Genomic DNA, 72,089 nt, shown 5'->3' with positions numbered 1-72,089 from the left:
CTACATGTGACATCATGTCTACGTCACACGTAGGCCCGCTAACCTATATAAGTAACACCAGAGGAACTCCACCTCCTGCTTCACGTTGTCACTCTGCTACCATCATCGGGACAAATATGTTTGTATTTGGGGGCTGGGGGGGTCAGTACTACAACACCATCACAGTGTTTGACACAGAGACCAACCAATGGATGAACACACTTTCTGCACAGCCTCTTCCAGATGGACGCCGGAGTCATTCATCCTTTTCCTACAATGGAGAGCTGTACATATTTGGTGGCAGGAACAATAACCAGGACTTCAATGATATGTGGAAATTCAGTCCAGAGAATAAGACCTTCACCTGGAAGAAGGTTGAGTCCAAAAAGAATGCTCCATGTTTATACTCAACATGTAGTCACATGGTATTCTGTTGCATGGTGGGAGATCGTATCATCCTCTTTGGAGGACAAAGATCATACAACACAGTCAATGATGACCTGTATGTCTTAGACTTGAGTCCTAGTCTGAAGACTTTATGCAAGCTGGGAGTTATTCAGTACGGTCTGGAGCAGTCTGAACTCCCACACAACATCAGGTGGGAACTGGCAGCCATGACTACCAACAGCCAATAGGAACTGGCAGCCATGACTACCAACAGCCAATAGAAGAAAATAACAGCCCACAAAAAAAAAGAAAGAAACAAGTTATAAGGAGGGAAAAAAGGAAAAATAAAGCTGGTAGCAACACTGCCCTCCACAGCCAGAGTGCAGTAACTACATTATTAAACATCACAGACAAACAAACGTAGAAGCAACAATGTACCCCCCCCCCCCCCCCCAAGACAAAGGCACAACAGGACAAATAATAAAATTAGACATGAAACAATAAATAAATACATAAAAACACAGGCCACATCATGGGTCACACAGACACAGGGCTCCATTTTAGCCTATTTTTACTATTTTGCTAAACATTTTTGAATACTTAAAATGGTCAGTCTAGCTCAGAACTTGTGTATGTAGACTGGCTAGTTGAACTATTCAAAAATGTTTTTCAAAGTAGTAAAAAAAGACAAAGAAGTTTAGGGATAAGGGGTTTAGCGGTGACGGAAATGGAGCCCATAGTGTTGTACACTTGTGAAAGAAGCATTGTGTGTTTTCTACAATCCACTGTCTACGTATGGGTCACACCCAGCAGTCTGTTTTAACTACATATGGGTCACACCCAGCAGTCTGTTTTAACTACATATGGGTCACACCCAGCAGTCTCTGTTTTAACTACATATGGGTCACACCCAGCAGTCTGTTTTAACTACATATGGGTCACACCCAGCAGTCTGTTTTAACTACATATGGGTCACACCCAGCAGTCTGTTTTAACTACATATGGGTCACACCCAGCAGTCTGTTTTACTACATATGGGTCACACCCAGCAGTCTGTTTTAACTACATATGGGTCACACCCAGCAGTCTGTTTTAACTACATATGGGTCACACCCAGCAGTCTGTTTTAACTACATATGGGTCACACCCAGCAGTCTGTTTTAACTACATATGGGTCACACCCAGCAGTCTGTTTTAACTACATATGGGTCACACCCAGCAGTTTCTGTTTTAACTACATATGGGTCACACCCAGCAGTCTGTTTTAACTACATATGGGTCACACCCAGCAGTTTCTGTTTTAACTACATATGGGTCACACCCAGCAGTCTGTTTTTATTACATATGGGTCACACCCAGCAGTCTGTTTTAACTACATATGGGTCACACCCAGCAGTCTGTTTTAACTACATATGGGTCACACCCAGCAGTCTCTGTTTTAACTACATATGGGTCACACCCAGCAGTCTGTTTTAACTACATATGGGTCACACCCAGCAGTCTGTTTTACTACATATGGGTCACAACCAGCAGTCTGTTTTTACTACATATGGGTCACACCCAGCAGTCTCTGTTTTAACTACATATGGGTCACACCCAGCAGTCTGTTTTACTACATATGGGTCACACCCAGCAGTCTGTTTTACTACATATGGGTCACACCCAGCAGTCTGTTTTAACTACATATGGGTCACACCCAGCAGTCTGTTTTAACTACATATGGGTCACACCCAGCAGTCTGTTTTACTACATATGGGTCACACCCAGCAGTCTGTTTTACTACATATGGGTCACACCCAGCAGTCTGTTTTTACTACATATGGGTCACACCCAGCAGTCTCTGTTTTAACTACATATGGGTCACACCCAGCAGTCTGTTTTAACTACATATGGGTCACACCCAGCAGTCTGTTTTAACTACATATGGGTCACACCCAGCAGTCTCTGTTTTAACTACATATGGGTCACACCCAGCAGTCTGTTTTAACTACATATGGGTCACACCCAGCAGTCTCTGTTTTAACTACATATGGTCACACCCAGCAGTCTGTTTTAACTACATATGGGTCACACCCAGCAGTCTGTGTTTTAACTACATATGGGTCACACCCAGCATTAACTACATATGGGTCACACCCAGCAGTCTGTTTTACTACATATGGGTCACACCCAGCAGTCTGTTTTAACTACATACTTCAGAGGATGCAGGTGAGTTCTGATACAAGTTACACATTCAGGACGGAACTACATATTTTCAGATGACATGATTTTTGGGTGACATGTGAATCAGTGACATCACAACGGTGAGAACATGGCATGTTTTGTACATAGCTGGAATGGTGATTATTGATTAATCATGACTAATTCATGTTTAAGCTGTGATCAATCAGAATAAATAGTGTTATCGTTTGACAACCCCATATATATTAAAGCAATAAGCCACAACAGGTCTCAGGTTGCCGGGTATTTTACAATGGCTGGGAGGCGTAGGCAGACCCGACGCGCAAAAACGGTTACAAACATATAGCAATTTTAAAGGGACACTTCACCCTTTTTGCAAAAAAATATATGTTAATGACGTTTAGAAGCTTTAGAACACTTTCCTGGAGATCTTTATGTGTGTAATATGTGGTTTTAGATATTTTAGATTATAGCAGTGAGCCTGTTGTCTCTGATGTCATGGACACTGGGCTCACTTCCTTCCTGGACTACATGTTGTCTCAGTAAGACAGCTCTCCCCCTATCCACAAGGAGGAGCAGTGCACCAAAGAATTATGGGAATTGTAGTCCAGGAAGGTAGTGAGACCAGTGTCCATGACATCAGAGACAACAGGCTCACTGCTACAATCTAAAATAACTAAAACCACATAATACACACATAAAGACCCCCAGGAAAGTGATCTAAAGCTTCTAAACGTCATTAACATATATTTTTTTGCAAAAAGGGTGAAGTGTCCCTTTAAGTAACCTAATAAAACTATTCAATTCACAAAAGTAGCTACGCTTTGCGCCACCAGAGGGAGCCACATCACTTCCTCATTTTGCTCAGCAAGTAGGCTATGTGACGGGAGAATAGCGCTTGATGTCTTTACGGGGCTGCCTGGAGCCACACATTCACAGTCATATGAGCCGGGCGGTGCTTAGACGACACCGCACGGTATGGGTTTGCAAAGCAATCAAGCGCTCCCCTTCCCCAGTACAGCTGCAGAGATTGCGGAATCAGCTGCGAATGATATAAAGTGATTGAAGGCGTGGGTTATCGGTGACATTTACACCGGTCACGTGCCGGTAACCAGCCAATCAGAATCAAGTATTGGGACTACCCGTTTTAGAAACACACACATATATTATAACCCATTCTGACCGGGCACCCATTTTGGTGTCGGCATCATGTTATGCTTTAGCTATTTAAAAACAGCAGATCTACAAGCTCGTATCGCGCCACCGAGTGGCGCGATACGAGCTTGTAGGTCTGCTATTTTTGAAAAATCGATGAGCGACTGACATTTTTTTAATCTGATCTCAGGTCAGAATGGGTTCATCAGACCAGTGTGTGTCCGGCGGAAACCTCGTATGAATCTGATCTCAGGTCAGAATGGGATAATGATCTCTCTCTCTCTCTCTCTCTCTCTCTCTCCACAGCTGACCTTCACGGAGGCCATGAGGGCCAAGGCGCGTCTCTCCATCACGGGCAGCGTGGGCGAGAACGGCCGCGTGCTGACCCCCGACTGCCCCAAGGCGGTGCACGCCGGGCCCGTCCGCCAGAGCTCCGGCCTGGCCCTGGTCTCCTCCGAGCTCCCCTGAGCCAGCCGGAGCGTCCACAGTGTGCCTTATCGCCCAGACCCCCGTCTCCCTCCCCCTCCTCCTCCTCCTCACCCCCCCGTACCCCCCGGACCCCTCCTCACCCCCCGTTACCCCCCTCACCGCCACACACCTAACCTCGCGTCACCGCGGAAAAAAAGTCTTCGTTTTTCTCATCAGCTTTGCAGAAACTGATCAACGATTCTTTGACTTCCTTAGTTCTGGTCAACGTGGTCGAGACTAGACCTATAACGGCCGATGGGATACTAAGCCTCCCACGGCCAATGGGACGCTAAGACCCCACGGCCAATGGGACGCTATAAGCCCCACGGCCGATTGGGACGCTAATCCCGCTAATCCCGCTCCCCCACCGCGACCAATGACTAGAGAGACTGACCCACCGCGACCAATGACTAGAGAGACTGACCCACCGCGACCAATGACTAGAGAGACTGACCCACCACGACCAATGACTAGAGAGACTGACCCACCGCGACCAATGACTAGAGAGACTGACCCACCGCGACCAATGACTAGAGAGACTGACCCACCGCGACCAATGACTAGAGAGACACCACGACCAATGACTAGAGAGACTGACCCACCGCGACCAATGACTAGAGAGACTGACCCACCGCGACCAATGACTAGAGAGACTGACCCACCACGACCAATGACTAGAGAGACTGACCCACCGCGACCAATGACTAGAGAGACTGACCCACCGCAACCAATGACTAGAGAGACTGACCCACCGCGACCAATGACTAGAGAGACTGACCCACCGCGACCAATGACTAGAGAGACACCACGACCAATGACTAGAGAGACTGACCCACCACGACCAATGACTAGAGAGACTGACCCACCGCGACCAATGACTAGAGAGACTGACCCACCGCGACCAATGACTAGAGAGACACCACGACCAATGACTAGAGAGACTGACCCACCACGACCAATGACTAGAGAGACTGACCCACCACGACCAATGACTAGAGAGACTGACCCACCGCGACCAATGACTAGAGAGACTGACCCACCGCGACCAATGACTAGAGAGACACCACGACCAATGACTAGAGAGACTGACCCACCACGACCAATGACTAGAGAGACTGACCCACCACGACCAATGACTAGAGAGACTGACCCACCGCGACCAATGACTAGAGAGACTGACCCACCGCGACCAATGACTAGAGAGACACCACGACCAATGACTAGAGAGACTGACCCACCGCGACCAATGACTAGAGAGACTGACCCACCGCGACCAATGACTAGAGAGACTGACCCACCGCGACCAATGACTAGAGAGACTGACCCACCGCGACCAATGACTAGAGAGACTGACCCACCACGACCAATGACTAGAGAGACTGACCCACCACGACCAATGACTAGAGAGACTGACCCACCGCGACCAATGACTAGAGAGACTGACCCACCACGACCAATGACTAGAGAGACTGACCCACCGCGACCAATGACTAGAGAGACTGACCCACCGCGACCAATGACTAGAGAGACTGACCCACCGCGACCAATGACTAGAGAGACTGACCCACCGCGACCAATGACTAGAGAGACTGACCCACCGCGACCAATGACTAGAGAGACTGACCCACCGCGACCAATGACTAGAGAGACTGACCCACCGTGACCAATGACTAGAGATACTGACCCACCGCGACCAATGACTAGAGATACTGACCCACCGTGACTAGAGAGACTGACCCACCGCGACCAATGACTAGAGAGACTGACCCACCGCGACCAATGACTAGAGATACTGACCCACCGCGACCAATGACTAGAGATACTGACCCACCGTGACTAGAGAGACTGACCCACCGCGACCAATGACTAGAGAGACTGCAAAACGTCACTACAGAAAGACCCACTAAGATACAATATGCTTTATTCTACACAAAGACCACTAAGATACAATATGCTTTATTCTACACAAAGACCACTAAGATACAATATGCTTTATTCTACACAAAGACCACTAAGATACAATATGCTTTATTCTACACAAAGACCACTAAGATACAATATGCTTTATTCTACACAAAGACCACTAAGATACAATATGCTTTATTCTACACAAAGACCACTAAGATACAATATGCTTTATTCTACACAAAGACCACTAAGATACAATATGCTTTATTCTACACAAAGACCACTAAGATACAATATGCTTTATTCTACACAAAGACCACTAAGATACAAAACAATATGCAAGAGAATGGAATGCAAGCTGATATATATATATATATAATGACTTGAGTCATTTCTTGTTATCTTTTGTTTTTTGTTTTGCGTTTTGTTACAAACGGTGTTTGTGTGTCACCTGCCTAATATACCGATATTTCTATAAATCGGAATCCGGTTAAATCTATCCGGTTAAATCTATCTGGTTGGCGGCGGCGCCACTTTCATTATTTGTTTGTTTTATACGCTCCACATGGATGACGAATTGAGCGCTCGGTTTGGTATTCCAAGAAGAACTCGAAGAAGAAAACCTCAACAGATTACGATGTTTGACGACCGAGCAGGAAGGGGGGGGGGGGGAGTCATTCTGGAGGAGGAAGCAACAGGTTGATCTCGTTTCTTTTTCCTTTTTCTTTCCGCCTGGTGACGCAAAGTTATGTCTCCATCAGCTCGAGACCCAATCAGGAAAAAATGAATTGATCGCAGTCGACACACACACACACACACACACACACACACACACACACACACACACGCTCTTAATCCAGACACACACACACACACACACACACAGAAAGACTACGGGATAACGTACGTAAGAGGACGCCGCTAGCGGACGGACGGACGGACGGACGAACGGACAGACTTAAACACACACAGCGCTGACAGCCGCTAACGGGTGCTAACCGATGCTAACGGAGCTAAAGACGTAAAGGCTGTCCGCGGCTCAGCGAAACGGCTCCGGCCGAAGGACGTTGTCGACGTAACTCTAGACTCCACGACGACAGGAAGAGCCGACAAACGTCCGAGGATGGAAAAAAGCGATCGTCGCTGCGAACGCATCATAGACGCACGCCGCCAGCCGGTCATCCCTGCGGGAACGGTTTTTTTCTGACACGCCAGCTTTTTCTTCTGACCCGGGGAGGGGAGGGATTCTTCAACCGCTTATCCGTAGTCTGGTCGCGGGGGCAACAGCTCCACCAAGAGAAGCTCCATATTTATTATATTTTTTTTTATTCAAGTGTAATTAATATTATGTACTTTTTGGAGGGCGGGGAATTGCGGCGGCGAAAGTCCACCGGAGATGCTGTGCTAACGAACCACCACTGCAAACTGGTTGTTCCCCCGACCGAGGGTGTTACGATCAAACTGTTCCCCCGACCGAGGGTGTTACGATCAAACTATTCCCCCGACCGAGGGTGTTACGATCAAACTATTCCCCCGACCGAGGGGGCGACGATCAAACTGTTCGCCCCGACCGAGGGGGCGACGATCAAACTGTTCCCCCCGACCGAGGGTGTTACGATCAAACTGTTCCCCCCGACCGAGGGTGTTACGATCAAACTGTTGTTATGAACAACCTTTCCCCCCGACGGAGGGGGACGGACAAAGCTACGAGAATTATTATATCATAGATATAATATGATAAAAAAACAGAAGACCAGAAAACTGTCTCTCTACTTGAAACTGAAACTGTGTATTTTTCTTCTTGATTTTTATTCTTCTTCTTCGTCTTTTTCTTCTTCGTTTGATCGCTGTGAATTATTGGGCAACTTGAATTAGAATAGATTTGTTCTTTCTCCTCAGCTGGACAGTATGTTTGGTAACCATGGTTACCAGTGTGTTTGGTAACCACGGTTACCAGTGTGTTTGGCATTAACCAGACGTGAGCAGCTTTCAAAGAGACACTTTTAAAAGGACACTTAATCTCATGTAATATCAACCACGTGACACTGGGGGGAGCTGTTCTCTCTCTCTCCCAGTGCCATGAAGAGGAGAACGGTGAACGACATTTGTACTATATAACAATAACAATTAAGGGAGAAAAGAAAAGAAAAAAAAAAGCTAAATAAATATATGACAAAGCGTACATGAAACTGTGAAGATAACGTAAATATGTACAGTATATTACATGAAAACAGAGCTGTACATACCTTAGACTGTACAACATGAAAACAGCTGTACTGTACATACCTTAGACTGTACAACATGCTTGCTTTGTGAACACACTGTACAGAAAAACCGTAGCAGATACTGTAGTGGATTAGACTCCTCCTCGTTTTTCTATAATCATCGTTTAAAATGATCGACTCATCGCAATAACGACGAAAGAAGAAGCGCCGCTCGACGACGGAGACGAACGCCGGGTGTGACTGTGAACGCCTCGTCTGCCAACCCCATCTCTCAGAAATTCTGTGAACATGTAGCGGAATTCACTGCGTGAAAAGAGGAGTTAAAGGGCAATTATGGGCACTAGATTTGCCCGTAAACGTCAAGTTTAGCAGCGTATACAGTTAATATACGGTAATATACATTTAATATGCGGTAATATACAGGTGTGATGGTACATTACGGGAGTTTACCGGAGTTTGCTGGAGAGTTTAACGGGAGTTTCCTGTAATATACACAGCCGTATTCCATGCTTTTTGCGCAGTGATTGCAATTCCGTACACACGCCTAGAAAACCTCATAAATCCGGAGGAAGGAGCGCCATCTCCACCGAGCGTTGCAAAGTTCGGTGTTACGTATTTCTGCGAGATCGGGCTGCCTCAGCACAGGCAGAGGGGCAAGCGAACGATTCCCGACGGCGACATCATCGCACGGAAAACTGTCCTGATATGGAGCGTCGTCGGCCGTTTCGTCGCGGCGTATAGCCTGAACCAATCGAATGCCGATAAAAATAGTAGCGTGTTGATCTCGACCAATGAAAGTGTCTGGGGGCGTGGCGAAACCTCGAAGCGAATATATGAGGGTTGGACGACGTCGCTGCACGGAGCGTTGTCGCTCGCGGTACCTTAAAAAAACGTGTATTGTAACGAGATTTTCATCGTTCGCTCGCTCGCATCGCTGGCAGTGCGGACGAGGTGTTGGATACACGCCGCACGATGTACGGACGACGAGAAGGGTATCGGATCGACCGCCCAGGATGTCGTGATGCCATCATGTCGTCTAGGAAGTCCATCCGTTCAACGACCAACGTCAATGTAGCGACCACACCCCCTCACTGTGGAGACCACACCCCCTCACTGTGCAGCTGGAAGCTGATCGGAACGGATCGAGAGCTTTAGAGAGAAAGAAAAGTGTTTTATTTTTCATCGTTTGAACTATTTTTTTGTACTGAGCAATTTACGGAGAAAGAAAAGGAAAAAAAAGCGCTGGTTTGAAGCGTTGCTGTTTAGATCCTCTTATCGCGTTAGAACTTTTAGAATAATTTCATTATTATTGTGTGAAAATGAGTCTGAATCAAACGAGAAATACGTTTTCTTTTTCAAGCATTAGCTGCTGTAAACAGAGTTAGCGTTAGCTCCTGTAAACGGAGTTAGCGTTAGCTCCTGTAAACGGAGTTAGCGCTAGCTCCTGTAGAAGGAGTTAGCGTTAGCTCCTGTAAAATGAGTTAGCGTTAGCTCCTGTAAACAGAGTTAGCGTTAGCTCCTGTAGAAGGAGTTAGCGTTAGCTCCTGTAAAAGGAGTTAGTGCTAGCTTCTGTAAAAGTTAAATGACGCACATCCAGAAAACGCGGCAGGCTGTCGCCCGCCGTTAAAACGTGCCCTCGTTGACCGTAACGTCCTCGTGTGTTTAGAGACGGCAGGACAATCTTTAGGCCTTTAATAGAAGATCCATTTAGCCTTCAGTAGCACAGCAGCCCCCAGCAATGAGCGCCGTTCTGTCTTTAGGCCTTCAGTAGCACAGCAGCCCCGAGCAATTCAGTATTTTAGCCGTGACGTGAGCGCCCCCTCCTGAGATACTTCCGGGTCCTACTTTTGTGTCGCTTTTGTGTCCCCATAGAGTTATACTGTGACGCTCCGTCGGACTAAATATGAGACGAAAACAACCACGAAAGTCTAACTTTACCGCTTTCCTTTCCTCGCAACAACAAAGCTGCTGCTCTCCCAAATCTGGGAATTGTGTCAACTAAATCCTCATTAATGCAAACTAGATTCAACATACTCAAGCCTGCACACATTCTAAATATGCCCCTGAAATATTTTACCGAGTAAATGGACTGTTACCACCTTCAATAATAATGATAATAATAGTCTTTATTGTCTCCACATCATATATTTTTGTTGTCACAATCTAAATCTACTCGAGTTGGAAGCATTAAGACCCATTTTAACCCTCAATGGCTTCCTTTCTGAAAAATGACGTCATTGTAAAAAGATTCACGCGTTTAGATATTCTATTTACAATGAGATGCGGACGGGAGCTGGTGCCACTTGGACCCGGACGTAACTAGGACTACAAAATGACGTCGGACTTGGCGCTATAGTGTAGCAGAGTGGCTCAGAGCCTCAGCCTGATGGTGGCGCTATAGTGTAGCAGAGTGGCTCAGAGCCTGATGATGGCGCTATAGTGTAGCAGAGTGGCTCACAGCCTGATGGTGGCGCTATAGTGTATCAGAGTGGCTCACAGCCTGATGGTGGCGCTATAGTGTAGCAGAGTGGCTCACAGCCTGATGGTGGCGCTATAGTGTAGCAGAGTGGCTCAGAGCCTGATGGTGGCGCTATAGTGTAGCAGAGTGGCTCACAGCCTGATGGTGGCGCTATAGTGTAGCAGAGTGGCTCACAGCCTGATGGTGGCGCTATAGTGTAGCAGAGTGGCTCAGGCACAACCTCAACCCGACGACCTAATAGTCTAAATATGTCCACCGCTCTGTAGGATGTAATCCCCGTTAGTCTAAGCGCTTAGTTAAAGGATCTACACCATGCATTTAGAAAGCGTTTTTCATAGGCCTAAATATTTAACCCATTGATTTTACAATATAAATCTGGGGTCTCAGAGATATAAATGCCATTAAATGGGGGGTCCGTAGACTAATGCATGTCAAACTGGGGGTCCTTGAAATTAAACGGGTTGAGAATCACTGCTAGAGCCGTAACAACTTTTCTTGTGGGGGTCCCATCTCTTCAAATAATAAATAATAATAATAATAATAATAATAATAATAATAAAACGTTATTTGTATAGCACCTTTCATACAAAAATGGAAAAAGAACCACCGCTCATCCGCTGAAAAAACTTAAAGGTATATTCAGTGATTTCACTTAATTCAAATATCACTTATTTTTTTGTTTTGTTGTGATAATCTTCTCTACTATATAGTGTGCTGACCATATAAGGAGTTCCTCCCTGTCCCCAGTTAACCCCTGGGTGTCAATAAACCTTAGGTTTCGTTTTTGGCTCTCTATCCTGATTGGACGAAAGGCTTAGGTCCCACAGCCAAAAACGAAACCTAAGGTTTTTTGAGTGAAATCACTGAATATACCATTAAGAGAGGTGCTGGAGCCACAAAGGGAACATGAGAAAAAAATAAAGGGAAGCTCCGCACACTCAGATCTGTTGCACAATCAATGTATTTATTTAGCAAGCTTTCGGTCTACTGACCTTCTTCAGGCATAATCAAAAAGTGACATAGGACAGAATATAATGTTCATCACTTGATTGGATGATTGATCACACCTATGTCAAACATTTCAATTTGAATGATAACTCATGGGAGTTGTAGTTCTCAGTGAACTACAACTCTACTACTTTTTGATTATCTGATCTGAGTGTGCGGAGCGTCCCTTTATTCTTTTATAGTACCTTTCATGACATGAAATGCAGCTCAAAGTGGCGGTCTGCGGAGATAATTAGTGTCAATTTGGGGGTCCTTGAAATGAAAAGGTTTGGAAGCCACCGCAGTAATGTAGATAAAAAAGCCTGATTGTTCAGAATTGGGTAAAATGGGAGCAGTTGAAATTCATGGCGTAGGTCCTTAAGTCTTTGGGTGCCAAGTACGAGATTTCAAAGAGTTAAGATGTTGGATGTTTCCACGCTATAGGGCGTTTTAACACTTGTTATACCTCCACCCAGCCACCAGGGGGTTCCCCCTGGCTGGCGGCAGACCGCTAAGAATCTCTGGCGTTTCATTGGTTCAGCTCATTGTGTCAAACTCTAATGGAATAATGCTGTCTTTTTGTTTTGTTTTGTTGTTGTTTAAATTGTACATCTTGTTTTTGATTATAATTTCTTTTTTTAGTAAAAAAACAAAAAAACAATGATAAAGAAAAAAAAAAATATCTGTGGTTTGTGTCTGTGTCGTTATTGTGGTTCAATATGAATACAGTAGTTACGACTGTTGCAATACTGTCTGTCCACCACTGGAGGGTGCCAACTCAACGGTAAATGGTAATTGCCACATATAGCGCTTTTATCCAAATCACTTTACATAGATTGTACATTACATTCACCCATTCACACACATTCACACACCTTTACATAAATTGTGCATTACATTCACACATTCACACACCTTTACATAAATTGTACATTACATTCACCCATTCACACACCTTTACATAAATTGTACATTACATTCACCCATTCACACACACATTCACACACCTGTACATAGATTGTACATTACATTCACCCATTCACACACCTTTACATAAATTGTACATTACATTCACCCATTCACACACCTTTACATAAATTGTACATTACATTCACCCATTCACACACCTTTACATAAATTGTACATTACATTCACCCATTCACACACCTTTACATAAATTGTACATTACATTCACCCATTCACACACACATTCACACACCTGTACATAGATTGTACATTACATTCACCCATTCACACACCTTTACATAAATTGTACATTACATTCACCCATTCACACACCTTTACATAAATTGTACATTACATTCACCCATTCACACACCTTTACATAAATTGTACATTACATTCACCCATTCACACACCTTTACATAGACTGTGCATTACATTCACCCTGTCACACACACATTCACACACCTGTACATAGATTGTACATTACATTCACACATTCACACACCTTTACATAAATTGTACATTACATTCACCCATTCACACACCTTTACATAGACTGTACATTACATTCACCCATTCACACACACATTCACACACCTTTACATAGATTGTGCATTACATTCACCCATTCACACACCTTTACATAGACTGTACATTACATTCACCCATTCACACACACATTCACACACCTTTACATAGATTGTGCATTACATTCACCCATTCACACACACATTCACACACCTTTACATAAATTGTGCATTACATTCACCCATTCACACACACATTCACACACCTTTACATAAATTGTGCATTACATTCACCCATTCACACACACATTCACACACCTTTACATAAATTGTGCATTACATTCACCCATTCACACACACATTCACACACCTTTACATAAATTGTGCATTACATTCACCCATTCACACACACATTCACACACCTGTACATAGATTGTGCATTACAGGTGGGCCGTGGAGCATGGGTGGGTGGGCCGTGGACCCCCAATGACTCTGGGGGTCCACGGTAATAAAAATGTTTTAGTACAAAAGTACAAAATGATCGTCTCGTTTCATTAAATAACTTTCGAAAACAGGAGATCTACAAGCTCACAATGTGTCCCATTGCAATGCATTGTGAGCTATTGTATTATTTGGACGGGGCGTTTAAAAGGAACTGGGCGACTATTTGGAAATATACGGTAAGTAAAAGTATCAATACTGCAATGTATAATAGTTATAATTGAATACTCTGTAAAGTCTGGAAGTCAAAGTAGTCGAATAAAAGTTAAAAAGTATTGGTATAAAAATAATATCCCATTTCAAATGATTTTTAATGTATCTGAATCTTTTTGAAAATAGCAGATCTACAAGCTCACAATGCTCACGTCACAGTGGACTAAAACAATGTATTTATTGAGTGACAGTTGCAACTTGCAGCCCTCCTCCACCAGAGGGCGGTACACATCAGCAACAAGCCTCTGTCTGGATTCTTCACTGCCTGAGTTGCCATGTCTGCTTATAAGAGACTTTTGGGCTTCTTTTGTGTAAAGTAAATATTGGTAGTTGTGGTTTATTTGGTCTTGTTTGTAAAGTGTTGTTGTTTATTTGGTCTTGTTTCTAAAGTGTAGTTTTTTTGGTCTTGTTTCTAAAGTGTAGTTGTTTATTTGGTCTTGTTTCTAAAGTGTAGTTTATTTGGTCTTGTTTCTAAAGTGTATTTGTTTATTTGGTCTTGTTTCTAAAGTGTTGTTGTTTATTTGGTCTTGTTTCTAAAGTGTAGTTGTTTATTTGGTCTTGTTTCTAAAGTGTAGTTGTTTATTTGGTCTTGTTTCTAAAGTGTAGTGTTTATTTGGTCTTGTTTCTAAAGTGTAGTTGTTTATTTGGTCTTGTTTCTAAAGTGTAGTTGTTTATTTGGTCTTGTTTCTAAAGTGTAGTGTTTATTTGGTCTTGTTTCTAAAGTGTAGTTGTTTATTTGGTCTTGTTTCTAAAGTGTAGTTGTTTATTTGGTCTTGTTTCTAAAGTGTAGTTGTTTATTTGGTCTTGTTTCTAAACTAGGCACAGACCTGGTTGCTTACTTCTCTCTCTCACAGATTCTGGCAACCATGCTGGCAACACTGTTGCATGTTCACAGCACATGCGTGGTAAAACACGTAACCCGGAACTAGTACATGCCTGCCTGCCGTGCGTGCGAGTTTTGTTTATTTATTTGGTTGTAACTAACGGAATAACGGCGGAGTGTGAACTGTGAAGAGCAGCGTTGGTTTTCAACGGCTTTCACATCAAGGTCCATTTATATTTCTGCAGCGTCTGAGCCACGGGCCGCCGTTTGATGACATTTATTTAGCCTCCATATGTCGATATGCTTGGATCTGATTGTGTCCACGACTCCATCCACATATTGATGATGTTGGTACCACATTTAGTTTGATCAAAATGACAATTATTCTACATTCTCTACTTGTCTAGACTTCTGGTGAATTAATTAATTAAGTAGGCTAATGCAGATGTTTAATAATAAGTTAACTCTTGATCCATTTGGTTAATTCATTTCACACTGTCCAGAGTTAAAGATCTAATAAGGGTCAATTAGGTTATACCAACTCCATTTAGCTGCATGAGGACCCCCTCACGGACCACTGGTTGAAAGAACATGGCGTAAGACATCAATAATTTAACTCTGGGTCCATTTTGGTTTAATTTTTTTTATACTAATTAAAGGGGTCCATTTGCTTACCAACTCCATCATTTAGCTGGGGACCACCGGTGTAGAACTAGAACATCCATCCGTCTACGACCGCTTATCCGTAGCCGGGTCTCGGGGGGGAGAGAACATCATGTCTCCTACGCAGAAGCAGAAGAAGAAGCGCCCTCCGAAGACGACGGCGACGGTGTGCGACGTCATGGAGTCTGTCTTCCTGTCCGTCAACGAGCACCTGACGTCGGTAGGGGAGGAGCTAGTGGAGGCGCTGTGCGTGGCGTCGTCACAGCCGGAGCAGCGGAGGCACCGCGTCAGGCTGTTTGTGCTCCAGCGCCTCCGTGTGGCGGCGCAGTGGATGTGCAGCCTCTTCCACGGGCAGCTGGAGTCACTGCTGCTGCTGGAGGAGGAGGAGGCTGACGCCAGCAAACTACACACCAAACTACACCCTGCAGGTTTGTGCTTATACGTTCATACTAAGCTCTGGTTGATTATATACTACTAGTCCTTACCCATTGTGAGATATTTGCCCCCTTAGTGGCCGCGGGGGGCACTGCGTCCTGGGTGCGTTTTCGCATTTTTTATTCACTAATAAATTCATAATTAATTTACGATTTGTTAAACTGGAAAAAAGGGCTTCGTTAAGACCTCCATATTATTATGGTCAATGCCTGTGTGAAAAGTGGGAGCGATTGTTGCAGGCAATGAGGAGCTACGGCAGTCACAGTGACAGACAGACACACAGACATTGACTGAATTATAGTATGATGATGATATGATATAGTGCTATGGCGACATAAAATGCTGTCATAAGTTGAGCCTTTGCGTTCGCCTGTAAGGTAAAGGCTAGACTAAGTGTGAACATTGTCATGAGCAGTCTCCGTGGTTCACTCCATAAGAACATTTTCTGAAGGCATTTGAAATTTCAATATGGTGCCCATTTTTCAAGATGGCCGACACCTTATTGTAGCAGGAGTTGTGGTTTATTTGGTGATACAAGCATGAGCCGTCTCTGTGGGCACCCTGGGCAAGACCTAAGCTGAAAAGACTATCAGCGGAAGTTGCAGGATTTTAGCGGAAGTGAAATCGTTGATGATTTACAAAACAGTTTACATTCTCCGCGAATGAAACAAGTGTTGTGATTGGTCGGGAAAATATCATATCCGGGGGAAATACATTTGACGGCTGTTCCGGAGGATACAACCGCCGATAGCTTCTCTGCCTTAGGGCCGATTCATACTCCTATTTTAACGCTGTTAAGGCGCTGTAGTGCCGAAATGATTTCGGCTCGTCAGAAATTTTCAGTAGCACCGAAGAGCCGACTTTAGGACGTTACCCGCCCCCCCGAACCTCAAATGACGTCAAATTGTAGGCTCTACAGTGCCGACCGACTTTTATTCGGCTCTAAAATATGTATGTATATGTATGAATCGGCCCTTAGGTTGTGACCAGGCTTTTCTTTTCGCAGATAAGTAAGCCTGGGACCGAGGCTACTCTGTGGGTCACTTGACAATAAGTAACCTCGCGTCACCAGGCTTTCCACCTCGGAGGAAAGCCTGGTCTGTGGTACAAAAATTGTCAGCGGATTCGTCCGTTATCGCTCTATTAAATATACGAAATCAACCGTTATCAGGATGTTGGAATATGGCCATACTGGCATACTATTGTACATTGTGGTGTTTTGGCTGTGTTCACCCGGTCTGCACGCGTGCAGGGTGGTGGAGCAGACACAGCCTGGGCAAGGACTCCCCCTGCTGAACGTGTCATTTCCAACTCTATCGTCGGGTCTGGTGGCCGTCGCAACGCTCGGCACAGCGTCTCGCTCGGCAGTGTCTCGCCTCCGTCATTGACATAAAACGCAAACGCTCCCATAGTTTCAGTTCTGGATTTCCCAGTATGTTGATTATCACATACTGGGGGTATTTCTAAGGTGCTGATTACGAACATTCTCTTGATTATCGGGTGATGATAACATCCGAAACGGGTGAAATTGTGGTGTGAACCGGTCTGGAGCGGATGATAATGATATTGCTACGTCATGTTCAGAGTAATCTAGTAAGAGAGGGTGGCGACACTAGCGTCAACTCCCATTATAACAATGGAATGCGGAAGTGCTCATTCTATCTCAATGGGATAGTTCCAGCCATATGAGCAATGTGTGGAACTATAGCCCATAGCACCCCACTTTGTCTCAATGGGATAGTTCCAATGTTTGGAACTATAGCCCATAGGCACCCCGCTTTGTCTCAATGGGATAGTTACAATGTGTGTAACTATAGCCCATAGCACCCCGCTTTGTCTCAATGGGATAGTTCCAATGTGTGGAACTATAGCCCATAGGCACCCCGCTTTGTCTCAAAGGGATAGTTCCAATGTGTGGAACTATAGCCCATAGCACCCCACTTTGTCTCAATGGGATCGTTCCAATGTGTGGAACTATAGCCCATAGCACCCCACTTTGTCTCAATGGGATAGTTCCAATGTGTGGAACTATAGCCCATAGGCACCCCGCTTTGTCTCAATGGGATAGTTCCAATGTGTGGAACTATAGCCCATAGCACCCCGCTTTGTCTCAATGGGATAGTTCCAATGTGTGGAACTATAGCCCACAGCACCCCACTTTGTCTCAATGGGATAGTTCCAATGTGTGGAACTATAGCCCATAGGCACCCCGCTTTGTCTCAATGGGATAGTTACAATGTGTGTAACTATAGCCCATAGCACCCCGCTTTGTCTCAATGGGATAGTTCCAATGTGTGGAACTATAGCCCATAGGCACCCCGCTTTGTCTCAAAGGGATAGTTCCAATGTGTGGAACTATAGCCCATAGCACCCCACTTTGTCTCAATGGGATCGTTCCAATGTGTGGAACTATAGCCCATAGCACCCCACTTTGTCTCAATGGGATAGTTCCAATGTGTGGAACTATAGCCCATAGGCACCCCGCTTTGTCTCAATGGGATAGTTCCAATGTGTGGAACTATAGCCCATAGCACCCCGCTTTGTCTCAATGGGATAGTTCCAATGTGTGGAACTATAGCCCACAGCACCCCACTTTGTCTCAATGGGATAGTTCCAATGTGTGGAACTATAGCCCATAGCACCCCGCTTTGTCTCAATGGGATAGTTCCAATGTTTGGAACTATAGCCCATAGCACCCCGCTTTGTCTCAATGGGATAGTTCCAATGTGTGGAACTATAGCCCATAGGCACCCCGCTTTGTCTCAATGGGATAGTTCCAATGTGTGGAACTATAGCCCATAGCACCCCGCTTTGTCTCAATGGGATAGTTCCAATGTGTGGAACTATAGCCCATAGCACCCGCTTTGTCTCAATGGGATAGTTCCAATGTGAGGAACTATAGCCCATAGCACTCCACTTTGTCTCAATGGGATAGTTCCAATGTGTGGAACTATAGCCCATAGGCACCCCGCTTTGTCTCAAAGGGATAGTTCCAATGTGTGGAACTATAGCCCATAGCACCCCACTTTGTCTCAATGGGATCGTTCCAATGTGTGGAACTATAGCCCATAGCACCCCACTTTGTCTCAATGGGATAGTTCCAATGTGTGGAACTATAGCCCATAGGCACCCCGCTTTGTCTCAATGGGATAGTTCCAATGTGTGGAACTATAGCCCATAGCACCCCGCTTTGTCTCAATGGGATAGTTCCAATGTGTGGAACTATAGCCCACAGCACCCCACTTTGTCTCAATGGGATAGTTCCAATGTGTGGAACTATAGCCCATAGGCACCCCGCTTTGTCTCAATGGGATAGTTACAATGTGTGTAACTATAGCCCATAGCACCCCGCTTTGTCTCAATGGGATAGTTCCAATGTGTGGAACTATAGCCCATAGCACCCCACTTTGTCTCAATGGGATCGTTCCAATGTGTGGAACTATAGCCCATAGCACCCCACTTTGTCTCAATGGGATAGTTCCAATGTGTGGAACTATAGCCCATAGGCACCCCGCTTTGTCTCAATGGGATAGTTCCAATGTGTGGAACTATAGCCCATAGCACCCCGCTTTGTCTCAATGGGATAGTTCCAATGTGTGGAACTATAGCCCACAGCACCCCACTTTGTCTCAATGGGATAGTTCCAATGTGTGGAACTATAGCCCATAGCACCCCGCTTTGTCTCAATGGGATAGTTCCAATGTTTGGAACTATAGCCCATAGCACCCCGCTTTGTCTCAATGGGATAGTTCCAATGTGTGGAACTATAGCCCATAGGCACCCCGCTTTGTCTCAATGGGATAGTTCCAATGTGTGGAACTATAGCCCATAGCACCCCGCTTTGTCTCAATGGGATAGTTCCAATGTGTGGAACTATAGCCCATAGCACCCGCTTTGTCTCAATGGGATAGTTCCAATGTGAGGAACTATAGCCCATAGCACTCCACTTTGTCTCAATGGGATAGTTCCAATGTGTGGAACTATAGCCCATAGGCACCCCGCTTTGTCTCAATGGGATAGTTCCAATGTGTGGAACTATAGCCCATAGCACCCCGCTTTGTCTCAATGGGATAGTTCCAATTTGTGGAACTATAGCCCATAGCACCCCGCTTTGTCTCAATGGGATAGTTCCAATGTGTGGAACTATAGCCCATAGCACCCCATTTTGTCTCAATGGGATGGTTCCAATGTGTGGAACTATAGCCCATAGCACCCCGCTTTGTCTCAATGGGATAGTTCCAATGTGTGGAACTATAGCCCATAGGGACCCGCTTCGATCAAAGCTACTCTCCTACTCTACACTCTGTGTCAGACACCTTCCCCTAACCCCAACCTCACTGGAAGCCATGGATTAGTTTCAACCTGCAGCATGGATTAGTTTTAACCTGCAGCACAGATTTGTTTTAACCTGCAGCACAGGCTAGTTTTAACCTGCAGCACAGGTTAGTCTTAACCTGCAGCACAGGTTAGTCTTAACCTGCAGCACAGGTTAGTCTTAACCTGCAGCACAGGTTAGTCTTAACCTGCAGCACAGGTTAGTCTTAACCTGCAGCACAGGCTAGTCTTAACCTGCTGCACAGGTTAGTCTTAACCTGCAGCACAGGTTAGTCTTAACCTGCAGCACAGGTTAGTTTTAACCTGCAGCACAGGTTAGTCTTAACCTGCAGCACAGATTTGTTTTAACCTGCAGCACAGGTTAGTCTTAACCTGCAGCACAGGCTAGTCTTAACCTGCTGCACAGGTTAGTCTTAACCTGCAGCACAGGTTAGTCTTAACCTGCAGCACAGGTTAGTCTTAACCTGCAGCACAGGTTAGTTTTAACCTGCAGCACAGATTAGTCTTAACCTGCAGCACAGATTTGTTTTAACCTGCAGCAGCACAGATTAGTTTCAACCTGCCGCACAGATTAGTTTTAACCCGCCACACAGGTTTGTCTGACTGTAAGACTATATGTCTAACCAACGGATGCACCGACAGCCGTTTCTCATGTCATTAGAGATTGCCGTAATGGGTTAACCGTTTAAGTGCCAACCATTAGGAAATTGGTGGTAACTGGTGGTTAATAGCAAGCTGTAGATAAGATAAGAAGTCTTGTCTAGCTAGTTATCCAATTTAGCGCTGTCCATGGCAGCTGTGGTAACTGTATTCTGTAACTACTACCGAAAACCAATTCCTAACATGTTTACATGTATGGCAAATAAAGGCTTCTGACTCTGAGGTAGGTCCATTGGAGAATTGTCCATGTGAAATATTTAATGGTTTTCTCTCGTTGTTCTTTTTTGACTAGACTACCTCCACCTTACTGTGTATGAAGAGGAGGAGTTGTCCCTCCAGGAGGAACCACAACCTCCACACGTTAAAGATGAACAGCAGGAGAGGAGCACCAGGCTGGTCCAGGACGAACCACAACCACCTCCACACATTAAAGAGGAACAGGAAGAGGTGGCTGATGTTTCAACAGTGGCGATAGTACGCATGAGGTGCAACACTGACTCGGGTAAAAATCAATTTACAGCCTCTGTTTATAGCATTATGTTATACTTTAGCTATTGGAAAATAAAATAGCTCATAGCGCGGCACTCAGAGCTTGTAGATCTGTCTCCTTGACATGAAATTGTTTGAGAACCACTAACGTAGGGTTTATTTTTCAGATAATCTAAACAGAGTTTAGAAGTCATTTGTAGAATCGTCCTCAGGTCTAAATGAGTCTTGAAGGTTTTCTCTCCTTCCATCTCGTCTAGACTTCCTGCTCCCTCCGGTGTGTAAACGTGAGAAACCGGAGTCTCCACGGAGTCAGGAGAGGACCTTCGGTCTGGTCCAGGAGGAACCACAGCATCAGGAGAGGACCTTCGGTCTGGTCCAGGAGGAACCACAGCATCAGGAGAGGACCTTCGGTCTGGTCCAGGAGGAACCACAGCATCAGGAGAGGACCTTCGGTCTGGTCCAGGAGGAACCACGACCTCGCCGACGTCCGGAGAGCAGATCCAGCCTGGTGCTGCAGGAGGAGGAGGAGGAGGAACCACAAGCTCCACAACATGTGTTTCCGGAGGAACCGGAGTGCCTGCGACACGAGGAGAGGACCTTCGGTCTGGTCAAGCAGGAGCGGTGGTCTCCGCTAGGGGTGAGAGATACGATGTCTCCGCTAGGGGTGAGAGATACGATGTCTCCGCTAGGGGTGAGAGATACGATGTCTCCGCTAGGGGTGAGAGATACGATGTCTCCGCTAGGGGTGAGAGATACGATGTCTCTGCTAGGGGTGAGAGATACGATGTCTCCGCTAGGGGTGAGAGATACGATGTCTCCGCTAGGGGTGAGAGATACGATGTCTCCGCTAGGGGTGAGAGATACGATGTCTCCGCTAGGGGTGAGAGATACGATGTCTCCGCTAGGGGTGAGAGATACGATGTCTCCGCTAGGGGTGAGAGATACGATGTCTCTGCTAGGGGTGAGAGATACGATGTCTCTGCTAGGGGTGAGAGATACGATGTCTCTGCTAGGGGTGAGAGATACGATGTCTCCGCTAGGGGTGAGAGATACGATGTCTCCGCTAGGGGTGAGAGATACGATGTCTCCGCTAGGGGTGAGAGATACGATGTCTCCGCTAGGGGTGAGAGATACGATGTCTCCGCTAGGGGTGAGAGATACGATGTCTCCGCTAGGGGTGAGAGATACGATGTCTCCGCTAGGGGTGAGAGATACGATGTCTCCGCTAGGGGTGAGAGATACGATGTCTCCGCTAGGGGTGAGAGATACGATGTCTCTGCTAGGGGTGAGAGATACGATGTCTCTGCTAGGGGTGAGAGATACAGACCATACCATGTCTTTACTAGGAGTGAGAGATACAGACCATACCATGTCTTTACTAGGAGTGAGAGATACAGACCATACCATGTCTTTACTAGGAGTGAGAGATACAGACCATACGATGTCTTTACTAGAGGAGTGAGAGATACAGACCATACGATGTCTTTACTAGAGGAGTGAGAGATACAGACCATACCATGTCTTTACTAGAGGAGTGAGAGATACAGACCATACCATGTCTTTACTAGAGGAGTGAGAGATACAGACCATACCATGTCTTTACTAGAGGAGTGAGAGATACAGACCATACCATGTCTTTACTAGAGGAGTGAGAGATACAGACCATACCATGTCTTTACTAGAGGAGTGAGAGATACAGACCATACCATGTCTTTACTAGAGGAGTGAGAGATACAGACCATACGATGTCTTTACTAGGAGTGAGAGATACAGACCATACGATGTCTTTACTAGGAGTGAGAGATACAGACCATACCATGTCTTTACTAGGAGTGAGAGATACAGACCATACGATGTCTTTACTAGAGGAGTGAGAGATACAGACCATACGATGTCTTTACTAGGAGTGAGAGATACAGACCATACCATGTCTTTACTAGAGGAGTGAGAGATACAGACCATACCATGTCTTTACTAGGAGTGAGAGATACAGACCATACCATGTCTTTACTAGAGGAGTGAGAGATACAGACCATACGATGTCTTTACTAGAGGAGTGAGAGATACAGACCATACGATGTCTTTACTAGGAGTGAGAGATACAGACCATACCATGTCTTTACTAGAGGAGTGAGAGATACAGACCATACCATGTCTTTACTAGAGGAGTGAGAGATACAGACCATACCATGTCTTTACTAGAGGAGTGAGAGATACAGACCATACCATGTCTTTACTAGAGGAGTGAGAGATACAGACCATACGATGTCTTTACTAGAGGAGTGAGAGATACAGACCATACCATGTCTTTACTAGAGGAGTGAGAGATACAGACCATACCATGTCTTTACTAGAGGAGTGAGAGATACAGACCATAACATGTCTTTACTAGAGGAGTGAGAGATACAGACCATACGATGTCTTTACTAGGAGTGAGAGATACAGACCATACCATGTCTTTACTAGGAGTGAGAGATACAGACCATACCATGTCTTTACTAGAGGAGTGAGAGATACAGACCATACCATGTCTTTACTAGGAGTGAGAGATACAGACCATACCATGTCTTTACTAGAGGAGTGAGAGATACAGACCATACCATGTCTTTACTAGAGGAGTGAGAGATACAGACCATACCATGTCTTTACTAGAGGAGTGAGAGATACAGACCATACCATGTCTTTACTAGAGGAGTGAGAGATACAGACCATACCATGTCTTTACTAGAGGAGTGAGAGATACAGACCATACGATGTCTTTACTAGGAGTGAGAGATACAGACCATACCATGTCTTTACTAGAGGAGTGAGAGATACAGACCATACGATGTCTTTACTAGGAGTGAGAGATACAGACCATACGATGTCTTTACTAGGAGTGAGAGATACAGACCATACCATGTCTTTACTAGGAGTGAGAGATACAGACCATACGATGTCTTTACTAGAGGAGTGAGAGATACAGACCATACGATGTCTTTACTAGGAGTGAGAGATACAGACCATACCATGTCTTTACTAGGAGTGAGAGATACAGACCATACCATGTCTTTACTAGAGGAGTGAGAGATACAGACCATACCATGTCTTTACTAGAGGAGTGAGAGATACAGACCATACGATGTCTTTACTAGGAGTGAGAGATACAGACCATACCATGTCTTTACTAGGAGTGAGAGATACAGACCATACCATGTCTTTACTAGGAGTGAGAGATACAGACCATACCATGTCTTTACTAGAGGAGTGAGAGATACAGACCATACCATGTCTTTACTAGAGGAGTGAGAGATAAAGACCATACCATGTCTTTACTAGAGGAGTGAGAGATACAGACCATACCATGTCTTTACTAGAGGAGTGAGAGATACAGACCATACGATGTCTTTACTAGAGGAGTGAGAGATACAGACCATACGATGTCTTTACTAGGAGTGAGAGATACAGACCATACCATGTCTTTACTAGGAGTGAGAGATACAGACCATACCATGTCTTTACTAGAGGAGTGAGAGATACAGACCATACCATGTCTTTACTAGGAGTGAGAGATACAGACCATACCATGTCTTTACTAGAGGAGTGAGAGATACAGACCATACCATGTCTTTACTAGAGGAGTGAGAGATACAGACCATACCATGTCTTTACTAGAGGAGTGAGAGATACAGACCATACCATGTCTTTACTAGGAGTGAGATACAGACCATACCATGTCTTTACTAGAGGAGTGAGAGATACAGACCATACGATGTCTTTACTAGAGGAGTGAGAGATACAGACCATACCATGTCTTTACTAGGAGTGAGAGATACAGACCATACCATGTCTTTACTAGGAGTGAGAGATACAGACCATACCATGTCTTTACTAGAGGAGTGAGAGATACAGACCATACCATGTCTTTACTAGAGGAGTGAGAGATACAGACCATACCATGTCTTTACTAGGAGTGAGATACAGACCATACCATGTCTTTACTAGAGGAGTGAGAGATACAGACCATACGATGTCTTTACTAGAGGAGTGAGAGATACAGACCATACGATGTCTTTACTAGGAGTGAGATACAGACCATACCATGTCTTTACTAGAGGAGTGAGAGATACAGACCATACCATGTCTTTACTAGAGGAGTGAGAGATACAGACCATACCATGTCTTTACTAGAGGAGTGAGAGATACAGACCATACGATGTCTTTACTAGAGGAGTGAGAGATACAGACCATACCATGTCTTTACTAGGAGTGAGATACAGACCATACGATGTCTTTACTAGGAGTGAGAGATACAGACCATACCATGTCTTTACTAGAGGAGTGAGAGATACAGACCATACCATGTCTTTACTAGGAGTGAGAGATACAGACCATATGATGTCTTTACTAGAGGAGTGAGAGATACAGACCATACGATGTCTTTACTAGAGGAGTGAGAGATACAGACCATACCATGTCTTTACTAGGAGTGAGATACAGACCATACGATGTCTTTACTAGAGGAGTGAGAGATACAGACCATACCATGTCTTTACTAGAGGAGTGAGAGATACAGACCATACCATGTCTTTACTAGAGGAGTGAGAGATACAGACCATACCATGTCTTTACTAGGAGTGAGAGATACAGACCATACGATGTCTTTACTAGAGGAGTGAGAGATACAGACCATACGATGTCTTTACTAGAGGAGTGAGAGATACAGACCATACCATGTCTTTACTAGGAGTGAGAGATACAGACCATACGATGTCTTTACTAGGAGTGAGAGATACAGACCATACCATGTCTTTACTAGGAGTGAGAGATACAGACCATACCATGTCTTTACTAGGAGTGAGAGATACAGACCATACCATGTCTTTACTAGGAGTGAGAGATACAGACCATACCATGTCTTTACTAGGAGTGAGAGATACAGACCATACGATGTCTTTACTAGAGGAGTGAGAGATACAGACCATACGATGTCTTTACTAGAGGAGTGAGAGATACAGACCATACGATGTCTTTACTAGAGGAGTGAGAGATACAGACCATACCATGTCTTTACTAGAGGAGTGAGAGATACAGACCATACCATGTCTTTACTAGAGGAGTGAGAGATACAGACCATACGATGTCTTTACTAGAGGAGTGAGAGATACAGACCATACGATGTCTTTACTAGGAGTGAGAGATACAGACCATACCATGTCTTTACTAGAGGAGTGAGAGATACAGACCATACCATGTCTTTACTAGAGGAGTGAGAGATACAGACCATACCATGTCTTTACTAGAGGAGTGAGAGATACAGACCATACGATGTCTTTACTAGGAGTGAGAGATACAGACCATACGATGTCTTTACTAGGAGTGAGAGATACAGACCATACCATGTCTTTACTAGGAGTGAGAGATACAGACCATACGATGTCTTTACTAGGAGTGAGAGATACAGACCATACCATGTCTTTACTAGGAGTGAGAGATACAGACCATACCATGTCTTTACTAGAGGAGTGAGATATACAGACCATACGATGTCTTTACTAGGAGTGAGAGATACAGACCATACGATGTCTTTACTAGAGGAGTGAGAGATACAGACCATACCATGTCTTTACTAGAGGAGTGAGAGATACAGACCATACCATGTCTTTACTAGGAGTGAGAGATACAGACCATACGATGTCTTTACTAGGAGTGAGAGATACAGACCATACGATGTCTTTACTAGAGGAGTGAGAGATACAGACCATACCATGTCTTTACTAGGAGTGAGAGATACAGACCATACCATGTCTTTACTAGAGGAGTGAGAGATACAGACCATACCATGTCTTTACTAGGAGTGAGAGATACAGACCATACGATGTCTTTACTAGGAGTGAGAGATACAGACCATACCATGTCTTTACTAGGAGTGAGAGATACAGACCATACCATGTCTTTACTAGAGGAGTGAGATATACAGACCATACGATGTCTTTACTAGGAGTGAGAGATACAGACCATACCATGTCTTTACTAGGAGTGAGAGATACAGACCATACCATGTCTTTACTAGAGGAGTGAGAGATACAGACCATACCATGTCTTTACTAGGAGTGAGAGATACAGACCATACCATGTCTTTACTAGGAGTGAGAGATACAGACCATACCATGTCTTTACTAGAGGAGTGAGAGATACAGACCATACCATGTCTTTACTAGGAGTGAGAGATACAGACCATACGATGTCTTTACTAGGAGTGAGAGATACAGACCATACCATGTCTTTACTAGAGGAGTGAGAGATACAGACCATACCATGTCTTTACTAGGAGTGAGAGATACAGACCATACCATGTCTTTACTAGGAGTGAGATACAGACCATACCATGTCTTTACTAGAGGAGTGAGAGATACAGACCATACGATGTCTTTACTAGGAGTGAGAGATACAGACCATACCATGTCTTTACTAGGAGTGAGAGATACAGACCATACCATGTCTTTACTAGGAGTGAGAGATACAGACCATACCATGTCTTTACTAGAGGAGTGAGATATACAGACCATACGATGTCTTTACTAGGAGTGAGAGATACAGACCATACCATGTCTTTACTAGGAGTGAGAGATACAGACCATACCATGTCTTTACTAGAGGAGTGAGAGATACAGACCATACCATGTCTTTACTAGGAGTGAGAGATACAGACCATACGATGTCTTTACTAGGAGTGAGAGATACAGACCATACGATGTCTTTACTAGAGGAGTGAGAGATACAGACCATACCATGTCTTTACTAGGAGTGAGAGATACAGACCATACCATGTCTTTACTAGAGGAGTGAGAGATACAGACCATACCATGTCTTTACTAGAGTGAGAGATACAGACCATACCATGTCTTTACTAGAGGAGTGAGAGATACAGACCATACCATGTCTTTACTAGAGGAGTGAGAGATACAGACCATACCATGTCTTTACTAGAGTGAGAGATACAGACCATACCATGTCTTTACTAGAGGAGTGAGAGATACAGACCATACCATGTCTTTACTAGAGGAGTGAGAGATACAGACCATACCATGTCTTTACTAGGAGTGAGAGATACAGACCATACGATGTCTTTACTAGGAGTGAGAGATACAGACCATACGATGTCTTTACTAGAGGAGTGAGAGATACAGACCATACCATGTCTTTACTAGGAGTGAGAGATACAGACCATACCATGTCTTTACTAGAGGAGTGAGAGATACAGACCATACCATGTCTTTACTAGGAGTGAGAGATACAGACCATACGATGTCTTTACTAGGAGTGAGAGATACAGACCATACCATGTCTTTACTAGAGGAGTGAGAGATACAGACCATACCATGTCTTTACTAGGAGTGAGAGATACAGACCATACCATGTCTTTACTAGAGGAGTGAGAGATACAGACCATACCATGTCTTTACTAGAGTGAGAGATACAGACCATACCATGTCTTTACTAGAGGAGTGAGAGATACAGACCATACCATGTCTTTACTAGAGGAGTGAGAGATACAGACCATACCATGTCTTTACTAGAGGAGTGAGAGATACAGACCATACCATGTCTTTACTAGAGGAGTGAGAGATACAGACCATACGATGTCTTTACTAGGAGTGAGAGATACAGACCATACGATGTCTTTACTAGGAGTGAGAGATACAGACCATACCATGTCTTTACTAGGAGTGAGAGATACAGACCATACCATGTCTTTACTAGGAGTGAGAGATACAGACCATACCATGTCTTTACTAGGAGTGAGAGATACAGACCATACCATGTCTTTACTAGGAGTGAGAGATACAGACCATACCATGTCTTTACTAGGAGTGAGAGATACAGACCATACCATGTCTTTACTAGAGGAGTGAGAGATACAGACCATACCATGTCTTTACTAGGAGTGAGAGATACAGACCATACGATGTCTTTACTAGAGGAGTGAGAGATACAGACCATACCATGTCTTTACTAGAGGAGTGAGAGATACAGACCATACCATGTCTTTACTAGAGGAGTGAGAGATACAGACCATACGATGTCTTTACTAGGAGTGAGAGATACAGACCATACCATGTCTTTACTAGGAGTGAGAGATACAGACCATACCATGTCTTTACTAGGAGTGAGAGATACAGACCATACCATGTCTTTACTAGAGGAGTGAGAGATACAGACCATACGATGTCTTTACTAGAGGAGTGAGAGATACAGACCATACGATGTCTTTACTAGGAGTGAGAGATACAGACCATACCATGTCTTTACTAGAGGAGTGAGAGATACAGACCATACCATGTCTTTACTAGGAGTGAGAGATACAGACCATACCATGTCTTTACTAGAGGAGTGAGAGATACAGACCATACCATGTCTTTACTAGAGGAGTGAGAGATACAGACCATATCATGTCTTTACTAGGAGTGAGAGATACAGACCATACCATGTCTTTACTAGAGGAGTGAGAGATACAGACCATACCATGTCTTTACTAGGAGTGAGAGATACAGACCATACCATGTCTTTACTAGAGGAGTGAGAGATACAGACCATACCATGTCTTTACTAGGAGTGAGAGATACAGACCATACCATGTCTTTACTAGAGGAGTGAGAGATACAGACCATACCATGTCTTTACTAGGAGTGAGATACAGACCATACCATGTCTTTACTAGAGGAGTGAGAGATACAGACCATACGATGTCTTTACTAGAGGAGTGAGAGATACAGACCATACCATGTCTTTACTAGGAGTGAGAGATACAGACCATACGATGTCTTTACTAGAGGAGTGAGAGATACAGACCATACCATGTCTTTACTAGAGGAGTGAGAGATACAGACCATACGATGTCTTTACTAGAGGAGTGAGAGATACAGACCATACGATGTCTTTACTAGAGGAGTGAGAGATACAGACCATACGATGTCTTTACTAGGAGTGAGAGATACAGACCATACGATGTCTTTACTAGAGGAGTGAGAGATACAGACCATACCATGTCTTTACTAGAGGAGTGAGAGATACAGACCATACCATGTCTTTACTAGAGGAGTGAGAGATACAGACCATACCATGTCTTTACTAGGAGTGAGATACAGACCATACGATGTCTTTACTAGGAGTGAGAGATACAGACCATACCATGTCTTTACTAGAGGAGTGAGAGATACAGACCATACCATGTCTTTACTAGGAGTGAGAGATACAGACCATATGATGTCTTTACTAGAGGAGTGAGAGATACAGACCATACGATGTCTTTACTAGAGGAGTGAGAGATACAGACCATACCATGTCTTTACTAGGAGTGAGATACAGACCATACGATGTCTTTACTAGAGGAGTGAGAGATACAGACCATACCATGTCTTTACTAGAGGAGTGAGAGATACAGACCATACCATGTCTTTACTAGAGGAGTGAGAGATACAGACCATACCATGTCTTTACTAGGAGTGAGAGATACAGACCATACGATGTCTTTACTAGAGGAGTGAGAGATACAGACCATACCATGTCTTTACTAGGAGTGAGAGATACAGACCATACGATGTCTTTACTAGGAGTGAGAGATACAGACCATACCATGTCTTTACTAGAGGAGTGAGAGATACAGACCATACCATGTCTTTACTAGAGGAGTGAGAGATACAGACCATACGGTGTCTTTACTAGGAGTGAGAGATACAGACCATAACATGTCTTTACTAGAGGAGTGAGAGATACAGACCATACCATGTCTTTACTAGGAGTGAGAGATACAGACCATACGATGTCTTTACTAGGAGTGAGAGATACAGACCATACCATGTCTTTACTAGAGGAGTGAGAGATACAGACCATACCATGTCTTTACTAGAGGAGTGAGAGATACAGACCATACCATGTCTTTACTAGGAGTGAGAGATACAGACCATACCATGTCTTTACTAGAGGAGTGAGAGATACAGACCATACCATGTCTTTACTAGGAGTGAGAGATACAGACCATACCATGTCTTTACTAGAGGAGTGAGAGATACAGACCATACCATGTCTTTACTAGAGGAGTGAGAGATACAGACCATACCATGTCTTTACTAGGAGTGAGAGATACAGACCATACCATGTCTTTACTAGAGGAGTGAGAGATACAGACCATACCATGTCTTTACTAGGAGTGAGAGATACAGACCATACCATGTCTTTACTAGAGGAGAGAGATACAGACCATACCATGTCTTTACTAGAGGAGTGAGAGATACAGACCATACGATGTCTTTACTAGGAGTGAGAGATACAGACCATACGATGTCTTTACTAGAGGAGTGAGAGATACAGACCATACCATGTCTTTACTAGAGGAGTGAGAGATACAGACCATACGATGTCTTTACTAGGAGTGAGAGATACAGACCATAACATGTCTTTACTAGAGGAGTGAGAGATACAGACCATACCATGTCTTTACTAGGAGTGAGAGATACAGACCATACGATGTCTTTACTAGGAGTGAGAGATACAGACCATACCATGTCTTTACTAGAGGAGTGAGAGATACAGACCATACGATGTCTTTACTAGGAGTGAGAGATACAGACCATACCATGTCTTTACTAGAGGAGTGAGAGATACAGACCATACCATGTCTTTACTAGAGGAGTGAGAGATACAGACCATACCATGTCTTTACTAGAGGAGTGAGAGATACAGACCATACGATGTCTTTACTAGGAGTGAGAGATACAGACCATACCATGTCTTTACTAGGAGTGAGAGATACAGACCATACATGTCTTTACTAGGAGTGAGAGATACAGACCATACCATGTCTTTACTAGAGGAGTGAGAGATACAGACCATACGATGTCTTTACTAGAGGAGTGAGAGATACAGACCATACGATGTCTTTACTAGGAGTGAGAGATACAGACCATACCATGTCTTTACTAGAGGAGTGAGAGATACAGACCATACCATGTCTTTACTAGGAGTGAGAGATACAGACCATACCATGTCTTTACTAGAGGAGTGAGAGATACAGACCATACCATGTCTTTACTAGAGGAGTGAGAGATACAGACCATATCATGTCTTTACTAGGAGTGAGAGATACAGACCATACCATGTCTTTACTAGAGGAGTGAGAGATACAGACCATACCATGTCTTTACTAGGAGTGAGAGATACAGACCATACCATGTCTTTACTAGAGGAGTGAGAGATACAGACCATACCATGTCTTTACTAGGAGTGAGAGATACAGACCATACCATGTCTTTACTAGAGGAGTGAGAGATACAGACCATACCATGTCTTTACTAGGAGTGAGATACAGACCATACCATGTCTTTACTAGAGGAGTGAGAGATACAGACCATACGATGTCTTTACTAGAGGAGTGAGAGATACAGACCATACCATGTCTTTACTAGGAGTGAGAGATACAGACCATACGATGTCTTTACTAGAGGAGTGAGAGATACAGACCATACCATGTCTTTACTAGAGGAGTGAGAGATACAGACCATACGATGTCTTTACTAGAGGAGTGAGAGATACAGACCATACGATGTCTTTACTAGAGGAGTGAGAGATACAGACCATACGATGTCTTTACTAGGAGTGAGAGATACAGACCATACGATGTCTTACTAGAGGAGTGAGAGATACAGACCATACCATGTCTTTACTAGAGGAGTGAGAGATACAGACCATACCATGTCTTTACTAGAGGAGTGAGAGATACAGACCATACCATGTCTTTACTAGGAGTGAGATACAGACCATACGATGTCTTTACTAGGAGTGAGAGATACAGACCATACCATGTCTTTACTAGAGGAGTGAGAGATACAGACCATACCATGTCTTTACTAGGAGTGAGAGATACAGACCATATGATGTCTTTACTAGAGGAGTGAGAGATACAGACCATACGATGTCTTTACTAGAGGAGTGAGAGATACAGACCATACCATGTCTTTACTAGGAGTGAGATACAGACCATACAATGTCTTTACTAGAGGAGTGAGAGATACAGACCATACCATGTCTTTACTAGAGGAGTGAGAGATACAGACCATACCATGTCTTTACTAGAGGAGTGAGAGATACAGACCATACCATGTCTTTACTAGGAGTGAGAGATACAGACCATACGATGTCTTTACTAGAGGAGTGAGAGATACAGACCATACCATGTCTTTACTAGGAGTGAGAGATACAGACCATACGATGTCTTTACTAGGAGTGAGAGATACAGACCATACCATGTCTTTACTAGAGGAGTGAGAGATACAGACCATACCATGTCTTTACTAGAGGAGTGAGAGATACAGACCATACGGTGTCTTTACTAGGAGTGAGAGATACAGACCATAACATGTCTTTACTAGAGGAGTGAGAGATACAGACCATACCATGTCTTTACTAGGAGTGAGAGATACAGACCATACGATGTCTTTACTAGGAGTGAGAGATACAGACCATACCATGTCTTTACTAGAGGAGTGAGAGATACAGACCATACCATGTCTTTACTAGAGGAGTGAGAGATACAGACCATACCATGTCTTTACTAGGAGTGAGAGATACAGACCATACCATGTCTTTACTAGAGGAGTGAGAGATACAGACCATACCATGTCTTTACTAGGAGTGAGAGATACAGACCATACCATGTCTTTACTAGAGGAGTGAGAGATACAGACCATACCATGTCTTTACTAGAGGAGTGAGAGATACAGACCATACCATGTCTTTACTAGGAGTGAGAGATACAGACCATACCATGTCTTTACTAGAGGAGTGAGAGATACAGACCATACCATGTCTTTACTAGGAGTGAGAGATACAGACCATACCATGTCTTTACTAGAGGAGTGAGATACAGACCATACCATGTCTTTACTAGAGGAGTGAGAGATACAGACCATACGATGTCTTTACTAGGAGTGAGAGATACAGACCATACGATGTCTTTACTAGAGGAGTGAGAGATACAGACCATGCCATGTCTTTACTAGAGGAGTGAGAGATACAGACCATACGATGTCTTTACTAGGAGTGAGAGATACAGACCATAACATGTCTTTACTAGAGGAGTGAGAGATACAGACCATACCATGTCTTTACTAGGAGTGAGAGATACAGACCATACGATGTCTTTACTAGGAGTGAGAGATACAGACCATACCATGTCTTTACTAGAGGAGTGAGAGATACAGACCATACGATGTCTTTACTAGGAGTGAGAGATACAGACCATACCATGTCTTTACTAGAGGAGTGAGAGATACAGACCATACCATGTCTTTACTAGAGGAGTGAGAGATACAGACCATACCATGTCTTTACTAGAGGAGTGAGAGATACAGACCATACCATGTCTTTACTAGAGGAGTGAGAGATACAGACCATACCATGTCTTTACTAGAGGAGTGAGAGATACAGACCATACCATGTCTTTACTAGAGGAGTGAGAGATACAGACCATACCATGTCTTTACTAGAGGAGTGAGAGATACAGACCATACCATGTCTTTACTAGAGAGTGAGAGATACAGACCATACGATGTCTTTACTAGAGGAGTGAGAGATACAGACCATACGATGTCTTTACTAGAGGAGTGAGAGATACAGACCATACGATGTCTTTACTAGGAGTGAGAGATACAGACCATAAGATGTCTTTACTAGGAGTGAGAGATACAGACCATACCATGTCTTTACTAGAGGAGTGAGAGATACAGACCATACATGTCTTTACTAGAGGAGTGAGAGATACAGACCATACGATGTCTTTACTAGGAGTGAGAGATACAGACCATACGATGTCTTTACTAGGAGTGAGAGATACAGACCATACCATGTCTTTACTAGAGGAGTGAGAGATACAGACCATACCATGTCTTTACTAGAGGAGTGAGAGATACAGACCATACCATGTCTTTACTAGAGGAGTGAGAGATACAGACCATACCATGTCTTTACTAGAGGAGTGAGAGATACAGACCATACCATGTCTTTACTAGAGGAGTGAGAGATACAGACCATACGATGTCTTTACTAGGAGTGAGAGATACAGACCATACGATGTCTTTACTAGGAGTGAGAGATACAGACCATAACATGTCTTTACTAGAGGAGTGAGAGATACAGACCATACCATGTCTTTACTAGGAGTGAGAGATACAGACCATACCATGTCTTTACTAGAGGAGTGAGAGATACAGACCATACCATGTCTTTACTAGAGGAGTGAGAGATACAGACCATACCATGTCTTTACTAGAGGAGTGAGATACAGACCATACCATGTCTTTACTAGGAGTGAGAGATACAGACCATACCATGTCTTTACTAGAGGAGTGAGAGATACAGACCATACGATGTCTTTACTAGAGGAGTGAGAGATACAGACCATACCATGTCTTTACTAGGAGTGAGAGATACAGACCATACCATGTCTTTACTAGGAGTGAGAGATACAGACCATACCATGTCTTTACTAGAGGAGTGAGAGATACAGACCATACATGTCTTTACTAGAGGAGTGAGAGATACAGACCATACCATGTCTTTACTAGAGGAGTGAGATACAGACCATACCATGTCTTTACTAGGAGTGAGAGATACAGACCATACCATGTCTTTACTAGGAGTGAGAGATACAGACCATACCATGTCTTTACTAGGAGTGAGAGATACAGACCATACGATGTCTTTACTAGAGGAGTGAGAGATACAGACCATACGATGTCTTTACTAGAGGAGTGAGAGATACAGACCATACCATGTCTTTACTAGAGGAGTGAGAGATACAGACCATACGATGTCTTTACTAGAGGAGTGAGAGATACAGACCATACCATGTCTTTACTAGAGGAGTGAGAGATACAGACCATACGATGTCTTTACTAGAGGAGTGAGAGATACAGACCATACCATGTCTTTACTAGAGGAGTGAGAGATACAGACCATACGATGTCTTTACTAGGAGTGAGAGATACAGACCATACCATGTCTTTACTAGAGGAGTGAGATACAGACCATACCATGTCTTTACTAGAGGAGTGAGAGATACAGACCATACCATGTCTTTACTAGAGGAGTGAGAGATACAGACCATACCATGTCTTTACTAGAGGAGTGAGAGATACAGACCATACGATGTCTTTACTAGAGGAGTGAGAGATACAGACCATACCATGTCTTTACTAGAGGAGTGAGAGATACAGACCATACCATGTCTTTACTAGAGGAGTGAGAGATACAGACCATACCATGTCTTTACTAGAGGAGTGAGAGATACAGACCATACCATGTCTTTACTAGGAGTGAGAGATACAGACCATACCATGTCTTTACTAGAGGAGTGAGAGATACAGACCATACGATGTCTTTACTAGAGGAGTGAGAGATACAGACCATACCATGTCTTTACTAGAGGAGTGAGAGATACAGACCATACCATGTCTTTACTAGGAGTGAGAGATACAGACCATACGATGTCTTTACTAGAGGAGTGAGAGATACAGACCATACGATGTCTTTACTAGAGGAGTGAGAGATACAGACCATACCATGTCTTTACTAGAGGAGTGAGAGATACAGACCATACCATGTCTTTACTAGAGGAGTGAGAGATACAGACCATACATGTCTTTACTAGAGGAGTGAGAGATACAGACCATACGATGTCTTTACTAGGAGTGAGAGATACAGACCATACGATGTCTTTACTAGAGGAGTGAGAGATACAGACCATACCATGTCTTTACTAGGAGTGAGAGATACAGACCATACCATGTCTTTACTAGAGGAGTGAGAGATACAGACCATACGATGTCTTTACTAGAGGAGTGAGAGATACAGACCATACCATGTCTTTACTAGAGGAGTGAGAGATACAGACCATACCATGTCTTTACTAGAGGAGTGAGAGATACAGACCATACCATGTCTTTACTAGAGGAGTGAGAGATACAGACCATACCATGTCTTTACTAGAGGAGTGAGAGATACAGACCATACCATGTCTTTACTAGGAGTGAGAGATACAGACCATACCATGTCTTTACTAGAGGAGTGAGAGATACAGACCATACGATGTCTTTACTAGGAGTGAGAGATACAGACCATACCATGTCTTTACTAGGAGTGAGAGATACAGACCATACCATGTCTTTACTAGAGGAGTGAGAGATAAAGACCATACCATGTCTTTACTAGAGGAGTGAGATACAGACCATACCATGTCTTTACTAGAGGAGTGAGAGATACAGACCATACCATGTCTTTACTAGAGGAGTGAGAGATACAGACCATACCATGTCTTTACTAGAGGAGTGAGAGATACAGACCATACCATGTCTTTACTAGAGGAGTGAGAGATACAGACCATACCATGTCTTTACTAGAGGAGTGAGAGATACAGACCATACCATGTCTTTACTAGAGGAGTGAGAGATACAGACCATACCATGTCTTTACTAGAGGAGTGAGAGATACAGACCATACCATGTCTTTACTAGAGGAGTGAGAGATACAGACCATACGATGTCTTTACTAGAGGAGTGAGAGATACAGACCATACCATGTCTTTACTAGAGGAGTGAGAGATACAGACCATACCATGTCTTTACTAGAGGAGTGAGAGATACAGACCATACCATGTCTTTACTAGAGGAGTGAGAGATACAGACCATACCATGTCTTTACTAGGAGTGAGAGATACAGACCATACCATGTCTTTACTAGAGGAGTGAGAGATACAGACCATACCATGTCTTTACTAGAGGAGTGAGAGATACAGACCATACCATGTCTTTACTAGAGGAGTGAGAGATACAGACCATACCATGTCTTTACTAGAGGAGTGAGAGATACAGACCATACCATGTCTTTACTAGAGGAGTGAGAGATACAGACCATACCATGTCTTTACTAGAGGAGTGAGAGATACAGACCATACCATGTCTTTACTAGAGGAGTGAGAGATACAGACCATACCATGTCTTTACTAGAGGAGTGAGAGATACAGACCATACGATGTCTTTACTAGAGGAGTGAGAGATACAGACCATACGATGTCTTTACTAGAGGAGTGAGAGATACAGACCATACCATGTCTTTACTAGAGGAGTGAGAGATACAGACCATACCATGTCTTTACTAGGAGTGAGAGATACAGACCATATGTGACCGGGGACAGTGGTTTAATATACAAGGGGGCCATGGTCATTTTTCAGTTATTTACATATTATGAAACTGCACACTGTAACCTTTCATATGATGTATTGCTCATTGAAATTGGGGGGGAAATGAAGAAGATATGACCAGGCCCAGGCCGTAGCGTAACGGTCTGGGCACCGGACTGGTAATCCAGTCGCAGTGTGCCGCGGGTTCGACTCCCGGACCCGACACGGCCTTTACTGCATGTCATCCCCCCATCTCTCTCCCGTTTCCTGTCAGCCTACTGTCTGTCCCTTCAAAAATCAATAAAAGGCGTAAGCCGCAAAAAAATATCTTAAAAAAAAAAAAAAAAGAAGATATGACCATTTGTTGAACTGGAAACCCCAAAGTACAGAATTTGCCAGTCTAAGATTTCAAAGTATTTAGCATCTCTGAGCCCAGGAATGGGTGTGACAATAGATACTTGTCTGCACCCCTAGATACTTGCATAAACACTCCCCCCATCCACTAACCACTCCAACCACTAGGTTAGCTGTCAACTGCACAGAATGACTTGAGTAGACACTTAGTAAAAGAAGAATACATAACTAAAACTACTTGCAGCTAACACTGCAAGTAGGCTATAATTTATTCCATGAAGTTACTTGTAGTTTTAGACCCATGCTTTTAATTGCTAAATTTAAAAATGCTGTATGTTTACATTACATTATTATTATGTACAAAGGTACCTTTTTACCCCTAAATGCATGGCTTGAATCAGCCGTGCACTGATGTGAAAGAGTTAAAGCCTTACCAACAAAGTCAGGGGAAAAAATACCTTAGACGTTTGTTAAAAGTTTCCACTTTTAAGAAGATCACACCAGGATTTGTACTACTGTCTTCACATTCAATATTTGAACAATGTCATGGATTGATCAAATTATATAAAAGACGGATTTCACCGCGACGCGCGATGTTATTCATTCATGTATTGATCATCAGGCAGCTGCATCCAACGGTAATAAAGTTACAGAGATTAAAACACAGTGCTAAACATGCACATGTGTGCACTGAAATAAAGGGCAGAAGAATGGATTTACAACTAAGACAATCTCGTCAGAATGCGTGTGGTCCGTGTGGAGACCACAAACAAACAGCAACTTTTTCTTCAGTGGACGACGGGTAAATCAGTTAATTTATACTTTTATTACAACATCCAACAGCATCATATCAAGTTAACAATAATGATGATGTTGTGTTGTGTTTAGTATTGTCACAGAAACACACTGCACGGCTACTGTAACTGGAGAACAAAGATAGCCACGGCCAATCGAAACGACTCTATGTAAATACGTGCAGGAATGTTCACACCCCCAAAATACGGCAAATAATCTGTAATTATAGAGACATTTTTGCAACGTAATTACAACGACTTAATGACACTAAAACGACTTTCTGATGGAATAAAAACATTCTTTAACATTCCAACTGTGTTAATGTGGCTAAAAACGAAAACCACCCAAAAAAAAGAATGTATTTCGTTCTATTGTGACATTTCAGGATTGCCGACTTGTGGCTGAAATCACATATGATGTATTTTGGTCGTTTTTCTTTTACTGTCCGTCACCTTGTAGGTGGTTTTATCGTTAAATAACTTGAAAGATGACCTTAACCCATTCTGACCGGGCACCCATTTTGGTGTCAGCATCATGTTATGCTTTATCTATTTAAAAATAGCAGATCTACAAGCTCGTATCGCGCCACCGAGTGGCGCGATACGAGCTTGTAGGTCTGCTATTTTTGAAATATCGAAGAGCGACTGACATTTTTAGAATCTGATCTCAGGTCAGAATGGGTTCATCAGACCAGTGTGTGTGTCCAGTGGAAACCTCGTATGAATCTGATCTCAGGTCAGAATGGGTTAATCAGACCAGTGTGTGTCCAGTGGAAAACCTCGTATGAATCTGATCTCAGGTCAGAATGAGTTAAAATAAAAACTAATAAATGAAAAATATATTATATCTGTGCCCGTATCGCCCCCACCTCCTCTAGTCTCCGCCCGGCGAAGACCCGGAGCTCCAGAGTCCGGAGGAGGAGGAGGAGCCTCTGGCGTTGGGCGCCACCGGAGCCCGTCGACCCGACCCGTCGGGAGGAGGCGGAGCTCGCTCGGCGAGGAGGAGGAGTCGCGCCTCGACGACTTTGACCAGAACCACCACGACGACCTTGGGCTGTCCGGCGGAGCGCGGGAAAACGTTCGCCCGGCCGGCACACCTTCTCAAGGTCCACCTTCACCACGTGAACGCCACAGGGGGCCACGCCCACAGCCCGGGCCACGCCCACAGCCACGCCCACAGCCCGTACACCTGCCCCGTGTGCGGGAAGGCCTGCAGCCAGAGCGGCGCGCTCAAGATACACATGAGGTCAGAGGTCATTTTTAGATACACATGAGGTCAGAGGTCATTCTTTAGATACACATGAGGTCAGAGGTCATTCTTTAGATACACATGAGGTCAGAGGTCATTTGTTTATATATATTTTATCCCACGATTTTGTAACCCATTTTTTCACCCCTGTGTCAATCATCTAATGTGATCCTGGGCTCTACACACCCTCCACCAACCTAGTCCCCATATATGGGGGACAAGGGGAGACCAACCTAGTCCCCATATATGGGGGACAAGGGGAGACCAACCTAGTCCCCATATATGGGGGACAAGGGGAGACCAACCTAGTCCCCATATATGGGGGACAAGGGGAGAGCAACCTAGTCCCCATATATGGGGGACAAGGGGAGACCAACCTAGTCCCCATATATGGGGGACAAGGGGAGACCAACCTAGTCCCCATATATGGGGGACAAGGGGAGACCAACCTAGTCCCCATATATGGGGGACAAGGGGAGACCAACCTAGTCCCCATATATGGGGGACAAGGGGAGACCAACCTAGTCCCCATATATGGGGGACAAGGGGAGAGCAACCTAGTCCCCATATATGGGGGACAAGGGGAGAGCAACCTAGTCCCCATATATGGGGGACAAGGGGAGACCAACCTAGTCCCCATATATGGGGGACAAGGGGAGACCAACCTAGTCCCCATATATGGGGGACAAGGGGAGAGCAACGGACTTGAACTCATGCTTCCTTCATGCCTGAGTGTCCAAGTTGCTCCTTTACACCTGACAGGGGGGAGTTTCCCTGGTTGGACGTTCCATTTTGGCGTGGAAGGAACACGTTATTCCAACCAGTTCCTTTCCCCTCCATCAGGCGCCCCGGCTGGCCAAGGGGAGGCAGTATAGAGACCAGTTCCTTTCCCCTCCATCAGACGCCCCGGCTGGCCAGGGGGAGGCAGTATAGAGACCAGTTCCTTTCCCCTCCATCAGGCGCCCCGGCTGGCCAGGGGGAGGCAGTATAGAGACCAGTTCCTTTCCCCTCCATCAGGCGCCCCGGCTGGCCAGGGGGAGGCAGTATAGAGACCAGTTCCTTTCCCCTCCATCAGGCGCCCCGGCTGGCCAGGGGGAGGCAGTATAGAGACCAGTTCCTTTCCCCTCCATCAGGCGCCCCGGCTGGCCAGGGGGAGGCAGTATAGAGACCAGTTCCTTTCCCCTCCATCAGGCGCCCCGGCTGGCCAAGGGGAGGCAGTATAGAGACCAGTTCCTTTCCCCTCCATCAGGCGCCCCGGCTGGCCAGGGGGAGGCAGTATAGAGACCAGTTCCTTTCCCCTCCATCAGGCGCCCCGGCTGGCCAAGGGGAGGCAGTATAGAGACCAGTTCCTTTCCCCTCCATCAGGCGCCCCGGCTGGCCAGGGGGAGGCAGTATAGAGACCAGTTCCTTTCCCCTCCATCAGGTGCCCCGGCTGGCCAGGGGGAGGCAGTATAGAGACCAGTTCCTTTCCCCTCCATCAGGCGCCCCGGCTGGCCAGGGGGAGGCAGTATAGAGACCAGTTCCTTTCCCCTCCATCAGGCGCCCCGGCTGGCCAGGGGGAGGCAGTATAGAGACACAGTCAGGCTCCTTCGTGCCTGACTGTGTCTATCCAGGCCTTAACCCATTTTGCGTGGGAACCCATTTTGGTGTTAGCATCATGTTATGCTTTAGCTATTGAAAAATAGCAGATCTACAAGCTCATAGCGCGCCACCGAGTGGCGCGCTAAGAGCTTGTAGGTCTGCTATTTTTTTTAAATTCGAAGAACGACTGACTTTTTTAATCTGATCTCAGGTCAGAATGGGTTAATCAGACACAGTGTGTGTCCAGTGGAAACCTCGTATGAATCTGATCTCAGGTCAGAATGGGTTAAACGACGATAGGAGGAGGAGGAGGTAACTTTGTCGCTGTTATGAATTCCCATTGCTACACTGAAGCCTCGAACTGTTTTTATTTTCCATGTGTGTACCATGTTCTTTTACTGTGTTTGATGTGATTCATGGTCTGCCTGTTATGCTTTGATGTTGTAAACCAAATCGGTCGTCGGGGACAAACAAACAAATAAATGAACCTGAACGTAAATCGCTCTGGACTAAAGGAGAAAAAGGCTTTCTTACCTTTCTTTGTAGTCGTTACGTCCCCACCAAAGAGGTCCAGGTGTTATTTTGTGCAAAAGCTCCTTATTGGCTATTTTCCCTACCATGAGCCCTCAATGAATTGCATTGAATTGAATGGGAATTGAATGGGGCTATGGGGGTGTTGTGCTAATTTGCTTATTTCCATTGCTCAAAATTATTATTGTTTTGTATATATCCTCTCTTCATAATGTAAATAATATCCCAAGCGGCACACTTTACTACTTCTTTCGATGGAAATAAGCAAATTAGCACAACACCCCGTAGCCCCATTCAATTCCCATTCAATGCAATGCAATTCATTGAGGGCTTATGGTAGGGGAAATAGCCAATAAGGAGTATTTGCACAAAAAAACACCTGGACCTCTTTGGTGGGGACGTAACGACTACAAAGAAAGGTAAGAAAGCCTTCTAGCATGGAATTCTCCTTTAACAGTGTCTGATGAATGTCTATAAAACTGTAAATTGTCATGGTTTTCTAAAGGTCTCACACCGGGGAGAAGCCCTTCGTCTGCGCCGTCTGCTCCAAACGCTGCGTGGACGCCAGCGGCCTGCGCAGCCACATGAAGACCCACACGGGGGAGAGGCCCTTCGTCTGCGCCGTCTGCGGCAAGGGCTGCAGCCGCAAGAACGACCTGAAGATCCACCTGCGCACGCACACGGGGGAGAAGCCCTACACCTGCGCCATCTGCAACAAGGCCTTCGTCCACGTCGGGCACCTGAGGAGACACATGAAGACACACGTGTCCTTTTAACACATGAAGACACATGTGTCCTTTTAACACCTCTGAGGAGACACATGGAGACACATGTGTCCTTTTAACACCTCTGAGGAGACACATGGAGACACATGTGTCCTTTTAAACCCCTGAGGAGACACATGGAGACACATGTGTCCTTTTAAACCCCTGAGGAGACACATGGAGACACATGTGTCCTTTTAAAACCCTCTGAGGAGACACATGGAGACACATGTGTCCTTTTAACCCTCTGAGGAGACACATGGAGACACATGTGTCATTTTAACACCTCTGAGGAGACACATGAAGACACATGTGTCCTTTTAACCCTCTGAGGAGACACATGAAGACACATGTGTCCTTTTAACACCCTCTGAGGAGACACATGGAGACACATGTGTCCTTTTAACACCTCTGAGGAGACACATGAAGACACATGTGTCCTTTTAACACCCTCTGAGGAGACACATGAAGACACATGTGTCCTTTTAAAACCCTCTGAGGAGACACATGAAGACACACGTGTCCTTTTAACACCTCTGAGGAGACACATGGAGACACATGTGTCCTTTTAAAACCCTCTGAGGAGACACATGAAGACACATGTGTCCTTTTAACACCCTCTGAGGAGACACATGAAGACACATGTGTCCTTTTAACACCCTCTGAGGAGACACATGGAGACACATGTGTCCTTTTAACACCCTCTGAGGAGACACATGAAGACACATGTGTCCTTTTAAAACCCTCTGAGGAGACACATGGAGACACATGTGTCCTTTTAAAACCCTCTGAGGAGACACATGGAGACACATGTGTCCTTTTAAAACCCTCTGAGGAGACACATGAAGACACATGTGTCCTTTTAAAACCCTCTGAGGAGACACATGGAGACACATGTGTCCTTTTAAACCCCTCTGAGGAGACACATGGAGACACATGTGTCCTTTTAACACCCTCTGAGGAGACACATGGAGACACATGTGTCCTTTTAAAACCCTCTGAGGAGACACATGGAGACACATGTGTCCTTTTAAACCCCTCTGAGGAGACACATGGAGACACATGTGTCCTTTTAACACCTCTGAGGAGACACATGAAGACACATGTGTCCTTTTAAACCCCCTGAGGAGACACATGAAGACACATGTGTCCTTTTAACCCATTCTGGGCGCGAACCCCTTTTGGTGTTGGCATCATGTTATGCTTTTTTAGCTATTGAAAAATAGCAGACCTACAAGCTCATAGCGCGCCACCGAGTGGCGCGCTACGAGCTTGTAGGTCTGCTATTTTTGAAAAATCGAAGAACGACTGACATAGAAACATAGCTTTTTTTAGAAAACTGTCAGGATGTAGAAGAACATTTTTAGAATCTGATCTCAGGTCAGAATGGGTTAACCTGAGCAGACACATGATGAAGACACAGATATTATAATATTATACCTTGTAGGAAGATATTAATGATATGGAAATGCTGTAACGTACAAGTCATGGTTGATGTAACGGAATTCATGAAAAGTCTGGAATTAAATTTTTTGTAAGTACAAAAGTATTACTATCAAAATGCACTTAAAGGGATAGTTCAGATTTTTTTTTAACTTAAGCTGGATGAAATACTAGCATTACCATTAAGCCATTCTGAGCGATAACCCAATGTTTTAAGCATTATGTTATGCTTGATAATTTGAAAAATAGCAGATCTACAAGCTCACTTGTAGATCTGAGTGCCGCACTGCGAGCTTGTAGAGCTTGTAGATCGTCAAAATGTGGCGCTAATTTTTTAATGTATATTCTTTCAGAGCGATCGTTTTTAACTCAAATCTTTGCTTCTGGGGTAGGGTGGGGGGGGGTCCCTGGAACAACATATTATCAGATGGGGGTCCCTGGAACAACATATTATCAGATGGGGGTCCCTGGAACAACATATTTTCAGATGGGGGTCCCTGGAACAACATATTTTCAGATGGGGGTCCCTGGAACAACATATTTTCAGATGGGGGTCCCTGGAACAACATATTTTCAGATGGGGGTCCCTGGAACAACATATGTTCAGATGGGGGTCCCTGGAACAACATATTTTCAGATGGGGGTCCCTGGAACAACATATGTCCAGATGGGGGTCCCTGGAACAACATATTTTCAGATGGGGGTCCCTGGAACAACATATTTTCAGATGGGGGTCCCTGGAACAACATATTTTCAGATGGGGGTCCCTGGAACAACATATTTTCAGATGGGGGTCCCTGGAACAACATATTTTCAGATGGGGGTCCCTGGAACAACATATTTTCAGATGGGGGTCCCTGGAACAACATATGTTCAGATGGGGGTCCCTGGAACAACATATTTTCAGATGGGGGTCCCTGGAACAACATATTTTCAGATGGGGGGTCCCTGGAACAACATATTTTCAGATGGGGGTCCCTGGAACAACATATGTTCAGATGGGGGTCCCTGGAACAACATATTTTCAGATGGTGGGGGTCCCTGGAACAACATATTTTCAGATGGGGGTCCCTGGAACAACATATTTTCAGATGGGGGTCCCTGGAACAACATATTTTCAGATGGGGGTCCCTGGAACAACATATTTTCAGATGGGGGTCCGCGGACTAATTACATTTTGGGGTTTTTGGGGTCGCTGACATGAAACGACTTTGAGAACGACTGACATAGAAACTGTTTCTGAATTAGAAGACGTCCTCAGGTTGAAATGGGTTCATATATAGTGGTTGTAACTGCATTGTGGGAATGGTGGGAATTCTGCTCTGGTTTTGGTGAAATATGAAGTAGTTCCGGTCATTTTGTGGGAGGGGGGACACAGCCCATCGCAAGGTTATCAACCCATTTTGGACGGGAACCCCTTTTGGTGTTTTAACCCATTCTGACCTGAGATCAGATTCTAAAAAAATGTCTTCTACATCCTGACAGTTTTATGAAAAAAGCTATGTTTATATGTCAGTCGTTCTTCGATTCTTCAGAAAATAGCAGACCTACAAGCTCATAGCTATGAGCTATGAGAGAGAGAGAGAATGCCGATTAATATTTCATCCAGATGCCATTCCTGTCATATCCCAAGATCCTCCTTGTTCTCTGATGAGCTCATGAGCTTGTAGATCTGCTATTTTTCAATAGCTAAAAAAAGCATAACACAATGCTAACACCAAAAGGGGTTCTCGCCCCCAAAATGGGTTAAGCATTATGTTACACTTTAGCTATTGAAAAAAATAGCAGATCTACAAGCTCGTAGCGCGCCACTCGGTGGCGCGCTATGAGCTTGTAGGTCTGCTATTTTTGAAAAATCGTGAAAATATTTTTTTCAGAAAACTGAATTAAGGATTTAGAAGAAATATTAAAAAAATGTTGGGTTCAGGCCTAAATGGGTTAAGGTTGTTGTTCTTGTAGATCTGCTATTTATAAATTAGCTGAAGTGGTTATACTGTTTTCTAATAATAATAATAATTATTATTAGTAACTAAAGCTGTCAAATAAAATGTACGTGGACTCAGTGGAGTCTGAGATGTGGATCTGAGATGTATAGTTTGAGTAGAAGTCATTAAGTCAAAGTATTGTAAATTGGAAACCCTCAAAGTGAAGTAGAAAAATACCTGTACTTTTGATTAACTACAATTATCTTTCTCTCTGATTTTCTTTCTTCTTAGTTTAATTGTCGTTGTTTTAAGACACAGATCTACCTGAAGCAGTAAATAAAGCTCTCACACAGACTACTCCTTTATTGTGTGTGTGTGTGTGTGTGTGTGTGTGTGTGTGTGTGTGCTCTCAAACTGTCTGCTCTAAAGCAGCTAACTCCACCACCTCTCCCCCTCTCAAAATGTCTGCTATAAAGCCACTAACTCCACCACCTCTCCCCCTCTCAAACTGTCAAACAACTAACTCCACCACCTCTCCCCCTCTCATGGAAGTAATTGGCAATATATAAAGTTACACCAACTTTGATGAGGCTGTATTACTATGTTTTAAATATATACGTTTTCTTAATTTCCTGAAAAATGAACAGTTTGTAGTTTTCCTCCTTACAGCAGAGATATGGTTTAATGTCGTGTGTCATGCGCTCACCGCACAGACTGGAAAACCAACGTTTTGCTGCCATCTGGTGTTCACCAGCAGCCACTGCATGTGTCTGAAGATTATTAATTATGTGTGCTGTGAATCAGTGCTTCTCAAACCGCTACATGTCTGCCTGTCTGTCTGTGTCTGTCCTTCCCCCCAGATGTCTGTCTGTCTGTCTGCTACTTATTTAATGAATAAAACTTTTTTTAAATGTGATCATGATCATTTGATTTAATATGAAACGTTTTTGAGTGCAGTCTACCTACTTCCAAGTCTTACTGTACGACGTCCATGTGCATGGTCATGCTGGACCTCCAAAAGGCTTTTGACACCGTGAACCACTCCATACTGGTTAACAAGCTTAAAGCTATTGGTTTTGATAGCACATCAGTGAGCTGGATGCAATCCTACCTGGAGGGGAGAGAACAGATGGTGGAGGTGAACGGAACACTGTCCCCTCCCCTCCCAGTGAGCTGTGGCGTCCCACAAGGAAGCATACTAGGGCCATTACTGTTCCTAATTTATGTTAACGACATGACTTCAGCTTGTGACTGCAACTTGTTCCTGTTCGCAGATGACTCAGCACTGCTGGTCTCGGACAGGAACAAACTGCAGGTTGAAAAGACCCTCAGCTCTGAACTCGGTAGAATCTGCACCTGGCTCGCTGATAACAAACTATCCTTACACCTGGGAAAAACTGAATCCATCCTCTTCGGATCAAATAGTAAACTCAGCAAGGCAGATGGCTTCTTGGTTAGAGTGGGTGACAATATTATCACACGAAAAGATCAAATTACCTACCTAGGTTCCATCCTGGAGGCTAATCTTTCCGGTGATAAAATGGCCACCAACGTAATCAAAAAAGTCAATCAAAGAACAAGATTCCTTTACAGGATCTCCTCACTGGTCAGCAAAAACACCTTGAAGACCTTAACAGGAGCCCTCGTACAAGGTTTCTTTGACTATGCATCCACCTCTTGGTACCACAGCACCTCAAAGGCCCTTAAAACAAGGCTCCAGACCTCCCAAAACAAACTGGTCAGGCTCCTACTTGGCCTCACCCCCCGAACCCACCTCACCCCTGCCCACTTTGACAGGCTGGGATGGCTTAGGGTCGTCGACAGAGTACAGCATCTTGCAATGGGTCTGGTCCACAAGATTCGATACACCACCAAGATACCCATGTACCTGTCTAAATACTTCCTTAATGTAAACGAAGTCCACACCCACAACACCAGAGGGAGTGCAACAAACCATGTACAACCCAGATTCGGCACAAACAAGGGACTAAATTCTTTTCGCTCCTATGCCACCAAAATGTGGAACGCCCTACCAACAGTCATTAAGACATGTGAATCCCTTGACTCCTTCAAAACCGCTCTCAAAGGGCACCTACGGATGGCTGCAATTCGAAACTGGCCTCTGTAAAATCTGAATCCCCCCCACCCCCCCACCCCATTTCCCTCACTGTATATTGTATATTGTATATTTTCCCAGTGCTTGTATATTTGCGAAAATTTACATGGACACGAGTGGCGTGCTACGAGCTGGACACGAGTGGCGTGCTACGAGCTTGTAGGTCTGCTATTTTTGAAAAATCGAAGAACGACTGACGTAGAAACATAGCTTTTTCAGAAGACTGTCAGGATGTAGAAGACATTTTTAGAACCTGATCTCAGGTCAGAATGGAAAACTGTCAGGATGTAGAAGACATTTTTAGAACCTGATCTCGGGTCAGAATGGAAAACTGTCAGGATGTAGAAGACATTTTTAGAATCTGATCTCAGGTCAGAATGGAAAACTGTCAGGATGTAGAAGACATTTTTAGAACCTGATCTCGGGTCAGAATGGAAAACTGTCAGGATGTAGAAGACATTTTTAGAACCTGATCTCAGGTCAGAATGGGTTATCCCATTCTGAACGGGCACCCATTGTGGTGTCAGCATCATGTTATGCTTTATCTATTGAAAAATAGCAGATCTACAAGCTCATATCGCGCCACCGAGTGGCGCGATACGAGCTTGTAGGTCTGCTATTTTTGAAAAATCGAAGAGCGACTGACATTTTTAGAATCTGATCTCAGGTCAGAATGGGTTCATCAGGACCAGTGTGTGTCCGGCGGAAACCTCGTATGCATCTGATCTCAGGTCAGAATGGGTTAATATTATATTAATTGTATAAATGTATAACATTTAAAGAGTGTAATGTCTGTGTCTTACAGGATGGGCTCATCAGGAGATGGCTGGTGTTGGTAATACTCGGTCTACTGGGCTGAGCTGAAACCAGCTGACCCCAGACCAGCCGGTGTCATCGTACTGGGCTGAGCTGAAACCAGCTGACCCCAGACCAGCCGGTGTCATCGTACTGGGCTGAGCTGAAACCAGCTGACCCCAGACCAGCCGGTGTCATCGTACTGGGCTGCGCTGAAACCAGCTGACCCCAGACCAGCCGGTGTCATCGTACTGGGCTGCGCTGAAACCAGCTGACCCCAGACCAGCCGGTGTCATCGTACTGGGCTGAGCTGAAACCAGCTGACCCCAGACCAGCCGGTGTCATCGTACTGGGCTGCGCTGAAACCAGCTGACCCCAGGCCAGCCGGTGTCATCGTACTGGGCTGAGCTGAAACCAGCTGACCCCAGACCAGCCGGTGTCATCGTACTGGGCTGAGCTGAAACCAGCTGGGCCCAGGCCAGCCGGTGTCATCGTACTGGGCTGAGCTGAAACCAGCTGACCCCAGACCAGCCGGTGTCATCGTACTGGGCTGAGCTGAAACCAGCTGGGCCCAGGCCAGCCGGTGTCATCGTACTGGGCTGAGCTGAAACCAGCTGACCCCAGACCAGCCGGTGTCATCGTACTGGCTGAGCTGAAACCAGCTGGGCCCAGGCCAGCCGGTGTCAACGAACGAACGCTCTCCGGCTCTGTTAATACCGGCTGTCTTCAACCGAGCGACGGAAAGCCCCCCCCCCCCCCCCCCCCCCCCCCGCCCACGGTACGTACCTGGATTACATGTGGCTGTCGTAGAGACTAGGGCTGTGTCACCATTACAACATGTTAACCCATTCTGACCTGAGATCAGATTCATACGAGGTTTCCCGCACTGGACACACACTGGTCTGATGAACCCATTCTGACCTGAGATCAGATTCATACGAGGTTTCCCGCACTGGACACACACTGGTCTGATTAACCCATTCTGACCTGAGATCAGATTCTAAAAAATGTCAGTCGTTCTTCGATTTTTCAAAAATAGCAGACCTACAAGCTCGTATCGCGCCCACTCGGTGGCGCGATATGAGCTTGTAGATCTGCTATTTTTAAATAGCTAAAGCATAACATGATGCTGACACCAAAATGGGTGCCCGGTCAGAATGGGTTAAGTTGCCCATTCAGTGTCGTACAAATTATTGCCATTAACAATTTGAATTGTGTTTGAAGTTGAACATAATGGAATAGAAAGTTTTTATTCATTGATGGCTTTTCATTAAAAAAAAAAAGTTGCACGAGGCATATTATGACTAATTATAATATGCATTAATTACATTTATACTTTTCCAAAAAAGACTTCACCCCTTTTGCAACCAGATCTTATTTTAATAATGTTTGGGAGACAAACGCTTTTAGTCCGGCAGACGGATGGGACATTTGGTATAAATAGTTTTTTTTTTTTTAATATTGGCCTAAAATATTGTCTTTATTCATACATTCATGAATCCACTTTGCTGACCGGCTGTCGGCATTGAGCAATTCTTTTACAGGAGTTTCTTGTGACCCTACCTTTAACCTTTTACCTTTAACCTTTACCTTTAACATCGACCGGGCACCCATTTTGGTGTCAGCATCATGTTATGCTTTAGCTATTTAAAAAATAGCAGATCTACAAGCTCATATCGCGCCACCGAGTGGCGCGATACGAGCTTGTAGGTCTGCTATTTTTTTGAAAAATCGAAGAGTGACTGACATTTTTTAGAATCTGATCTCAGGTCAGAATGGGTTCATCAGACCAGTGTGTGTCCGGCGGAAACCTCGTATGAATCTGATCTCGGGTCAGAATGGGTTAATCAGACCAGTGTGTTGTCCGGCGGAAACCTCGTATGAATCTGATCTCGGGTCAGAATGGGTTATAATCAGACCAGTGTGTGTCCGGCGGAAACCTCGTATGAATCTGATCTCGGGTCAGAATGGGTTAATGGTCACTGAGCTCTCATTGTTGTGAGTAAAGCTTCATCTAAGCCCACATCACATATGAACACAGGCCCGGTATGTGATGTGTGTTAAAGGGACACTTCACCCTTTTTGCAAAAAAATATATGTTAATGACGTTTAGAAGCTTTAGAACACTTTCCTGGGGGTCTTTATGTGTGTAATATGTGGTTTTAGATATTTTAGATTGTAGCAGTGAGCCTGTTGTCTCTGATGTCATGGACACTGGTCTCACTACCTTCCTGGACTACAATTCCCATAATTCTTTGGTGAGCCTTGTGTGAGCCTTGTGTCCATGACATCAGAGACACTGTGCTCACTGCTACAATCTAAAATATCTAAAACCACACATTACACACATAAAGACCCCCAGGAAAGTGTTCTAAAGCTTCTAAACGTCATTAACATATATTTTTTTGCAAAAAGGGTGAAGTATCCCTTTAATGTCTCGTATCATTTCACATTGGTGAGTAAGGCTTCATCACGTCATCCCCACATCACATGATGAACTTAGGGTTAGGTATGTGATGTGGATTGATTTTATAATGCGAGTGAAGCTTCATCGTGTCGGTTCACATCACATTATGTGGTGTGTATTGATGTGATTTATTTATGCTGCCATTTTGCAGCTAAAATGTCATCCATGCCGGTCAGTAGGCGAGGCATTGACGATGGGCCTATGACCCAAAGGGTTTCTGCTGAACTTTTCATTTTTAGCACTTTGTAGCACGGAAAAAGTCATTAGTGGAGTGAGTCTTCTTCTGGATTTCAATTGTATAAAGATATAATCATGGCTATTAATTTGTAGTCTGTTATGATACACATTGTTATGGTTGTGATTTCTTTTGGACCTGTAAATTACAACGAAACCAATTAAGGCACTGGTTGTGGTACTACTGGTTCACCAGAATGGGGTTCAACTCCCTGCGGTGCCCTCAATTTGTTGTGTTTACATGCAGGGCCGGATTAACTCCTCTGAGGGCCCCTGGGCACTGAAGCTAGAAGGGCCCCCCTTCACGCGCACGCAACATTGTTGCTGTTTTGTAGCCGTTTTGGGTCTGCTTTAGACACAATTGCACTTTTCAGCTGCCCTTCTCGCCAACAATAAAACACTAATCTTTCTAGACACCATTTATTTCATTCGGATTAGCAGGGGAATTATCTGTGGAACTAAAATAATAAAAAAAAAAATAATAATAAAAAAAATTGTTTCTTTTTTTTTCCTTTTTTTTTTTTGAGGGGCCCCTGGTGCCCAAGGGCCCCTGGGCCCCTGGTGCCCAAGGGCCCCTGGGCCCCTGGTGCCCAAGGGCCCCTGGGCACGTGCCCAAAGTGCCCATATGGTAGATCCGGCCCTGTTTACATGGTTAATTTTCTGCTCATTGTGTTTCCTTTTCATAGATGATAACCCCCAGGTTCTTTCCTGTGTTTGTACTCTCTACAGTTGGGTTATCCCATGGTCAAAAATGGGATAGAAAACGTCTAAAACACGTCTATTTTTAGACGTGTTTTAGACGACTATTTTTAGACGTTTTTATCCCTTTTTGAGACGCTCGTCTAATAGCCCATACTGTACGGCATACTATAGCACGCTGTTTTTCATCATTTTTGAGGATTTGAAAAAAAATGGAAACAAAATGAAAAAACGATGGGTTATAGCCCATCGTTTTTTGATTTTTTAGAATTTTTTCAAATCCTCAAATGATGAAAAACGGCTTGCTATAGTATGCCGTACAGTATGGGCTATAGCCCATGGTAAAAAATGGGATAAAAAACGTCTAAAAATAGACGTCTAAAACACGTCTATTTTTAGACGTGTATTTTTAGACGTTTTTATCCCATTTTTAGACGCCCGTCTAATAGCCCATACTGTACGGCATACTATAGCACGCCGTTTTTCATCATTTTTGAGGATTTGAAAAACAAAAAACGATGGGTTATAGCCCATCGTTTTTATATATTTTATATTTTTTTCAAATCCTCAAAAATGATGAAAAACGGCTTGCTATAGTATGCCGTACAGTATGGGCTATAGCCCATGGTCAAAAATGGGATAAAAAAACGTCTAAAAATAGACGTCTAAAACACGTCTATTTTTAGACGTGTTTTAGACGTCTATTTTTAGACGTTTTTATCCCATTTTTAGACGCTTGTCTAATAGCCCATACTGTACGGCATACTATAGCACGCCGTTTTTCATCATTTTTGAGGATTTGAAAAAAAAAAACGATGGGTTATAGCCCATCGTTTTTATATTTTTTAGATTTTTTTCAAATCCTCAAAAATGATGAAAAACGGCTTGCTATAGTATGCCGTACAGTATGGGCTATAGCCCATGGTCAAAAATGGGATAAAAAACGTCTAAAAATAGACGTCTAAAACACGTCTATTTTTAGACGTGTTTTAGACGTCTTTATCCCATTTTTAGACGCTCGTCTAAATAGCCCATACTGTACGGCATACTATAGCACGCCGTTTTTCATCATTTTTGAGGATTTGAAAAAAATGAAGAAAAAAAAAACGATGGGTTATAGCCCATCGATTTTAGATTTTTTTTTAAACTTTTTTTCAAATCCTAAATGATGAAAAACGGCTTGCTATAGTATGCTGTACGGTATGGGCTATAGCCCATGGTCAAAAATGGGATAAAAAACGTCTAAAAATAGACGTCTAAAACACGTCTATTTTTAGACGTGTTTTAGACGACTATTTTTAGACGTTTTTATCCCATTTTTAGACGCTCGTCTAATAGCCCATACTGTACGGCATACTATAGCACGCCGTTTTTCATCATTTTTGAGGATTTGAAAAAAATGAAGAACAAAAAACGATGGGTTATAGCCCATCGTTTTTTGATTTTTTTTTTTTTACTTTTTTTCAAATCCTAAAGAATGATGAAAAACGGCGTGCTATAGTATGCTGTACGGTATGGGCTATAGCCCATGGTCAAAAATGGGATAAAAAACGTCTAAAAATAGACGTCTAAAACACGTCTATTTTTAGACGTGTTTTAGACGTCTATTTTTTTACGTTTTTATCCCATTTTTAGACGCTCGTCTAATAGCCCATACTGTACGGCATACTATAGCACGCCGTTTTTCATCATTTTTGAGGATTAAAAAAAAAAAAAAACGATGGGTTATAGCCCATCGTTTTTTTATTTTTTTTATTTTTTTCAAATCCTCAAAAATGATGAAAAACGGCGTGCTATAGTATGCCGTACAGTATGGGCTATAGCCCATGGTCAAAAATGGGATAAAAAAACGTCTAAAAATAGACGTCTAAAACACGTCTATTTTTAGACGTGTTTTAGACGTCTTTATCCCATTTTTAGACGCTCGTCTAAATTGCCCATACTGTACGGCATACTATAGCACGCCGTTTTTCATCATTTTTGAGGATTTGAAAAAAATGAAGAAAAAAAAAACGATGGGTTATAGCCCATCGATTTTAGATTTTTTTTTTACTTTTTTTCAAATCCTAAATGATGAAAAACGGCTTGCTATAGTATGCCGTACAGTATGGGCTATAGCCCATGGTCAAAAATGGGATAAAAAACGTCTAAAAATAGACGTCTAAAACACGTCTATTTTTAGACGTGTTTTAGACGACTATTTTTAGTCGTTTTTATCCCATTTTTAGACGCTCGTCTAAATAGCCCATACTGTACGGCATACTATAGCACGCCGTTTTTCATCATTTTTGAGGATTTGAAAAAAATGAAGAAAAAAAAAACGATGGGTTATAGCCCATCGTTTTTTGATTTTTTTTTTTACTTTTTTTCAAATCCTAAAGAATGATGAAAAACGGCTTGCTATAGTATGCTGTACGGTATGGGCTATAGCCCATGGTCAAAAATGGGATAAAAAACATCTAAAAATAGACGTCTAAAACACGTCTATTTTTAGACATGTTTTAGACGTCTATTTTTTGACGTTTTTATCCCATTTTTAGACGCTCGTCTAAATAGCCCATACTGTACGGCATACTATAGCACGCCGTTTTTCATCATTTTTGAGGATTTGAAAAAAATGAAGAAAAAAAAAACGATGGGTTATAGCCCATCGATTTTAGATTTTTTTTTAAACTTTTTTTCAAATCCTAAATGATGAAAAACGGCTTGCTATAGTATGCCGTACAGTATGGGCTATAGCCCATGGTCTAAAATGGGATAAAAAACGTCTAAGAATAGACGTCTAAAACACGTCTATTTTTAGACGTGTTTTAGACGACTATTTTTAGACGTTTTTTCCCATTTTTAGACGCTCGTCTAATAGCCCATACTGTACGGCATACTATAGCACGCCGTTTTTCATCATTTTTGAGGATTTGAAAAAAATGAAGAAAAAAAAAAACGATGGGTTATAGCCCATCGTTTTTTTGATTTTTTTTTTTAACTTTTTTTCAAATCCTAAAGAATGATGAAAAACGGCTTCCTATAGTATGCTGTACGGTATGGGCTATAGCCCATGGTCAAAAATGGGATAAAAAACATCTAAAAATAGACGTCTAAAACACGTCTATTTTTAGACGTGTTTTAGACGACTATTTTTAGACGTTTTTATCCCATTTTTAGACGCTCGTCTAATAGCCCATACTGTACGGCATACTATAGCACGCCGTTTTTCATCATTTTTGAGGATTTGAAAAAAATGAAGAAAAAAAAACGATGGGTTATAGCCCATCGTTTTTTGATTTTTTTTTTTTACTTTTTTTCAAATCCTAAAGAATGATGAAAAACGGCTTGCTATAGTATGCTGTACGGTATGGGCTATAGCCCATGGTCAAAAATGGGATAAAAACATCTAAAAATAGACGTCTAAAACACGTCTATTTTTAGACATGTTTTAGACGTCTATTTTTTTACGTTTTTATCCCATTTTTAGACGCTCGTCTAATAGCCCATACTGTACGGCATACTATAGCACGCCGTTTTTCATCATTTTTGAGGATTAAAAAAAAAAAAAAAACGATGGTTTATAGCCCATCGTTTTTAGATTTTTTTCAAATCCTCAAAAATGATGAAAAACGGCGTGCTATAGTATGCCGTACAGTATGGGCTATAGCCCATGGTCAAAAATGGGATAAAAAACGTCTAAAAATAGACGTCTAAAACACGTCTATTTTTAGACGTGTTTTAGACGTCTATTTTTTGACGTTTTTATCCCATTTTTAGACGCTCGTCTAATAGCCCATACTGTACGGCATACTATAGCACGCCGTTTTTCATCATTTTTGAGGATAAAAAAAAAAAAAACGATGGGTTATAGCCCATCGTTTTTTGATTTTTTTGATTTTTTTCAAATCCTCAAAAATGATGAAAAACGGCGTGCTATAGTATGCCGTACAGTATGGGCTATAGCCCATGGTCAAAAATGGGATAAAAAACGTCTAAAAATAGACGTCTAAAACACGTCTATTTTTAGACGTGTTTTAGACGTCTTTATCCCATTTTTAGACGCTCGTCTAAATTGCCCATACTGTACGGCATACTATAGCACGCCGTTTTTCATCATTTTTGAGGATTTGAAAAAAATGAAGAAAAAAAAAACGATGGGTTATAGCCCATCGATTTTAGATTTTTTTTTAACTTTTTTTCAAATCCTAAATGATGAAAAACGGCTTGCTATAGTATGCCGTACAGTATGGGCTATAGCCCATGGTCAAAAATGGGATAAAAAACGTCTAAAAATAGACGTCTAAAACACGTCTATTTTTAGACGTGTTTTAGACGTCTATTTTTAGACGTTTTTATCCCATTTTTAGACGCTCGTCTAAATAGCCCATACTGTACGGCATACTATAGCACGCCGTTTTTCATCATTTTTGAGGATTTGAAAAAAATGAAGAAAAAAAAAACGATGGGTTATAGCCCATCGTTTTTTTATTTATTTTTTACTTTTTTTCAAATCCTAAATGATGAAAAACGGCTTGCTATAGTATGCCGTACAGTATGGGCTATAGCCCATGGTCAAAAATGGGATAAAAAACGTCTAAAAATAGACGTCTAAAACACGTCTATTTTTAGACGTGTTTTAGACGTCTTTATCCCATTTTTAGACGCTCGTCTAAATAGCCCATACTGTACGGCATACTATAGCACGCCGTTTTTCATCATTTTTGAGGATTTGAAAAAAATGAAGAAAAAAAAACGATGGGTTATAGCCCATCGATTTTAGATTTTTTTTTAAACTTTTTTTCAAATCCTAAATGATGAAAAACGGCTTGCTATAGTATGCTGTACGGTATGGGCTATAGCCCATGGTCAAAAATGGGATAAAAAACATCTAAAAATAGACATCTAAAAATAGACGTCTAAAACACGTCTATTTTTAGACATGTTTTAGACGTCTATTTTTAGACGTTTTTATCCCATTTTTAGACGCTCGTCTAATAGCCCATACTGTACGGCATACTATAGCACGCCGCTTTTCATCATTTTTGAGGATTAAAAAAAAAAAAAAACGATGGGTTATAGCCCATCGTTTTTTGATTTTTTTGATTTTTTTCAAATCCTCAAAAATGATGAAAAACGGCGTGCTATAGTATGCCGTACAGTATGGGCTATAGCCCATGGTCAAAAATGGGATAAAAAACGTCTAAAAATAGACGTCTAAAACACGTCTATTTTTAGACGTGTTTTAGACGACTATTTTTAGATGTTTTTATCCCATTTTTAGACGCTCGTCTAATAGCCCATACTGTACGGCATACTATAGCACGCCGTTTTTCATCATTTTTGAGGATTTGAAAAAAATGAAGAAAAAAAAAACGATGGGTTATAGCCCATCGTTTTTTGATTTTTTTTTTTACTTTTTTTCAAATCCTAAAGAATGATGAAAAACGGCTTGCTATAGTATGCTGTACGGTATGGGCTATAGCCCATGGTCAAAAATGGGATAAAAAACATCTAAAAATAGACGTCTAAAACACGTCTATTTTTAGACATGTTTTAGACGTCTATTTTTTGACGTTTTTATCCCATTTTTAGACGCTCGTCTAATAGCCCATACTGTACGGCATACTATAGCACGCCGTTTTTCATCATTTTTGAGGATTTAAAAAAAAAAAAAACGATGGGTTATAGCCCATGGTTTTTTGATTTTTTAGATTTTTTTCAAATCCTCAAAAATGATGAAAAACGGCGTGCTATAGTATGCCGTACAGTATGGGCTATAGCCCATGGTCAAAAATGGGATAAAAAACGTCTAAAAATAGACGTCTAAAACACGTCTATTTTTAGACGTGTTTTAGACGTCTTTATCCCATTTTTAGACGCTCGTCTAAATAGCCCATACTGTACGGCATACTATAGCACGCCGTTTTTCATCATTTTTGAGGATTTGAAAAAAATGAAGAAAAAAAAAACGATGGGTTATAGCCCATCGATTTTAGATTTTTTTTAAAACTTTTTTTCAAATCCTAAATGATGAAAAACGGCTTGCTATAGTATGCCGTACAGTATGGGCTATAGCCCATGGTCAAAAATGGGATAAAAAACGTCTAAGAATAGACGTCTAAAACACGTCTATTTTTAGACATGTTTTAGACGTCTATTTTTTGACGTTTTTAGCCCATTTTTAGACGCTCGTCTAATAGCCCATACTGTACGGCATACTATAGCACGCCGTTTTTCATCATTTTTGAGGATTAAAAAAAAAAAAAAACGATGGGTTATAGCCCATCGATTTTAGATTTTTTAGATTTTTTTCAAATCCTCAAAAATGATGAAAAACGGCGTGCTATAGTATGCCGTACAGTATGGGCTATAGCCCATGGTCAAAAATGGGATAAAAAACGTCTAAAATTAGACGTCTAAAACACGTCTATTTTTAGACGTGTTTTAGACGACTATTTTTAGACGTTTTTATCCCATTTTTAGACGCTCGTCTAATAGCCCATACTGTACGGCATACTATAGCACGCCGTTTTTCATCATTTTTGAGGATTTGAAAAAAATGAAGAAAAAAAAAAACGATGGGTTATAGCCCATCGTTTTTTTGATTTTATTTTTTTTACTTTTTTTCAAATCCTAAAGAATGATGAAAAACGGCTTGCTATAGTATGCTGTACGGTATGGGCTATAGCCCATGGTCAAAAATGGGATAAAAAACATCTAAAAATAGACGTCTAAAACACGTCTATTTTTAGACATGTTTTAGACGTCTATTTTTTGACGTTTTTAGCCCATTTTTAGACGCTCGTCTAATAGCCCATACTGTACGGCATACTATAGCACGCCGTTTTTCATCATTTTTGAGGATTAAAAAAAAAAAAAAGCGATGGGTTATAGCCCATCGATTTTAGATTTTTTAGATTTTTTTCAAATCCTCAAAAATGATGAAAAACGGCGTGCTATAGTATGCCGTACAGTATGGGCTATAGCCCATGGTCAAAAATGGGATAAAAAACGTCTAAAATTAGACGTCTAAAACACGTCTATTTTTAGACGTGTTTTAGACGACTATTTTTAGACGTTTTTATCCCATTTTTAGACGCTCGTCTAATAGCCCATACTGTACGGCATACTATAGCACGCCGTTTTTCATCATTTTTGAGGATTTGAAAAAAATGAAGAAAAAAAAACGATGGGTTATAGCCCATCGTTTTTTGATTTTTTTTTTTACTTTTTTTCAAATCCTAAAGAATGATGAAAAACGGCTTGCTATAGTATGCTGTACGGTATGGGCTATAGCCCATGGTCAAAAATGGGATAAAAAACATCTAAAAATAGACGTCTAAAACACGTCTATTTTTAGACATGTTTTAGACGTCTATTTTTTGACGTTTTTATCCCATTTTTAGACGCTCGTCTAATAGCCCATACTGTACGGCATACTATAGCACGCCGTTTTTCATCATTTTTGAGGATTAAAAAAAAAAAAAAACGATGGGTTATAGCCCATCGTTTTTAGATTTTTTAGATTTTTTTCAAATCCTCAAAAATGATGAAAAACGGCGTGCTATAGTATGCCGTACAGTATGGGCTATAGCCCATGGTCAAAAATGGGATAAAAAACGTCTAAGAATAGACGTCTAAAACACGTCTATTTTTAGACGTGTTTTAGACGACTATTTTTAGACGTTTTTATCCCATTTTTAGACGCTCGTCTAATAGCCCATACTGTACGGCATACTATAGCACGCCGTTTTTCATCATTTTTGAGGATTTGAAAAAAATGAAGAAAAAAAGAAACGATGGGTTATAGCCCATCGTTTTTTTGATTTTTTTTTTTAACTTTTTTTCAAATCCTAAAGAATGATGAAAAACGGCTTGCTATAGTATGCTGTACGGTATGGGCTATAGCCCATGGTCAAAAATGGGATAAAAAACATCTAAAAATAGACGTCTAAAACACGTCTATTTTTAGACATGTTTTAGACGTCTATTTTTTGACGTTTTTATCCCATTTTTAGACGCTCGTCTAATAGCCCATACTGTACGGCATACTATAGCACGCCGTTTTTCATCATTTTTGAGGATTTAAAAAAAAAAAAAACGATGGGTTATAGCCCATCGTTTTTTGATTTTTTTGATTTTTTTCAAATCCTCAAAAATGATGAAAAACGGCGTGCTATAGTATGCCGTACAGTATGGGCTATAGCCCATGGTCAAAAATGGGATAAAAAACGTCTAAAAATAGACGTCTAAAACACGTCTATTTTTAGACGTGTTTTAGACGACTATTTTTAGATGTTTTTATCCCATTTTTAGACGCTCGTCTAATAGCCCATACTGTACGGCATACTATAGCACGCCGTTTTTCATCATTTTTGAGGATTTGAAAAAAAATGAAGAAAAAAAAAACGATGGGTTATAGCCCATCGTTTTTTGATTTTTTTTTTTACTTTTTTTCAAATCCTAAAGAATGATGAAAAACGGCTTGCTATAGTATGCTGTACGGTATGGGCTATAGCCCATGGTCAAAAATGGGATAAAAAACATCTAAAAATAGACGTCTAAAACACGTCTATTTTTAGACATGTTTTAGACGTCTATTTTTTGACGTTTTTATCCCATTTTTAGACGCTCGTCTAATAGCCCATACTGTACGGCATACTATAGCACGCCGTTTTTCATCATTTTTGAGGATTTAAAAAAAAAAAAAACGATGGGTTATAGCCCATGGTTTTTTGATTTTTTAGATTTTTTTCAAATCCTCAAAAATGATGAAAAACGGCGTGCTATAGTATGCCGTACAGTATGGGCTATAGCCCATGGTCAAAAATGGGATAAAAAACGTCTAAAAATAGACGTCTAAAACACGTCTATTTTTAGACGTGTTTTAGACGTCTTTATCCCATTTTTAGACGCTCGTCTAAATAGCCCATACTGTACGGCATACTATAGCACGCCGTTTTTCATCATTTTTGAGGATTTGAAAAAAATGAAGAAAAAAAAAACGATGGGTTATAGCCCATCGATTTTAGATTTTTTTTAAAACTTTTTTTCAAATCCTAAATGATGAAAAACGGCTTGCTATAGTATGCCGTACAGTATGGGCTATAGCCCATGGTCAAAAATGGGATAAAAAACGTCTAAGAATAGACGTCTAAAACACGTCTATTTTTAGACATGTTTTAGACGTCTATTTTTTGACGTTTTTAGCCCATTTTTAGACGCTCGTCTAATAGCCCATACTGTACGGCATACTATAGCACGCCGTTTTTCATCATTTTTGAGGATTTGAAAAAAATGAAGAAAAAAAAAAACGATGGGTTATAGCCCATCGTTTTTTTGATTTTATTTTTTTTACTTTTTTTCAAATCCTAAAGAATGATGAAAAACGGCTTGCTATAGTATGCTGTACGGTATGGGCTATAGCCCATGGTCAAAAATGGGATAAAAAACATCTAAAAATAGACGTCTAAAACACGTCTATTTTTAGACATGTTTTAGACGTCTATTTTTTGACGTTTTTAGCCCATTTTTAGACGCTCGTCTAATAGCCCATACTGTACGGCATACTATAGCACGCCGTTTTTCATCATTTTTGAGGATTAAAAAAAAAAAAAAACGATGGGTTATAGCCCATGGTTTTTTGATTTTTTAGATTTTTTTCAAATCCTCAAAAATGATGAAAAACGGCGTGCTATAGTATGCCGTACAGTATGGGCTATAGCCCATGGTCAAAAATGGGATAAAAAACGTCTAAAAATAGACGTCTAAAACACGTCTATTTTTAGACGTGTTTTAGACGTCTTTATCCCATTTTTAGACGCTCGTCTAAATAGCCCATACTGTACGGCATACTATAGCACGCCGTTTTTCATCATTTTTGAGGATTTGAAAAAAATGAAGAAAAAAAAAACGATGGGTTATAGCCCATCGATTTTAGATTTTTTTTAAAACTTTTTTTCAAATCCTAAATGATGAAAAACGGCTTGCTATAGTATGCCGTACAGTATGGGCTATAGCCCATGGTCAAAAATGGGATAAAAAACGTCTAAGAATAGACGTCTAAAACACGTCTATTTTTAGACATGTTTTAGACGTCTATTTTTTGACGTTTTTAGCCCATTTTTAGACGCTCGTCTAATAGCCCATACTGTACGGCATACTATAGCACGCCGTTTTTCATCATTTTTGAGGATTAAAAAAAAAAAAAAACGATGGGTTATAGCCCATCGATTTTAGATTTTTTAGATTTTTTTCAAATCCTCAAAAATGATGAAAAACGGCGTGCTATAGTATGCCGTACAGTATGGGCTATAGCCCATGGTCAAAAATGGGATAAAAAACGTCTAAAATTAGACGTCTAAAACACGTCTATTTTTAGACGTGTTTTAGACGACTATTTTTAGACGTTTTTATCCCATTTTTAGACGCTCGTCTAATAGCCCATACTGTACGGCATACTATAGCACGCCGTTTTTCATCATTTTTGAGGATTTGAAAAAAATGAAGAAAAAAAAAAACGATGGGTTATAGCCCATCGTTTTTTTGATTTTATTTTTTTTACTTTTTTTCAAATCCTAAAGAATGATGAAAAACGGCTTGCTATAGTATGCTGTACGGTATGGGCTATAGCCCATGGTCAAAAATGGGATAAAAAACATCTAAAAATAGACGTCTAAAACACGTCTATTTTTAGACATGTTTTAGACGTCTATTTTTTGACGTTTTTAGCCCATTTTTAGACGCTCGTCTAATAGCCCATACTGTACGGCATACTATAGCACGCCGTTTTTCATCATTTTTGAGGATTAAAAAAAAAAAAAAGCGATGGGTTATAGCCCATCGATTTTAGATTTTTTTGATTTTTTTCAAATCCTCAAAAATGATGAAAAACGGCGTGCTATAGTATGCCGTACAGTATGGGCTATAGCCCATGGTCAAAAATGGGATAAAAAACGTCTAAAATTAGACGTCTAAAACACGTCTATTTTTAGACGTGTTTTAGACGACTATTTTTAGACGTTTTTATCCCATTTTTAGACGCTCGTCTAATAGCCCATACTTTACGGCATACTATAGCACGCCGTTTTTCATCATTTTTGAGGATTTGAAAAAAATGAAGAAAAAAAAAAACGATGGGTTATAGCCCATCGTTTTTTTGATTTTATTTTTTTTACTTTTTTTCAAATCCTAAAGAATGATGAAAAACGGCTTGCTATAGTATGCTGTACGGTATGGGCTATAGCCCATGGTCAAAAATGGGATAAAAAACATCTAAAAATAGACGTCTAAAACACGTCTATTTTTAGACATGTTTTAGACGTCTATTTTTTGACGTTTTTAGCCCATTTTTAGACGCTCGTCTAATAGCCCATACTGTACGGCATACTATAGCACGCCGTTTTTCATCATTTTTGAGGATAAAAAAAAAAAAAAAGCGATGGGTTATAGCCCATCGATTTTAGATTTTTTTGATTTTTTTCAAATCCTCAAAAATGATGAAAAACGGCGTGCTATAGTATGCCGTACAGTATGGGCTATAGCCCATGGTCAAAAATGGGATAAAAAACGTCTAAAATTAGACGTCTAAAACACGTCTATTTTTAGACGTGTTTTAGACGACTATTTTTAGACGTTTTTATCCCATTTTTAGACGCTCGTCTAATAGCCCATACTGTACGGCATACTATAGCACGCCGTTTTTCTACATTTTTGAGGATTTGAAAAAAATGAAGAAATAAAAACGATGGGTTATAGCCCATCGTTTTTTGATTTTCTTTTTTACTTTTTTTCAAATCCTAAAGAATGATGAAAAACGGCTTGCTATAGTATGCTGTACGGTATGGGCTATAGCCCATGGTCAAAAATGGGATAAAAAACATCTAAAAATAGACGTCTAAAACACGTCTATTTTTAGACATGTTTTAGACGTCTATTTTTTGACGTTTTTATCCCATTTTTAGACGCTCGTCTAATAGCCCATACTGTACGGCATACTATAGCACGCCGTTTTTCATCATTTTTGAGGATTTGAAAAAAATGAAGAAAAAAAAAACGATGGGTTATAGCCCATCGTTTTTTGATTTCTTTTTTTACTTTTTTTCAAATCCTAAAGAATGATGAAAAACGGCTTGCTATAGTATGCTGTACGGTATGGGCTATAGCCCATGGTCAAAAATGGGATAAAAAACATCTAAAAATAGACGTCTAAAACACGTCTATTTTTAGACATGTTTTAGACGTCTATTTTTTGACGTTTTTATCCCATTTTTAGACGCTCGTCTAATAGCCCATACTGTACGGCATACTATAGCACGCCGTTTTTCATCATTTTTGAGGATTAAAAAAAAAAAAAAACGATGGGTTATAGCCCATCGTTTTTTGATTTTTTTGATTTTTTTCAAATCCTCAAAAATGATGAAAAACGGCGTGCTATAGTATGCCGTACAGTATGGGCTATAACCCATGGTCAAAAATGGGATAAAAAACGTCTAAAAATAGACGTCTAAAACACGTCTATTTTTAGACGTGTTTTAGACGACTATTTTTAGATGTTTTTATCCCATTTTTAGACGCTCGTCTAATAGCCCATACTGTACGGCATACTATAGCACGCCGTTTTTCATCATTTTTGAGGATTTGAAAAAAATGAAGAAAAAAAAAAACGATGGGTTATAGCCCATCGTTTTTTGATTTTTTTTTTTACTTTTTTTCAAATCCTAAAGAATGATGAAAAACGGCTTGCTATAGTATGCTGTACGGTATGGGCTATAGCCCATGGTCAAAAATGGGATAAAAAACATCTAAAAATAGACGTCTAAAACACGTCTATTTTTAGACATGTTTTAGACGTCTATTTTTTGACGTTTTTATCCCATTTTTAGACGCTCGTCTAATAGCCCATACTGTACGGCATACTATAGCACGCCGTTTTTCATCATTTTTGAGGATTAAAAAAAAAAAAAAACGATGGGTTATAGCCCATCGTTTTTTGATTTTTTTGATTTTTTTCAAATCCTCAAAAATGATGAAAAACGGCGTGCTATAGTATGCCGAACAGTATGGGCTATAGCCCATGGTCAAAAATGGGATAAAAAACGTCTAAAAATAGACGTCTAAAACACGTCTATTTTTAGACGTGTTTTAGACGACTATTTTTAGATGTTTTTATCCCATTTTTAGACGCTCGTCTAATAGCCCATACTGTACGGCATACTATAGCACGCCGTTTTTCATCATTTTTGAGGATTTGAAAAAAATGAAGAAAAAAAAAAACGATGGGTTATAGCCCATCGTTTTTTGATTTTTTTTTTTACTTTTTTTCAAATCCTAAAGAATGATGAAAAACGGCTTGCTATAGTATGCTGTACGGTATGGGCTATAGCCCATGGTCAAAAATGGGATAAAAAACATCTAAAAATAGACGTCTAAAACACGTCTATTTTTAGACATGTTTTAGACGTCTATTTTTTGACGTTTTTATCCCATTTTTAGACGCTCGTCTAATAGCCCATACTGTACGGCATACTATAGCACGCCGTTTTTCATCATTTTTGAGGATTAAAAAAAAAAAAAAACGATGGGTTATAGCCCATCGTTTTTTGATTTTTTTGATTTTTTTCAAATCCTCAAAAATGATGAAAAACGGCGTGCTATAGTATGCCGAACAGTATGGGCTATAGCCCATGGTCAAAAATGGGATAAAAAACGTCTAAAAATAGACGTCTAAAACACGTCTATTTTTAGACGTGTTTTAGACGACTATTTTTAGACGTTTTTATCCCATTTTTAGACGCTCGTCTAATAGCCCATACTGTACGGCATACTATAGCACGCCGTTTTTCATCATTTTTGAGGATTTGAAAAAAAAGGAAAATAAAAAACGATGGGTTATAGCCCATCGTTTTTTTCATTTTTTCATTTATTTCAAATCCTCAAAAATGATGAAAAACGGCGTGCTATAGTATGCCGTATGATGTAGGCTATAGCCCATGGTCAAAAAGGATGAAAAACGAGGATATTTTGTTTTTTGAAAAAAATGAAGAATTAAAAAAAAACGATGGGCTATAACCCATCGCTTTTTTTTTTTTTTCATTTCTTTCAAATCCTCAAAAATGATGAAAAACGGCGTGCTATAGTATGCCGTACGATGTAGGCTATAGCCCATGGTCAAAAAGGATGAAAAACGAGGATATTTTGTTTTTCGAAAAAAATGAAAATTTTCAAAAAACAATGGGCTATAACCCATCGTTTTTTTCATTTTTTCATTTTTTTTCAAATCCTCAAAAATGATGAAAAACTGCGTGCTATAGTATGCCGTACGATGTAGGCTATAGCCCATGGTCAAAAAGGATGAAAAACGAGGATATTTTGTCTTTTGAAAAAAATGAAGAATTAAAAAAAACGATGGGCTATAACCCATCGTTTTTTTCATTTTTTTCAAATCCTCAAAAATGATGAAAAACGGCGTGCTATAGTATGCCGTACGTTGTAGACTATAGCCCATGGTCAAAAAGGATGAAAAACGAGGATATTTTGTCTTTTGAAAAAAATGAAAAGTTTCAAAAAACGATGGGCTATAAAAACCCATTGTTTTTTTCATTTTTTTCAAATCCTCAAAAATGATGAAAAACGGCGTGCTATAGTATGCCGTAGGATGTAGGCTATAGCCCATGGTTCAAAAATGATGAAAAACGGCGTGCTATAATATGCCGTATAGCATGGGCTATAGCCCATGGTCAAAAATGATGAAAAACGAGGTTACATTTTTTTTTCAATTTTTCAAAAAACGATGGGCTATAACCCATGTTTTTTTTTTTTTTTCTTTTTTTTCAAAACCTCAAAAATGATGAAAAACGGCGTGCTATAATATGCCGTATAGTATGGGCTATAGCCCATGGTCAAAAATGTAGAAAAACGAGGTTACATTTTTTTTTCAAATTTTCAAAAAACGATGGGCTATAACCCATGTTTTTTTTCATTTTTTTCAAAACCTCAAAAATGATGAAAAACGGCGTGCTATAATATGCCGTATAGTATGGGCTATAGCCCATGGTCAAATATGATGAAATACAAGGTTACATTTTTTTTCAAATTTTCAAAAAACGATGGGCTATAACCCATGTTTTTTTGTTTTTTTTTCATTTTTTTCAAAACCTCAAAAATGATGAAAAACGGCGTGCTATAGTATGCCGTATGATGTAGGCTATAGCCCATGGTCAAAAAGGATGAAAAACGAGGATATTTTGTTTTTTGAAAAAAATGAAGAATTAAAAAAAACGATGGGCTATAACCCATCGTTTTTTTCATTTTTTCATTTCTATCAAATCCTCAAAAATGATGAAAAACGGCGTGCTATAGTATGCCGTATGATGTAGGCTATAGCCCATGGTCAAAAAGGATGAAAAACGAGGATATTTAGTTTTTTGAAAAAAATGAAGAATTTAAAAAAACGATGGGCTATAACCCATCGTTTTTTTTTTTTTTTTTTTTCATTTCTTTCAAATCCTCAAAAATGATGAAAAACGGCGTGCTATAGTATGCCGTACGATGTAGGCTATAGCCCATGGTCAAAAAGGATGAAAAACGAGGATATTTTGTTTTTCGAAAAAAATGAAAAGTTTCAAAAAACGATGGGCTATAAAAACCCATTGTTTTTTTCATTTTTTTCAAATCCTCAAAAATGATGAAAAACGGCGTGCTATAGTATGCCGTAGGATGTAGGCTATAGCCCATGGTTCAAAAATGATGAAAAACGGCGTGCTATAATATGCCGTATAGCATGGGCTATAGCCCATGGTCAAAAATGATGAAAAACGAGGTTACATTTTTTTTTCAAATTTTCAAAAAACGATGGGCTATAACCCATGTTTTTTTTTTTTTTTGTTTTTTTTCAAAACCTCAAAAATGATGAAAAACGGCGTGCTATAATATGCCGTATAGTATGGGCTATAGCCCATGGTCAAAAATGTAGAAAAACGAGGTTACATTTTTTTTTCAAATTTTCAAAAAACGATGGGCTATAACCCATGTTTTTTTTCATTTTTTTCAAAACCTCAAAAATGATGAAAAACGGCGTGCTATAATATGCCGTATAGTATGGGCTATAGCCCATGGTCAAATATGATGAAATACAAGGTTACATTTTTTTTCAAATTTTCAAAAAACGATGGGCTATAACCCATGTTTTTTTTTTTTTTTTTTTTTTTTTTCAAAACCTCAAAAATGATGAAAAACGGCGTGCTATAATATGCCGTATAGTATGGGCTATAGCCCATGGTCAAATATGATGAAAAACAAGGTTACATTTTTTTTCAAATTTTCAAAAAACGATGGGCTATAACCCATGTTTTTTTTTTTTTTTTCATTTTTTTCAAAACCTCAAAAATGATGAAAAACTGCGTGCTATAATATGCCGTATAGTATGGGCTATAGCCCATGGTCAAAAATGATGAAAAACGAGGTTACATTTTTTTTTCAAATTTTCAAAAAACGATGGGCTATAACCCATGTTTTTTTTTCTTTTTTTTCAAAACCTCAAAAATGATGAAAAACGGCGTGCTATAATATGCCGTATAGTATGGGCTATAGCCCATGGTCAAATATGATGAAAAACAAGGTTACATTTTTTTTTAAATTTTCAAAAAACGATGGGCTATAACCCATGTTTTTTTTTTTTTTTTCATTTTTTTCAAAACCTCAAAAATGATGAAAAACGGCGTGCTATAATATGCCGTATAGTATGGGCTATAGCCCATGGTCAAAAATGATGAAAAACGAGGTTACATTTTTTTTTTCAAATTTTCAAAAAACGATGGGCTATAAGCCATGTTTTTTTTTTTTTTTTTTTTTTTCAAAACCTCAAAAATGATGAAAAACGGCGTTCTATAATATGCCGTATAGTATGGGCTATAGCCCATGGTCAAATATGATGAAAAACAAGGTTACATATTTTTTTCACATTTTCAAAAAACGATGGGCTATAACCCATGTTTTTTTTGTTTTGTTTTTTTTTCAAAACCTCAAAAATGATGAAAAACGTGCTATAATATGCCGTATAGTATGGGCTATAGCCCATGGTCAAATATGATGAAAAACAAGGTTACATTTTTTTTTCAAATTTTCAAAAAAACGATGGGCTATAACCCATGTTTTTTCATTTTTTTTTTCATTTTTTTCAAAACCTCAAAAATGATGAAAAACAGCGTGCTATAATATGCCGTATAGTATGGGCTATAGCCCATGGTCAAAAATGTGGAAAAACGAGGTTACATTTTTTTTTCAAATTTTCAAAAAACGATGGGCTATAACCCATGTTTTGTTTTTTTTTCATTTTTTTCAAAACCTCAAAAATGATGAAAAACGGCGTGCTATAATATGCCGTATAGTATGGGCTATAGCCCATGGTCAAATATGATGAAAAACAAGGTTACATTTTGTTTTCAAATTTTCAAAAAACGATGGGCTATAACCCATGTTTTTTCTTTTTTTTTTCTTTTTTTTCAAAACCTCAAAAATGATGAAAAACGGCGTGCTATATTATGCCGTATAGTATGGGCTATAGCCCATGGTCAAAAATGATGAAAAACGAGGTTACATTTTTTTTTCAAATTTTCAAAAAACGATGGGCTATAACCCATGTTTTTTTTTTTTTTTTTTTTTTTCAAAACCTCAAAAATGATGAAAAACTGCGTGCTATAATATGCCGTATAGTATGGGCTATAGCCCATGGTCAAAAATGTAGAAAAACGAGGTTACATTTTTTTTTTCAAATTTTCAAAAAACGATGGGCTATAACCCATGTTTTTTTTTTTTTTTTTTTTTCAAAACCTCAAAAATGATGAAAAACGGCGTGCTATAATATGCCGTATAGTATGGGCTATAGCCCATGGTCAAAAATGTAGAAAAACGAGGTTACATTTTTTTTTCAAATTTTCAAAAAACGATGGGCTATAACCCATGTTTGTTTTTTTTTCATTTTTTTCAAAACCTCAAAAATAATGAAAAACGGCGTGCTATAATATGCCGTATAGTATGGGCTATAGCCCATGGTCAAAAATGATGAAAAACGAGGTTAAATTTTTTTTTCAAATTTTCAAAAAACGATGGGCTATAACCCATGTTTTGTTTTTTTTCATTTTTTTCAAAACCTCAAAAATTATGAAAAACGGCGTGCTATAATATGCCGTATAGTATGGGCTATAGCCCATGGTCAAAAATGATGAAAAACGAGGTTACATTTTTTTTTCAAATTTTCAAAAAACGATGGGCTATAACCCATGTTTTTTTTTTTTTCATTTTTTTCAAAACCTCAAAAATTATGAAAAACGGCGTGCTATAATATGCCGTATAGTATGGGCTATAGCCCATGGTCAAAAATGTAGAAAAACGAGGTTAAATTTTTTTTTCAAATTTTCAAAAAACGATGGGCTATAACCCATGTTTTTTTTTTTTTTCATTTTTTTCAAAACCTCAAAAATTATGAAAAACGGCGTGCTATAATATGCCGTATAGTATGGGCTATAGCCCATGGTCAAAAATGATGAAAAACGAGGTTAC

The 72,089-nt window shown here is 41.5% G+C and overlaps 2 protein-coding genes across 2 annotated transcripts in view; both read left to right on the top strand.

Annotated features, from left to right (window-relative positions):
- The window catches only part of LOC310872626 (glutamate receptor 4), a gene marked incomplete at both ends in the record, with an annotated part of 210,722 nt that extends 206,552 nt beyond the window's left edge, over positions 1 to 4,170 (top strand). The window contains one exon of the mRNA XM_083784656.1: positions 4,009 to 4,170. Within this exon, the coding sequence (XP_083640782.1) occupies positions 4,009 to 4,170 (162 nt within the window). The remainder of the gene's footprint in view (positions 1 to 4,008) is intronic.
- Positions 4,171 to 15,574: 11,404 nt separating this feature from the next.
- Positions 15,575 to 43,879, top strand: LOC310856399 (uncharacterized protein; the record flags this gene model as incomplete). Its single annotated transcript, XM_083761807.1, has 5 exons — positions 15,575 to 15,890; positions 21,185 to 21,394; positions 21,639 to 22,018; positions 40,621 to 40,988; positions 43,609 to 43,879. The coding sequence occupies 5 exons, from the start codon at positions 15,575 to 15,577 to the stop codon at positions 43,877 to 43,879; spliced, it is 1,545 nt and encodes a 514-aa protein (XP_083617933.1).
- Positions 43,880 to 72,089: the final 28,210 nt, after the last annotated feature.

Source organism: Protomyctophum parallelum (genome assembly GCF_964188405.1).
Source record: "Protomyctophum parallelum genome assembly, chromosome: 1".
NCBI lineage: Eukaryota > Metazoa > Chordata > Actinopteri > Myctophiformes > Myctophidae > Protomyctophum > Protomyctophum parallelum.
The sequence above is the reverse complement of the archived record's forward strand: the minus strand, read 5'-3'. Positions and strand labels throughout refer to the sequence as shown.